The sequence below is a fragment of the Pinus tabuliformis genome, chromosome J, assembly GCF_031772625.1.
Source record: "Pinus tabuliformis cultivar Carrire ecotype Pingquan chromosome J, CPIR1, whole genome shotgun sequence".
Classification (NCBI taxonomy): domain Eukaryota; kingdom Viridiplantae; phylum Streptophyta; class Pinopsida; order Pinales; family Pinaceae; genus Pinus; species Pinus tabuliformis.
This window is the reverse complement of record NC_142295.1, coordinates 381,421,945-381,494,033: the sequence shown is the minus strand read 5'-3', so window position 1 is coordinate 381,494,033 and position 72,089 is coordinate 381,421,945. Positions and strand designations below refer to the sequence as shown.

Sequence of the window (72,089 nt, the reverse complement as noted above, 5' to 3'; positions counted from 1 at the left end):
TTTTTTAATGAATGAGCTTAAATTCTGGGGGAAACATTTGCTCACTGCTTATGTTTAATTTTTAACGAGCTTGAACTCCACATAAAAACTACTCGAGGCGGGTTTATTTTTTAACGAGCTTTAACCCTGCGGTAACACTGCTCATGGCAGGTTTATTTTTTAATGAGCTTGAACCCTGCGGTAACACTGCTCATGATAAGTTTTCATGCCCCTAGAATAATAACACAAATCGAGGTGCATGCCCCCCAAGCTTCATTGCATTCATCTTGGTGGTTGGAATGAAGGTTTACCTTTGAGATCTTCGAAAGACTCGACTTTGATTTTACGAGATCGTAATCAAAGACTCGATTTGGAAAGGGAGTCGTTTCATTTTTTAATGAGGTTGACACAGTAAAAGAATTATCCTCATGACTCCTTGTTTCATTTTTTAACGAGGTCGACACGAGATAAGGACCATCCTCGAAATCCATCATATATACAGTATTTGATAGAAAATCAAAAGCTGAAGGATGATTAAGGTTGCTGGAATAATCATCGTGGTAATCCGGAAGATGGGAGCGATGGTGGTAATCTTCCCATGGTGCCTCACCTATCATCATTGATTGAATGATTCCTTCGTCTGTAGAATCAATTACGCTACTTCTTTGTAAAAGAGAACTGAAAATGGCTCACAATACATAAAAAAAATTACAGTTCTTTGCACAATGGAGGCGGAATAATGGCAAGGAAGGGGGTTTCCACAGAGGTATACTGACTACAAACAACAAAACTCCTGAATAGAGCTGAAAAGAGTGAAGAAAAACCAAAGTCTGGAGGGAAAATTAGCCTTCTCTAACCAGAGCACCTGTTACACAGGGATTCCAGTATGCATCCCACCTACAGCACACACGAAGTGTGATGCATACTGATATCCTTGAAGAGAGGGTGCGATGCTACAGTGCGAGACTTTTGATCCAGTTATTGATCACAATTTGCAGCACAGTTTAGGGATTTAAGCCGAGCAAGTGATAATAAGTAAATAAATCACAGAGGTAGATCTAAGGAGGTTACTAGAGCGACCACAAGGGCAATTAGAGAGTTTTTAAATTGATTGTTCAGTTCATAAAAAAACCCGGAGATAGACTGAAGCAGCATTGATCTACTTTTCACTTGCATAGCAAATGCAGTTCGAAGGCTAGCTGGCTTGACTTCAGGCTCCGTCTATAAGTTTATAAAGCAAACAAATATAGACAAACAAACAATCTATTCACTCCCCAGTGGAGTCGACATTTTGTTATCGGGAAATCTAGTGTCTATGCAGAGCTGCTAGTCCCACTAAGACTGGTAGCTATCTTAGAAACAAACAAATTAAAACTACTTTCGTTTTCCTTTATGAGAAGTAGATAAGAGGGGAACAAAGAAGACCAACCTCTGTCTTGCGCTTGGTTCCTAGCTTGATTCCTCTCCCTTCTGATAGATCTTTGCCACTCGCTTCCTCATCTACCCAGATTCAAAGAGCACCTGTGGAATCAAAGCAGCATAACACTATCCAAGAATAGAGATCTACTATCATAAACAATATAGGACCAGATATACATTGACCACACAAATGCATATATAATCAATCATACAAGAATGTGGAGGAAAACTTGAATAACTTTATTAATATCAAGAATAGCAAAGAGGATTACAACCAATTGTTCTGACCCAGCGTCATCCTCTCAGCAAGAAAGCCCTTCTTCACCTCATGAAAAGCTTAGATCACCCAACACTATGATGTTACACCAAGAAACCAGCAGCACTTCCTTACAAGATACAAAATTCCAGCCTCTGGATCTTTGGGATGAGGGATCCATATATAGATGTTTGCAAGGGGGGTGAGTCAGCTTCTGAGATTTGATTAGTGTCCTCTCTCTGATAGTTCTTGATTCCACTTGGAGATTGATGATCTCTTACTCATCCTTGGGCGAATGCAGAGAGGCAAGTGTCACAGGAGAAGTTTCTGGAAGATTCCACGATCTTCCACCTCGCAATTGACTCTGCCATTTGTCCACTCCCGCCCATCACACCCCATAGAAGGGATTTTAAGTATGCATCACACCTCCCATGTGAATTTAGGTGGGATGCATTGCATTTTTACCATGGAGCAAGTGAGATGGTCCAGTTTTGACCAGTTCTGAGTAGTTTTTCATGGAGAACTTCTGGTAGATGATGTAATCAGTTGACCTTGTTCTTTTAGGGGTTGGAACAACACTATTAGGGACTTACGATCCCTCGGTTTATGGACATATATGATTGGGGTTGCAGTGCCCAAAAATGTCTATAACACCTAGACTCTACGTATTTACTTTTGGAGTTCACGTGAAAATATTATTAACATTCTCCAATCACTTAGAATCAAGAATCAATTAGGGTTTTGACAGTTTTTGGAAACTACCATTTCATTCTTTATTCAACATGGATCTATTCTCTGAATAATTGGTGATAGCACCATTCGTTTTACTTTAAAAGGATGTAAACATGAAAACAATGTGGTTTAGAAGAGGAAACATTTTCCTCAGAGTTAAAGCCTCTAGATTTGATCACTAAATTTTGAGCATAGCTTTAAGCATTGGAATTTTTCGAATTTCTTCTTTACAACTTCAAATGTTGACACTAGGTTCACTGGTGAAAACTTTGAAGAATACATGGATTTCACCGTGAAGAGCCTTGAGCAATAAATCCAAATGCGAGAATTGTGATTATATGTGGTCATTTTAGGGTTGAATACAAATAATAGTGGTATATTTTACAGTGATATTGGCAACAAAAACTGTGGCAGTGGGTTCTCTGTGTAGTCGACAACACTTACATCGACAACTCTGCAGAAGAATGCCATGATATAAACATGGAATATATTCTTGAAGCAATGCATGATTTATGAACTGGTATACCTCAAGTATGAATACCTAGCAACTTGTTAACAATGACATTACAAGTGCTCGTCTATCAATATATTTGGGAATAACCCTGAATCGAGACATGGCTTGAACATGATGTCCATTGACACCAATCACTTTTACCAAGGTGATGGTGAGTTGTTAATGTTTTTTTTGTCTGGTATGTTTATTTGATGAATATGATTATGTCATGTTATTGAAATACAATGTGGTAGGAAAGTTAGGTTCTCATTGTAGTGACATTCAGTTTGACTAGTTACTTGGAAGTGGTCATTACTGTTGGCTTGAAAATTTGAGGCTTATAAATGACACCTCCATTAGCTTCAAAAGTTAGGGGTGAATTATTAAGATTTGATGCTTACTCCATTTATTTCTACTGTCACTAGATATTTCATTGGGGTGTCAAGTACTTGTATTATTATAGTCATCGGCTAAGGCATAATCACTCCAGAATTATAATGAAAATACATTTTTTCCCATTCCATAACAAAGAACAAGAGAGGAGGACATGTACTTGGTTTCCAATCATTCGAGTTTGTTGTCGCAGCTTGATGAAAGTACCACCTAAGCATGACGGAAGAATGAAATCCCTCACAGCTATCTAATCATGCTTTTTGTGTCGAACTTCATGTCGTGATTCCTCTACCAAGCTTTGCCAATTTCAGCCCCCTCTCTAAAAGTTGTCTACACTTAACAAGTGAAATTCCATTAAAACCTAGTATTTTAAGTTTCAATACAAATTTCACCTTAAACAAGGTAAGGTTGGATTATGTTATTCTTGAAGGTTGTATTATGTGATTACTAATTATTTTTATAGGCATGATCATAAATTGAAATGAATATTGACCATTATTTGGTAGAATTAATATCTATGTACAAATATTATTCCTGGTCTATATGAAGTTGTTATAATTAGCTAAATTTAAGATATTATGTTCAATTGAATGCTTGTCGATATTTTGACTCCATTGAATAGATTGCAACATTAACGTAGTTTGTCTATCATAAAATAAGACTTCTATATTAATATGTACTCTACCGTGTTGATTAAAGAAAGAGTTCAACATATTTTTTGTTGTGTAAATAACCATCTACTCTTCTACATTTCTACCCTCACGTAAGTCAGGAAAGGTATTCAGTGTATAAATAAGCATCTATTGTTCTACTTTTCTACCCTCATGTATGTTTCTAAAGGTTTAGAGTTTATGGATGTAAAGAGTTTAATATAGCCATGGTTGAATAATATCACATACTTCTAAATAAATATGAGGTCACCATGGAGAATTGGAAGGTCATGATAAAACTTTGTAAAAGTTGTTGGCTTCGCATATTGACTCTTCAATTTATTTATTTTTAAATTTGAATCTTAAGATTTATTGAAAAATAGAGAGATTTTGATTATCTCACTTGATTTATTTGATGAAAAGGGTCATAATCTTTTGTATTTTGAAAAAATGATATTCTATATAATTATGATGTTAGATCACTGATGATAGTGGTTGTAGGAAAGAATCATGACTTTCATAAAGAATGGTGATAGTTTCTAAACTAATCTCTTTTGCATCAATCGGAAGATGGATTATAACTAATACTATTGTAGGTGACGAAGTCATTATGAATCACTATTGTTACATACAAAGTGAAAGTCTGTCAACTATAGTTTACAATGAGTGAATTATTGCAGTAAAAAATTGTGCTATGATGACATTGTACTTGAGGAACAATGGGATAAAGTGGTTGAAAAACATGGGGACTTCACTAAATGAATCTCTGATATATCACATGCATTCATGACATACTATAAAATACCCTTAATTTGAATACATATTGAAAAATAGCTCTAAAAATCACATTATTTAACCTCCTACCAATACTAGCCCAATACACCTTCCCAATTTAAAAAACCCTACTTTCATTAGATATTGTAGGTATCCATTTTTTCATTAAATTTGAGCTCCATTTTTTATACCTTGTAATATAAAAACCCTTTACCCCCTACATATACTCCAATATATTATGTCATGTTTTCTTCAATATATATCCCCTAATATGAATGCATGTGGTATGATATTGCTCCCCCATTGAAGCCCTCGTGTTGAAAAACATGACATCATGTTTAATGTAATGGACTCTAGTTAATTATGTTTGAATCAAAGGCTATGTTTATTTCTGTAAAATGTCAAAAATGGACAAGAGATGGAATCCCTTGCTTGCTATTGAGTGAGAGGTGAACTTTGTCACGAAATATTTAAAAATATAAGTATTTGTTGGTTTTTCCCTTCGGGGTTTCTAGAGTATATCAGTGTCCATTTATGTGTTTTTCTATTCAATTATTTTGATGATATTACTACCTTTCATGATGTTGAAACTTTTATCATTAAATATGTTGTTAGCAAACTTGATTAGATGAATAATGTGAATGATGCAAAATTGTTGTTGAAAATATTATATTAACAAGTTACATTAATGGTTATTACTTTATGAGAATTTCTATTCCTTTTATAAGCTTCTTTCACTTAATTATAATGATTATATCATGTGATTATTAGTTAAGGAGTATGGAATAAGTCATTTGGGAATATTACATGCAAGTAGAATTAATAAAAAATTATAATCTTGTGTATTGTGTAGAAGGTATATAGAGGGATGTTACACATTGACTCTATGGAGAGAAAATATTAGACGAGAGTGATGGACCTGATCTTGTATATGTCTACCTGGAAATAAAACATGTACTAAATCATCCCTGCCAGCATAGACAGAACCTCATGGACTCAGCCCACGTGGCCTCTCTCCACAAATGACTATGCGGGAATTACGTGGCAATTAATAATGAATAGCAGATTTCTTTTGGATACAAACTGATTCGCCGATAGTTGAATTTATGGATTCTGTAATTGTCCCTTGTACTTGTATAGCTGATTGGTACCTTTGCCTCCCGTTTGTTGCCAACTATCCCCCCTCGGACTTCTCGTCCCACCTAGGTATGGGCAATCAAACCCTCACTATGGTCATTTGGTTTGTGCATTCATTTGAGTTCCGTAAGTTCTGCGTGCTTGGTGGTTTCTGGAGGTTTCGACCTGGGATTCTATTGCTCGTCCTATGACTCGAAATGTTGCTTGAACGTTGCTCCTCCTGGTCCATTGACAATGTCGACCCGGTAAGGTCTGGTCTCCCCTGTTCCTGTTCCTGTCCCTGACTATTTACTGGTTGACTATGGTCCGCAGTTGCGTCTATGTGCTTCCTGTAAATAGCTATAAGAATTTATAAGATTTCTCTCAGTCTGTCTCTATATTCAATTACTAGTTAGGCTGCTCCAAATGTTTGTTCTTAGGTTTCTGTTTATCCTTTCTCGTTCGTGGGCAGGTTATGGGTTCAACTTTCTTCGGCGCCTTCGTCAACCCACAAGGTAGGTTCTCTGGTTCTATGCTATCAACATTTGCTTTTCCCTCACTCAGCTATCTAATGTTTCAGCTCCTTCATGAGCAGGGTATTTCTGGTGTAACTACTCGAGCCACGGCTCGCCAATGTTAGGTAAGCACTTATGGTTTTATTTCTCTATCACCCTGTTATATAATTTGTCTCTCCTTGCATACCTTTCCTTGTTCTTTTATGACACTGTTATGGTGATTGTAGGGCTGGTTCCTCGAGAGGACTTGGGGCCCGGTGACTTGGTTGGCTATTCGAAGGAAATCAAAGCATGGTGGCTTGGTTGACATGGCTTGTCACGGGTAGCAACATTTCTATGTTCTGGTCGCTGTTGTTTGTTTTTTTGTTCAAGTTGGTGTGTCAATGGCTGGTAGTGCCGCTGACAGTTACAGTCTTGGCTGCTAGGGTTACAATTGTTATTTCTCTGCCTCACTTCTGTAGTTGTGTCGAGGGTTTCTAAACCAGGGTGTTATCTTGTCCGAACTTTGTCAAGGAATTTTAACACGACATCTGCAAATGTTGAATGATTATGTTTTGATTGATATATATTTATAAAATGAATGTACAGAGATTTCTTTTTTCCCTTCTGCGTAAATTTAGACGCATAGGATTATAAATATTTGTCTATTGTGCATACCTGGCTAGGTCTGAGTTTAATCTCCACCTGTCGATTAATTTTTCAGTTGGGTCTTGATGTTTCTGCTTATGGGTCTCTCGTAAACTGAATGTAGTCTTTCCTCCCTCATCCTGGGGGTTCTTTTCGTGTGTTGTCCCGAATTAATGCTCTCTTGGACCAGCGTAGCTTGGTTCGCATGTAATTACTCACCTGTGAATTTTTAATCACTTACAGAAACTATATTGTACACAAAATAAAACTGAACGCTATATTGTATAACAATTCAAACTATTTAGGGACGCTAGAGAGGCTAGAATGAACATAATTTTCTTATAATGATCATTTGCTTCATTACCCAGAATATCAAAGAAGAAGAACTACTGTGTTCTGTCCCCCTTTTAATCACTGTTAGATGGCTATCCGTTTCTTCTCAACTGCTGTCGGTTATGTTTTGATTAGTTACATCAGTTTTTGTTCCAAACATTTTCTTTGTCGTTCGTCATTAACACAAAGACAAAATTTGTTGTTTTAAAGCTCTAATCCTAACTAATTATAAGTTCTAATGTTCCTAATTACTGTTCAGTTACTTGACTCTTACAGCTTAATCAAATAGAAGAAAAAAAAACAAACACATTATCCCTTCAGTGAATTTACTCCTTCGTCCCGTTCAGAGACTAAACAGCCTTCCTTGTGTCTCGCCCTGTCAGTCAAATGCTCCTGCATCAGGCTCCCGGGGTAAGAAAAAATCATGGCTCTATTCCATGAGCTCCTCCATAGAATAACTAGCCTTCTGTATCTGCGCCGCGTCGAGCCACGAACTGTCCTCGATTGGACAGTTCTTCCACTTGACGAGGTATCATAGATACTCCTTCCTGCGAGTCTTCTTGGCTACCTATGTATCGAGAATCTTCTCGATCTCATGGGGCTGAACTGAAGGCATGTGCCTCATCCAAGAACTGTCTCCAACTTGGGTGTCCCGTTCTGGCCATACCACACTGTCGTCCTCTGAGTTGGCAGTATATGGGAACAGGTCTGCCACATTGAAAATAGGTGATATGCCTATATCAGGTGGCAGCTGGATTTCATAAGCGTTGGCTGAGAACTTACACAAAATCTTGCAGGGACCAATCTTCTTAAATTTTAGCTTATTGTATGCGCCCTTAGGAAACCGTTCTTTGCGCAAGTGTGCAAGGACCTCGTCACCGACGTTAAATTGGATTTCCCGTCGCTTTAAATCTGCTTGTTGTTTGTACCTCTGCACGCTGTCCTGCAACTTTAGCTTCACCCGTTCATGCAGTTCACTCATCGCTTCAGCAAAATCCTCTCCATCAGCACTCCTCCACTCCAACTTTCCCAAATCTCGTAGTTCGTGTATCCCCCGAGGATGCATACCGTATAAGATTTGAAATGGACTATGTCCGGTGCTACGATTTGGCGAATCGTTATAAGCGAATTCTGCCTGAGTGAGAGCACAATCCCATAGCCGTGAATTTTCCCCAGTCAAACTCCGTAACAAATTTCCCAAACTCCTGTTCACCACTTCCGTTTGTCCATCAGTCTGCGGATGATATGCAGAACTGAAGTTCAACTGTGTGTCCAACTTTTTCCACAGGGTGCGCCAAAAGTGTCCTGTGAATTTTACGTCCCTGTCGGAAATAATAGATCTGGGTAGGCCGTGTAATCTAACAATCTATGTGAAAAATAGGTGAGCTACATGCGTGGCATCAATAGTTTTCCGACACGGAATGAAATGCGCGATTTTTGAAAATCTATCGACCACCACCATCACTGAGTCATACCCCCGCTATGTTCTAGGCAGTCCTAAGACAAAGTCAATGTTGACTGAGTCCCACGGCCTGCTCGGAATAGGTAGTGGTGTGTAAAGTCTAGTATTCTGACTATGTCCTTTCGCTAGTTGGCAGACTTTACACCTGTTCACATATCGCTATACATCCCTGCGCATTCTGGGCCAGTAATAAAAGTGTCCGAGCTGCTCCAAAGTTTTGTCTATGCCGAAATGACCGGCTAGACCCCCACTATGTTTCTCCCGTATAATATTTTCCCTCATCGAACAGTCCGGGATACATAACTGTCCACCTCTGAATAATAGTCCTTCCTGCAAATTGTAGTCCAACCATGGACTTGTATTTCTCAGCACGGAATTTTGGCAGGCTTCAAAGGCTTCCTTGAAGTCTGTGTCGGTCTGGTACAAATCCTTTAAGTGTTCGAATCCCATCACCTGTATTGTACTTTCCTGTAAGAGCAAAGCTCTTCTGCTCAAGGCATCTGCCACTTTATTGGCTTGCCCACTGATGTGTTTTAGCACGAAAGTGAAACTCTGTAGATACTCTACCCATTTGGTGTGCTTATGGTTCAATTTGTGCTGTTGCATTACATATTGCAGTGCTGAATTATCAGAAAATAATACAAACTCGTTGCCCAGCAGGTAGTGTCTCCAATGCTTTAAAGCTTGGACCACGGCATAAAATTCCTTGTCATACGAGGAATATTTCTTCTTGCTCTCATTCAATTTCTCACTAAATAATGCGACCGGTTTGTCCTCCTGACTGAGCAAAGCACCAATGGCTGTCCCACTTGCATCACATCGAACTTGGAAAATCTTGCTGAAATCTGGTAGCCTTAGAATCAGCCTCTCTGTGATCTTTCACTTCAAAAGCTGAAAACCGTTCTCTGCTGCTTTGGTCTAACAAAAAGGTTGACTGGCCTTTTTGATGGTGTCTAGCATTGGCACGCAGATTTCACTGAAATTCCTGATAAACTTACGATAAAAACTCACCAACCCATGAAAACTACGTACCTCAAACAAGCTGTTGGGTGACGGCCAATTGACGATGGTTGCGATCTTTTCTGGATCCATCTTCAATTCATTTTCCATGATTACAAACCCGAGATAAACTAGTTCTTTCTGCAGGAAAGTACATTTCCTCAGGTTTATCAGCAATTTGTTCTATTGTAACTTCTCTAGCACTCTTCGAACATGATGTAGGTGCTCTCCCTTCGTTCTGCTGAAAATTAAAATATTGTCAAGATATATGATCACAAACTTGCCAAGAAATTCTTTTAACATCTCATTCATCAACCTCATAAAAGTACTAGGAGCATTGCTCAAACCGAATGGCATGACTAGCCACTCGTACAACCCTTCATTGGTCTTGAAGGTTGTTTTCCACTTGTCCCCTTCTCTGATTCTGATATGGTGATAACCACTTTTCAGATCAATCTTCGTGAAATAAGCTGCCCCACTAAGACAATCCATCATATCGTCCATTCTGGGTAAGGAAAACCTGTACCGAATGGTGACTTTATTAATAGCTCATGAGTCCGTACACATTCGCCATTCTCCACCCTTGTTAGGTGCGAGTACCGTTGGCACCACACAAGGGCTCAAGCTTTTCTGATTAGCCCCTTGTCTAGCAACTCTTGCACCTGTTTCCAAATCTCTTCATTATCTTTCAGGCTCATTCAATACGCCGCTTTATTTGGCATGCTTGCTCCTGGTATGAAATCGATATGATGGCTAATACTCCTCTTGGGAGGTAACTTGTCTGGTAAATCATCAACGACAATTTCCTTGAACTCCTCTAACATCTCCTGAATATCTGTAGGCAATTCTGACATTTCTGTGTGCAGCAACACAGTCTTAGCTCTCCTCACAACAGCATAGTTCACTTCATTCTCCTCAATCTGTTTGATAAACTATTTTCCACCTACTAATAAAGCTTTTATTCCACTCGCTTTTGCTGTATCCTCCTCTTTGATGGGTACAAGCGTATGCTTGACTCCATCTTTCACAAATTTGTAACAATTCGTCTTCCCATCATGTACCACCTTCCGATCATACTACCACAGTCTCCCCAACAGTATGTGGCACACGTCCATTGGCATGATATCGCAGACAACCTTGTCCTGGTACTTGCCAATGTAAAATTCAACCTCGCATTATTCATCAACTAATAGCTGGTGGCCTTTCTACAGCCATGACACCTTGTAAGGTGTGGTATGCTTAAGTCACTTCAATCCCAGCTTCTCCACCATCTCGGTGGCAACCAAATTGTCTGTACTCCCGCTGTCTATGATCAATTTACAGCACTTTCCATGTGATTTGCAAACTGTTCGGAACAGTGCCTTCCGTTGGGTCTGCTCAGCCGTCTCCTTGGCTGGCTTCAACAATACTTTATTTAAAACCAAAGCCTCTCCTGTTTCTGCCACATTTTCCACCTCCTGGGGCGGTGCCTCAGCTTCCTCAGGCTGTGCAACAAATGTTCCCCTCTGGCCAGCATGCTCTGCTTTTGGTCATTCGAAGGATCTATGCCCCCACTTGTGGCACCTGTAGCACTGGACATTAGCTCCCCTTCCTCGGCCATTCCCTCTTCCTCGCTGATATGGCCGACCTCCTCTCGTGCTATCTCCCTTCTCTGCTATTCCTGAAGCCCTGGAGCTGCTGCCCTCTTCGCTGTTAGTGGCAGTTCTCCCTCTGTCGTAGGACTGTCCTCGTCCTCTACCATTTCCCTAGCCTCTCCTATTATTCTGTTTCCTGTTAATCTTTTCTTCAGCCTTTACAGCACTTTGAAAGGCTTCTTCTATGTTACGCAGTGAAAGAATACTGATCTCATCCAGTATTTCCAACCTCAAACCGTTCACGTATCGCACTATCTTCTCTAGAGTATTGTCAGTATAACCAGCCCTCAGGTTTACACGATAAAACTCTTCTGTGTATTCCTTTATGGTCATACCCTTTTGTCTTAAATTTTGTACCCGTCAGTAAAGCTCAACCTGATAATCTTTAGGCAGGAATCTGCCTTTCATCTTTTCCACCATCCTTGGCCACTTCTTTATCGGTAGCTTGTTCATTCTTCTTCTGTCCGCCTGGACATTGTCCCACCATAAGGCGGCATGTCCCTTTAACTTGGTTGTAGAAAATCTAACTCTTTTGTCCTCACCGATCTCTTCATTTTCAAAATACTTATCTAACTCGCTTATCCAGTCCAGCAGGACATCTGCGGACAGACTGCCATCATAGTTAGGAATCTCTGGTTTGGGTTTGCTGCTGGCTAGCAATACCGATCTCAACAGTTTTATCTCGAGGGCTTCTTCGTCTGATCTGTCTGCAGCAGCGACTGCCTCCTCCTCGCTGTCATCTCCAAGTTTTGGGTCCCTTCTCCTTCCTTCCTCCATTGCCTCTACGTCAGTAGTAAGGGTCCTTATTTCTTCCCTCAAGCCCTCATCGGCTACTCTGCACACACCTCTTCCACATCCTCGTCTTTGAACCTCCATATCCTGATTCCTTCAACTCCTTGCTCTGATACCACTTGATGGACTTAGCCCACGTGGCCTCTCTCCACAAATGACTATGCGGGAATTACGTGGCAATTAATAATGAATAGCAGATTGCTTTTGGATACAAACTGATTCACCGACAGTTGAATTTATGGATTATGTAATTGTCCCTTGTACTTGTACAGCTGATTGGTACCTTTGCCTCCCGTTCATTGCCAACTGTCCCCCCTCGGACTTCTCGTCCCGCCTAGGTATGGGCAATCAAACCCTCACTATGGTCATTTGGTTTGTGCATTCATTTGAGTTTTGTAAGCTCTGCGTGCTTGGTGGTTTCTGGAGGTTTCGACCTGGGGTTCTGCCGCTCGTCCTCTGACTCGAAATGCTGCCCGAACGTTGCTCCTCCTGGTCTGTTGACAATGTCGACCCGGTAAGGTCTGGTCTCCCCTGTTCTGTTCTTGTCCCTGACTGTTTACTGGTTGTCTATGGTCCACAGTTGCATCTCTGTGCTTCCTGTAAATAGCTATAAGAATTTATGTGATTTCTCTCTGTCTGTCTCTGTATTCGATTATTGGTTAGGCTGCTCGAGATGTTCGTTCTCAGGTTTCTGCTTATCCTTTCTCGTTCATGGGTAGGTTATGGGTTCAACTTTCTTTGGCACCTTCATCAACCCACAAGGTAGGTTCTCTGGTTCTATGCTATCAGAATTTGCTTTTCCCTCACTCAGCTATCTAATGCTTCGGCTTCTTCATGAGCAGGGTATTTCTGGTGTAACTACTCCGGTCACGACTCACCAATGTCAGGTAAGCACTTATGGTTTTATTTCGCTATCACCCTGTTATAGACTTCGTCTCTCCTTGCATACCTTTCCTTGTTCTTTTATGACATTGTTATGGTGATTGTAGGTCCGGTTCCTCGAGAGGACTTGGGGCCCGGCGACTTGGTTGGCTATTCGAAGGAAATCAAAGCTTGGCGACTTGGTTGACACGGCTTGTCACGAGTAGCAACATTTCTATGTTTTGGTCGCTGTTGTTTGTTTGTTTTGTTCAAGTTGGTGTGTTAATGGCTAGCGCCGCTGACAGTTACAGTCTCGGCTGCTAGGGTTACAACTGTTATTTCTCTGCCTGGCTTCTGTAGTTGTGTCGAGGGTTTCTAAACCCGGGTGTTATCTTGTCCGAACTTTGTCAAGGAATTTTAACACGACATCTGTAACTATTGAATGATTATGTTTTGATCGATGTATATTTATAAAATGAATGTACAGAGATTTCTTTTTTCCCCTTCTGCATAAATTTAGACGCATAGGATTATAAATATTTGTCTGTTGTGCATACCTGGCTAGGTCTGAGTTTAATCACCACCTGTCGATTAATTTTTCGGTCAGGTCTTGATGTTTCCGCTTATGGGTCTCTCGTAACCTGAATGTAGTCTTTCCTCCCTCGTCCTGGGGGTTCTTTTTGTGTGTTGTCCCGACTTAACGCTCTCTTGGACGAGCGTAGCTTGGTTCGCATGTAATTACTCACCTGTGAATTTTTAATCACACACAGAAACAATATTGTACATAAAAGAAAACTGAATGCTATATTGTATAACAATTCAAACTGTTTAGGGACGCTGGAGAGGCTAGAATGCACAGAATTTTCTTGTAAAGATCAATTGCTTCATTACCCAGAATATCGAAGAAGAAAAACTACTGTGTTCTATCCCCCTTTTAACCACTATTAGATGGCTGTCAGTTTCTTCTCAACTGCTATCGGTTATGTTTTGATTAGTTACATCAGTTTTTGTTCCAAACTTTTTCTTTGTCGTTCGTCATTAACACAAAGACAAAATTTGCTGTTTTAAAGCTCTAATCCTAACTAATTATAAGTTCTAATGTTCCTAATTACTGTTCAGTTACTTGACTCTTACAGCTTAATCAAATAAAAGAAAAAAAAAAACAAACACATTATCCCTTCAGTGAATTTACTCCTCCGTCCCCTTCAGAGACCAAACAACCTTCCTTGTGTCTCGCCCTGTCAGTCAGATGCTCGTGCATTAGAACCATTTTAGCTCATTTTAGATAGAGCATGTACATATTTATTGTGTTATCTATGAAAATGAGCGAAATTTATTATCTAGTGAAAAAATCGCCGAAACTCTCAAATACTATGTAATCAGTTATCCAATAGAGGAGGTGAGAAGGTCCATCCCTCCTTTATCTAGTCGAGTGTGAAATTTATGTCACCATAAATGTGTATAGAATTTATCTCAAACCAATTGACACAATATAACATACCCCAAAGCACATATACCTCTAGTGATCAATCTAAATCCTCGAACCTCTAGAGATATGGCTATATAAACTCCATTATATCTTACGATTTCAATAATCAAAGCCATTTCAAAATTCATAGTGCTATTCAAATTCATACGAAATTTTAAATAAATAGTAAAAACAAATGGGAAATTACAAATTTAATTTTAAAATGCTAAAGAATCTATAAGTGAAGATGAACCAAGAAGAACCACCTAAAATAACAAGAGTTTGATAGTGTTTCCGGAGGCATGCCTCATAGAAACCTTGATTTTCCTCGAACCTCTACAGATATGGCTATATAATTTCCATTCTATCTAACGATTTCAATAATCAAAACCATTTCAAAATTCATAGCACTATTCCAGTTCATACGAAATTTTAAATAAATAGTAAAAACAAATAGGAAATTACAAGTCTAATTTTAAAATGCTAAAGAATCTATAAGGGAAGGTGAACCACCTAAAATAAGAAGAGCGTAAGTGTTTCCCGAGGCCATGCTCAAATAAATATTGATTTTAATTGTACACCCGACAAATCCACTTAAGACTTTCAATCACAAACGCAGATTTCAAGTTATAATTTTTTCGGAACCCCAAACGAATTTCAAATTTCAAAATTACACCCTCGTGAAATTATGTATTGAAATAACGATCTATTTTTTCTATGGATAGGAAACGCAGAAGAGACAAAATATAATAATAATTAATTATCTCATGTCTTCTTCCTCTCCCGTCGCTGCACACCCCAAAGAGTCATCGCCGCCTGATCACACCGGCTCACCTCCTCAAATCTGAAAGACCAACACCGATTGAATTCGAAGGGGCAGCACCGCATAGAAAATTATATGTTTATTTGATGTAACTGACTTAATTCCTGTTATAAATAGAAGGGATCAGCAAGGCAGATATCATCCACTAGACTTTCTCATTTGTTAATTAATTTATGCAGTTGTAGCTACGTTTTGGAGTGTTATGCTGAGACAAATACTGAATATTGAATCCGTTCGGGCCAACATTTTTGCCATTTCAAGGGTGTCGCTTTAGAGTGTTGTTGCGTTGTTTTGCTTGGAGAATCTCGTCCTGTTATAGTTTACTATGATATGTTTGCTCACATTCAGTGAGGTGTTCGAGAAGGTCCGTTTTGTGGCAAACCACCAGAACCGAGACAGTCTACGAAAATTGGTGCACTAGTGCGCAACGTTGGAATCTGGCGACTTGTCCAATCAAACCGAATTTTGTCAATACTATTGTAATTTTCTGATTTAGAGTCATTTTGCATTTTGCTGGAATTTGCGAGTGACGTAAATATGCAAGTTTAGCTGTGTATGTTGGAGATCAGATGCACAACAAACATAAAAAAATCATATACACAGCTATTAAAAACACATGCACAGGAGACACAGTTTTTTAACGTGGTTCACCCAACCAATCTGGGCTACGTCCACCAAACATAGGCATCGGCAATCTTATTAATCAAACAGGAGATTACATAATTAATCAAATCCTCACAAACTCTCACACACCAAAAACAATCCGTATGGATACCTATTTTATATCAAGGAGAATCTAACTGCCTCATAAATCCTCTCAACTCAAATTTAGGATGTATTAACTCCCTTCCAACAACCTGGAGCTAATCTAGCAACAAATTCCTGTTGTTGTCATCTACTGAGATTTTTGCCTATTTTACATAAAACAGAAAATCTCAACAATCTCCACCTTGACAACAATTAGCCTGATGCCCTATTCTTTATTATTTTATCTTTTCTGCAAGCCAAGAGAAGCCAAACACCAGCATAGCTTCTCTAACAAAACTGGTTTCGTGAACATGTTTGCACAATTCTCCTTTGTATGCACCTTTTCAAGAGAGACTTCTCTTTCAGTGATAACCCGTCTTACAAAATGGTACTTGATCGGTATATGCTTTGATTTACTATGATAGGCCAGATTCTTAGCCAAATGTATTGCACTTTGACTGTCACAAAATAACTTGATGTTGTCCTGCAACCTACCAAATTCACCAAACAAACCTTTCAACCAACTCGCTTCTTTGCAAGCATGAGAAGCAGCAATGTATTCTGCTTCAGTAGTGGATAAAGAAACAATGTTTTGTAGCTTTGACATCCAGCTTATAGCTCCACCTGCAAAAGTAAAGACATACCCTAAAGTTGACCTTCTCTTATGCAAATCACCTGCAAAATCGAAATCAACATATCCGAAAACAAATTCACTACTCTTATTGTAAGTGATACAATAACTACTTGTGCCTCTCAAATACCGAAGCACCCATTTCACTGCTGACCAGTGCTCTTTACCTGGATTTTCCATATACCTGCTGACAACCCCAATTGCATGTGAAATATCTGGTCACGTACACACCGTCGCATACATTAAACACCCTACTACATTAGCGTATGGAATTCGGGACATAAATTCCTTTTCTTCATCTGAATTAGGACATAAACTCGAAGAAAGCTTGAAATGGGAAGCGAGAGGGACTGACACAGGCTTCACGTTATTCATACCAAACCTCAAAAGTATTTTCTCAATATACTTTTGTTGTGATAGCCATCGCTTACCATTGCTTCTGTCTCTGAAAATCTCCATGCCCAAAATCTGTCTTGCTGCTCCTAGATCTTTCATATCAAATGTCCTTGCCATCTGAGCCTTCAACCTGTTGATTTCTTCTATGCTTTTGCTTGCTAAAAGCATATCGTCAACATACAATACCAAGATAATGAATATGCCATTATTTAACTGTTTAAAATAAACACAATGATCATATTCACTTCTAACATATTTCTGACTCAACATGAAAGAATCAAACTTCTTATACCACTGCCGAGGCGACTGCTTCAGGCCATATAATGACTTCTTGAGCCTGCAGACAAATTTCTCATTGCGATGCTGAACAAACCCTTCCGGTTGTTCCATATATATTTCCTCATCTAAGTCTCCATGTAGAAATGCAGTCTTAACATCTAATTGCTGCAACTCTAAATCAAGCAAAGCCACTAATGCTAACACAATTCTAATTGAAACAATTTTAACCACTGGTGAAAAAATCTCATGAAAGTCAATGCCGGCTTTCTGAGAAAACCCATTTGCAACCAGCCTTGCTTTGTACCTGTCTTCCGTATCATTCACACCCTGTTTCAGCTTGAAAACCCATTTACACCCCACAGTTTTCCTGTCTTTCGAAAGCTCAACCAGATTCCATGTGCCATTCTTACCTAAGGCCATCATTTCGTCCTTCATGGCTGCTTTCCACTTGTCACTTTTCGAACCTTCTATTGCTTCCTGATAACACAGAGGTTCATCGTCATTAGCAGTAAATGCAACAGAAGTTACATAATCATCATACCTTCTCGGTGGTCGTTTGATTCTTGTTGACCTCCTTAAGGATGTTTCTGGCGCTTCCTCGATTGGCTGACTACCATCTGTAGGAATTTATTGACGATCAGTATCTGAGACCTGTTCATGATCTAGACCTGCACCCTGTTCATGATCTGATTTTGAAACCTGTTCATGGCTAGTATCTGAACTATGGTCATCATGACTATCATTAGAAATGCTATCAAACTGAATGTGTTGAAAGTCAGATACATCATCCTGTTTCAATCTACTATCTACATCTAACTGTACAAGAGAGGATTCATTAAACTTTACATCTCTGTTGATGATGATTTTGCGGGTAGTAGGATCCCACAATCTATATCCCTTTGTTCCAACACCATACCCAACAAAGATATACCTTTTCGAATTTGGATCTAATTTAGTTCGCTGATGTTTAGGCAGTAGAGCATATGCATCACAACCAAACACTCTGAGTTTAGAATAGTCACAAGGGTGTCCTTTCCATACCTCTTGCGGAATCTTGTAGCCTATTGCCGTCGATGGAGATCGGTTTATCACATAACAAGTTGTTGCCACCGCTTCCGTCCACAACTCCTTTTGCAACCTAGCGTTACTCAGCATACTCCTTGCTCTCTCTAGAAGAGTTTTGTTCATGCGTTCAGCAACTCCATTCTACTGAGGAGTATAAATCGTGGTCTTATGTCTCTCGATCCCTGCATCCTTGCAATAGCTGTCAAACTCCTTGGAAGTAAACTCACCACCATTGTCAGTTCTTAAACATTTTATTGTTCTACCAGTGTTGTTTTCTACCAATGCTCTAAACTGCTTGAAAACTAAAAACACATCAGACTTCATTTTCAACATGTAGACCCACACTTTCCTAGAAAAATCATCATTGAATGATACAAAATAAGACAAACCACCATATGAAGTTGTAGGGCCTGGACCCCAAACATCTGAATGGATATAATCAAGTATTCCTTTACTAGTATGTTTGCTTGTTTTAAATTTTTGTTTACTTTGTTTTCCAAACAGACAATGCTTACAAAAATCTAACTTTCCAGACTTTAGATTTGGAAGTAACTTGCAATCAGCCAAAATTTTTAACCTTCTTTCACTCATATGCCCCAATCTTTGATGCCATAAATGAATGGAACTACTGTCATGTTTAGACACCGTAGACACATAATCTGTCCCTGTACTTCCTTTTAACTGAAATAGATTTCCTACCTTCTTAGCTTTCATAACTAGTAAAATACCTTTGTAAATTTTCATTACTCCACCTTGAATTACAATTTTATAACCATCTGAATCAAGTGCTCCTAATGAAATCAAATTTTTCCTTAAATCTGGTACATGCCTGACATCAGTTAATATTTTTGTTGTCCCATCAAACATTTGCAGTTGTATGCTCCCAATTCCCACAATATTACATGTTACATCATTACCCATGTACACAACACCATCATCAATTGATTTATATGTCGTAAACCAGTCTTTATGAATACACATGTGGTTTGATGCACCAGAATCTAACAACCAATGTTTACCATGATTTGACACATTAACTGATAATACTTCATCACTCATACCTGAACCAGATGTCGAACCTGTATCTGTCGTATTTTCCTCCTTCTTCTCTGTCGAAGAATCTGCTTTAGAAGCTTGCTGCTGTCGCTTCCAACAGTCCTTCTTTAAATGCCTGATTTGCCACAAAACCAACACTTTAGCTTACTCTTCTTCCCTTTCGACTTTGAACGTGAGTCGCTCGGCCTCCTGGAGTGTCTTTCTTTCGAACGACCTCTAACCATCATAGCTTCTGATGTAGAGGTTTCAGAATGCGACCTTCTCCTGCTTTCTTCCGATAATAAGGATGTAACTACATCATCAAACTCAATAATTTCTGATGAACTAAGACTTATAGAAGTAACAAAATGATCCCATGATTCGGGAAACGAGCACAATAAAGTAATAGCTTTATCCTCGGATTGAATATTTACTTCTATACTTTGTAATTGCACAAGAAGAGTATTAAAAGCATTTAAATGATCAACAATCGATGTACCTTCCTTCATTCGCAAACTGTACAACTGTCGCTTTAGGAGAATCCTATTGGTTAAGGATTTAGTCATGTACAGTTTCTCCAGTTTTGTCCACAAACCAGAAGCTGTTGTCTCCGACACGATATTAAACAGGACATCATCAGCCAGACACAGTCGAATTGCGCTTATCGCTCTTTCATCCATCTCGCCCACTCATTATCTGTGATGTTGTAAGGCTTTTTGGATTTGCCCAACAACGTCTTTGCCACACCATGTTGGACAAGCAAATCATACATCTTCACCTTCCAGATCTCAAAATTATTTTTGCCATTAAAATTCTCAATTTCAACCCGGGCACTCTGAGTTTTTGCCATTTTGTATCAACCAAAAAACACAATAATCTCCAATATCCAACTTTTAAATACCAGCAAGAAAGAAAAAAAAACTGCCTATGCCTTATAGCCTTTGCTTTAAAAAAACAAACTTTTGGTGTGTGAATTACAAATATTTAAAAAACCACCGCCCAAATATTTAAAAAACAATTTTCCTGCTTCTGGCCCAAATAATCTACCAATTTACATAACACCTATGAATGCTCCAAAAGCTAAAGAAACAAAATCCACTGGTATTTTAAGAAGAATAAAATGAAGAGCACGACAACGCTCCGAATTTCGTTTGTCCTTCACGTTTTACAAAACTTCTGTTGGATGAATTCAATTACGCACCCAATTCCCAGCACCTTGCTCACACCAGCAATCCACGCACGCTGCCAGCACTCCACACAGCTGTTGAATCGTTTTCTAGTGGCAACGTTGCAGGTTACTTCCATGCAGCAGTGCAATCAGGTAGATTCACGCATCAGCAGTCCTCTACGCAGGCTTGTTCCCTGATCTGCGTGCAGGTATTAGTTTCATACGTTCCAACAATCAAATGGATACAACATCAGTTCAACTCGGCCAGCTTTGATCCACCTTCAGTCCGGTCCAGCAGCACCACGCCTCCAACTGCTCTAATACCAATTGTTGGATATCAGATGCACAACAAACATAAAAAAAGCATATACACAGCTATTAAAAAACATGCACAGGAAACACAGCTTTTTAACGTGGTTCACCCAACCAATCTGGGCTACGTCCACCAAACATAGGCATCAGATATCTTATTAATCAAACAGAAGATTACATAATTAATCAAATCCTCACAAACTCTCACACACCAAAAACAATCTGTATGGATACCTGTTTTATAGCAAGGAGAATCTAACTACCTCATAAATCATCTCAACTCAAATTTAGGATGCATTAACTCCCTCCCAACAACCTGGAGCTAATCTAGCAACAAATTCCTATTGTTGTCATCTACTGAGATTTTTGCCTATTTTACATAAAACAGAGAATCTCAACAGTGTACACATATTTCAACACTTTGGAAGTTTTTTAATCTTGAAGGTGAATGTTAGGTCACATTAAGAAATTGAACAGACACTTTTTTTTATCTGTTACATCACAAGGAATCAAGATGTGGCCACGAAAAGTTTCATTTCAAAAGGGACTAATGCAATTCGTTGAAGGTCAAACTTGCAAAGGTGACATGGATAATTTTTTGTTTTTCAAAGCCCTTTGTAAGTTTGAGAGACAATATTGTTTGAATTCATATTAAACACGTGAATTATCCTTGTGAAGTTTGTTTTTGAAAAATGATTCATACGTTGTATACATAAAAGGTTTATTATGGGAGTTAAAAGGGCGTTTTAAGGGTGTTTTTTTTTAAGAGTACACCCAAAGTATTTATAAGGGTATTTGAAAGTTATCTCGATCATTTTGTAGTTTTTTCCTTGAAAAGGAACTGAAAGATTACACTGCGAAAGTTCTTTTAAAATTTCATTTGAAGATTTTAATTATTTGTGATAGATGGCATCAAATACCAATACTATTCAGTGAATTCTTATTTTAACAAAGAAAAGTTATGATTCCTAGTTTATTTGAATGAGAATATTTGTGCGTTCTCATGATTTTTGATATGTTATTAATGGGTATCTTGAGCTTACTAATGAGACAACAGAGATGGCTCTTACAAATGTTGAACGAACATTGTTGAGAGAGAATAGAAAGAAAAACAATAAATCTCTTGGCCTTATTCAACAAGGTTTAGATGACGTAATGTTTTCAAAAGTCTCAAATGTAGAATATTCGAATAAGGCATGGGACACTCTTGAATCCTGTTATGAGGGTGTAGCGAAAGTAGAGAATGTCAAGTTGCAGAATTTGAGAAAAGATTTAGAGAATTTGAAAATGAAAGACAGTGAAACTATGGATGCTTTTATGACTCAAGTCATGAGTGTTGTTAATCTATTATGAAAATATGGAGAAGACCTCTCAAATAAGAGAGTGATCAAGAATGTCCTTCGAAGTTTTCCAAAGAAATTTGAAGCGATTGTTGTATTCATAGAAGAGCTCAAGGACACAAGTTAATTGCAAATTGAAGAGTTGACTGGTACATTGATTGCACATGAATCCAAGATTTCAAGATATGATGATAGCACATTGGAGAATGCCTTCAAAACTCAACTTCAATTTAATAGAGGAAGAGGCAAAGGAAGATCGAGTAATAGAGGAAGAGGTGGTAGAGTTGCTGATTAAAGATGTCTACGGGATAATTATGATCATGAAGAGAAATCTCAGCAACATCCTTCTAATTTAAGGGGAGTTACAATAGAACCTGGCATCGAGGAAATCAAAGGTATGATATGTCTAAAGTTCAATGTTATTATTGCAAAAGATATGCTCATTTTGCTACTAAGTGTTTGAAAAGGTAGGGCGATGTTGGTAAGAAATTTGCACACATATCACAAGAATTTGAAGATAGTCAAAAGCTAGTCTTTATGATGTGTAACATGACTCAAGAATTTTCGAATGATATTTTCTTTTTAGATAGAGGCTGCAACAATCACATCATTGGAAACAAAGAGTTTTTTTCCAATCTAGATACCAGCATTCAGTTTAAAGTCAAGTTGAGTAACAATATGAAGATATGCATTAAAGGTAAAGGAGTGATTGTTGTTTATACTAGCGATGGTGATAGAAGAACAATTTATGATGTGTATTATGTACCTAGATTGAAATGAAATTTGTTAAGCATTGGACAATTAATAGAGAAAGGGTATTGAGTGTTCTTCAAGAATAATGTGTGTACTATCATTGAAAAATATTCAAGAAAGCATTTGATAGCAAGAGTAGAAATGACAAAGAATAGGATGTTTTCGCTTATAATGAGAAATGAATTGTCTCCCTCCTTGAATGCTTATAAAACTAGGAATTTCGATGAATCATGGTTATGGAATTTAAGATATGGCCATTTATATTTTGGTGGTATAGATTTACTATAGAAGAAACGAATGGCGGAATGGTTACCAAATATTCAACAACCGAAGAGCTCGTGTGAAAGTTGTATACTTGCAAAGCATCATAGACATAAATTTGTATCTAGAGTTTCATATAGGGTGAAAGCTCCATTGGAGATTGTTCACACAAATTTATGTGGACCAATGCAAACACCTTCTTTGGCTGGTAATGTTTACTTTTTGACATTTATTGACAACTACAGTGGAAAAACATGGGTTTATCTTCTGAAATAGAAATCTGAAGCATTTTCTATATTTAAAATATTTAAAGCTATGGTTGAAAAGGAAAGTGGAAAGCATATTAAAATTTTGAGATCAGATAGAGGTGGTGAATATATGCTAACAAATTTCATTGAGTTTTGTCAATCGAATTGAATCAAAAGGCAATTTATTGCACTTTATACTCCACAACAAAATGGAATAGCTAAATGGAAGAATCGAACTGTTATGAATATGGCTGGAAGTATGTTGAAGGAAAATCATCTACCAAATGAATATTGGGGAGAAGCAATAGCTTGTGCCGTTTATATTCTTAACAAAAGTCCGACTAAGAGCATGAAGGATCAAGGTCCCGAAGAAGCCTGGAGTGGTAAGAGTTGTCATATATCTCATTTAAGAATTTTTGGTTGTGTTTCTTATGCACATGTTCCTAAAGAATTGAGAAATAAGTAACATGATAGAAGTGAGAAATGTATCTTTATTGGATATACTAAAGAGTATAAAGCATATAGACTTTATAATTCCATCACCAAGAACTATATTATTAGTAGAGATGTTGAATTCGAGGAAGAAGAAACTTGGGATGGAAGCATAGATAAATTTGTTGCAAAGTGAGCCGTATTATCTCATGGAGTTGATAATGAAGATGAACACGAAGTACAAGGTAGACAGTTGATTCCATATACACCTATTGCAATCACTTCAGTAAGCCAATCACCAAGAGTTAATCCATTACAATTCAAAACACCGAGAAATCATGACCATAGTGAACCATCAGGTTAGGGTAGATAACAAACAACAAGATTAGAGGTAAGCAATGAATCTAATCCTAAAATAGCTACATTGAAGAAAAGAATTAAAGGTCAGAATACTATAACTTTAAAGGAATTGTATGAGCAGAATGATGAAATAGATCAAGTTTCAAATTTTGCATTACTTGCGTATGATCTAGTAAATTCTGAAGAAGTTGTGAAAGAAAAAGTTTGGATAAAAGCTATGGATTAAAAAATTGATGCTATAGAAAGAAATAATACTTGGGAACTTGTAAATTTTGTGAAGTAAAAATACTATAGGTGTTAAATGGATTTACAAAACAAAAGTGAATGTTGAAGGTGAATTGAAAAGAATAAAGCAATACTTGTAGCTGAGGGGTTCAGTCAACAACCTGGTATTGATTATAATGAAACTTTTGCACCTGTAGCTAGACTTGACACAATAAGAATGGTATTAAATATCGCTGCACAAAGTAAATGGAAAATATATCAGATGGATGTTAAGTCTGCATTTTTAAATGGTTTGCTGGAAGAAGAGGCTTATGTGAAACAACCTCGTGGATATGAACTTAATGGTCAAGAAGATAAAGTTTACAAATTAAAAAAAGAACTCTATGGATTGAAATGAGCACCCCAAGTGTGGTTTAGTAGAATTGATTAATATATGAATAACAATGGATTCATCAGGAATCCAAGTGAGCCAACTTTGTATACAAAAGTAAATGAGGATGGTAAAATTTTGATTGTGTGCTTGTATGTTGATGATTTGATTTTCACTGGAGATCTATCAATAGATGGTTTTCATACAAGCATGAAAACATAATTTGATATGACTAATTTAGGCCTAATGAAATATTTTCTTGGTATTGAGGTAACTCAGTCAGAAGATGGTATTTTCATTTGTCAATCTAAGTGTGCAAAGGATATATTGAAAAGGTTCAGGATGGAAAATGGTAACGCAATTGTAACCCCAATTTCAATTGGTATAAAACTCAGTAAGGATGATCAAAGTTCACATATTGATCCTACCTTGTTCAAACAATTGGTTGGAAGTCTGATGTATCTGACTGCAACAAGGCCCAATATAATGTTTTCTATAATGATTTTGCAAGTAATATTGATGACAATAAGAGCACATCTGGGTATTTGTTTAGTTTTGGTTCAGGTGTAGTTTCATGGGCATCAATGAAGAAATCCATTGTGACTCGTCGCCGCTTGATCACACCACCTCACCTGCTAAAATCTAAAAGGCCAACACCGATTGAATTTGAAGGGGCAGTACCACGTAGAAAATTATATGTTTATTTGATGTAACCAACTTAATTCCTGCTATAAATAGGAGGGATCAACAAGGTAGATATCATCCACTTGACTTTCTCATTTGTTAATGAAATTATGCAGTTGTATTTGTGTTTTGGAGTGTGTCTATCTCGAGTGTGTTTGTCTCTGTTTTATCACAAAACACAAATTAACATACAAAATACATGAGCTGCAGCTCTTCTATTGATCACATAAAACTTGATTATTACATTGAACCCGACGACTCGCCTAAAATAACTTAACATATAGACACTTACTAAATTAAACCTTTCCAAATATGAAACAATGTAAAGTGAGCTAAAACTGCTAATATTGGACTAGACTTAGCTCACATTGAATCTACTCAACTCGAACTCTAAATCGAAACTACACTTCATATGGGAATAATTATTATTTCCAACATATTGAACACTTGGAAACAGATCCCAATCTCGAATATAATAATATGCTCTCCATGTCATAATACAGCCTCCAGGACCTGGAAATGAACCCTTGGAAACAGATCCCAATCTCTAATATAATAATACCTGCTCCATGTCATAATACAACCCCAGGAAATGGCCGCATTACCACATTAAAGATAAACATGGAAACATATCTTGATCTCTAATATAATAATATGGCTCCATGTCATAATACCAACTCCGAAGACCAAGAAATCACCACATGACCACATTAAATATAAACATGGTACAAACTCGAGCACATTCCAAAATATACGATATGAGAGTAAAATATTGAGAAGACATTAAATTTTTAAGGCAGGTAGCTTTCAGTATCTTGGTCCATTACTCCTACCAATTTCTAAATGTCTAAATGTTGTATGATTAAAAATATTAAATTATAATTAAAATTTAATATGTAATTTTATATGAATTGTTAATTGAATGTTTATTATTTTTATAATGATAACGAACTTTCTTAATCTAAGAAATATATAATTTTGTAATTGATAATTATTAAAATATTTTGTTAGTGATGTTGCTAAGTCTTGATGTTTATAGACTATTATTATATCTTTATTAATTAATAATTATTAAGATATTTTGTTAATGATGTTCCTAAGCCTTGATGTTTATAGACTATTATTATATGTTTATTACTAATTATTATGTATTGATTTATAAAAAAATTTATTTTTTAAGAGTTAACTAAGGTTTAATTAAAATTTAATATGAATTTAATTTTACTATGAATTTAATTTTAATATAAATTTAAAGATTGAAAGAGTAAATTGATACATTCTTGATTATTGTTATTTATTCAAATATTATTTTAATAATTTTTAGGGTTTGGTATACCATTAGGAGAACTAAGTGATAATGGGGCACGAAACATCTAGGAGAAGGTAGAATCCCTAGTTAGAGTGGAAATCCAATTATCACTTATTTTCCAACCATCATCACGATTGAGGTTGTTAGGGTGTTTTCCTATTTCAATAGATTCTCTAAATTTTCTATGGTGCTAATGATCAATTTTGGCTACAACACAAGAGTTTTCGATACAAATGTGATGTTTGGTTTTGCTAGATTGCTTAGCCAAAGCTGAGGTTTTGGAACTGTTATGCTTAATGTTAGCAACATGTTCTTGAATCCTAGTTAATATAGATCTTTCAGCCTCCCCAATGTAGGCTTTGCCACAAGAACAAAGAACCAAATAAACCCCTTTATGGTGTTTAGGATCAATAGGCTCTTTTACCGATTTCAGACATCTGCTAATGGTATTCATGGGTTTGAAGGTGGTTTTTATATTATTCTTTTTTAAAATGTAAGAAATCTTATCGGTGGGGCCTAGTATGTACGGAAGGTGAACCTTACTAGCACAATCATCCATAGGTTGTTTGTTTATAGGATTCTCCACTTTCTTGAAAGCTTTGATTCCTTGGTGGCTTCTATATCCATTCTTTTGAAAAACATCCAAGAGGTGGTTCTTCTCTTGATCAAAATGATCGTGATCTGAAATACGCACAACCTTGGTTGCTAGAGTGTTAAGAACCACGAGTTTCTGAGAAGGATGATGGTGAGAGTTGGCATGAAGGTAATGTTCTGTGTGGGTTTTCTTACAATAGACCTAGTGAGATATTGATCCATCTTGGTTTCTCTTGATTAGGATGTCAAGAAAGGGAAGACTGCCATTCTTTTCTACTTCCATCTTAAACTTGATAGAAATTGATTGACTGTTAAGGTGCTCTAGGAAAATGTCCAATTTTTCTTTTCCATGAGGCCAAATGACATAATTGTCATTGACAAATCTTTTCCAAATCTTAGGTTTTAAAGGGGAAGAATCAATGGCCTTAGCTTCAAAATGTTCCATGAACAAATTGGCAACGATGGGAGACAGAGGTGATCCCATGGCCACACTGCAAGTCTGATCATATATATCATCTTTAGAGCTGAAAAGGATAGATTTCAGACAAACTTCTACTAATTTAGTTGTGTGAAGATCAATGATTTTGTGGACTACTTCCATGGCTTCATCTATGGGAATATTGGTATAGAGAGTTTTTACATCAAAACTCACCAAGATGTCATCTTGGTATAATTTTATCTGTTTGATCTCATTGATGAAGTGATTGGAATCTTTGACAAAGGAGCTAGTGTTCCCCACCACAGGCTTAAGTTTGTTAGCAAGATATTTTGCGAGATAGTAAGTGGGACCTCCAATGGTATTGACAATGGGTCTAATGGGGATACCTTCTTTGTGAATTTTTTATTTTTATTTTTTTGATATTTTAGTGATACCTACAAAATAATATTATATTTTGATTACCCATAAAAACGTCATTGCAATTGTTTGAAAGATTGGGCCACGCATTCAACAAGAAGGAAAAATGGATTCATTGTATTTGAGGAATGATGTCTATGAGATAAAGAGTAAATGGTCCTATTAAATTCTTTCCATGAATCATGCATAGATTATATGTAAATGGTTCAATTGAATTCTCTCTCTATAATTCATATAGAGAGTGTAAGTAAATGGTCCTATTAAATTCCCTCCATAAATTTTTTATAGAAATTATAATACTGTTGAACCAATGTCATTTATGTATTATTTTATGGATACTTGAAATTATGGTTTGTAAATAAAGATTCTTTGTTTGAGATGGGTGCAACTTGACTTGACATCATTATTTTTCATTTTCATATAATTTTTTTTTATCCTAACTTTTAAATATCTAAAAATTTAAATAAAATTAATCAAACTTTTTCTTTCAAATTTTAATTTGATTCCATATGTCGAACAAAGTTAATCAATCTATTAAATGCGTTGAATTTGGACTATTAAGTTTGTTCCATAACCATTATACACAAAATTTGCAATATCCAAAAATGACTACGAATGACAACAGCACAGCAATATAGTTCAATAGCAATCTCTTTTGAGCCATGTTTATTTTTATTTTGACTAAGTTGTAGAGCTGGAATTGAGACCTAACAAAATTATCATTTTATATTATAAAAGGATTTTAAAATTCAATTCCTCTTTAATAATTCTATATTAAGATTTGAATAATCAAAACCATTTCAAAATTCATAGTATAGTAACGAATCCCCATGCTTTAAAATTCACACGAAATTTGTGAAAAAATGTGTCTACAGTCAAGGCATCCTGCACGTTATGGCATCTGTCATGCGACAGTGTGCACCGTAGCATAGCCTCTTCCGGTGCCTATGCCGTCGGTGGTTCGTTGACTCATCGCGTGCATGCCCTGAGACCAAGAGAGGTATTCCATAGTTTACAATACACAAAATGGCCTGAAAGGCTCGCCCCCCTTTGAAATCATGTTGAAAGTCCTCGGCTCTGACTCTCCTTGTGAACCATCATTGTTAATTATATAAATCTGGGTTTTATGCAGCCAGTTATGCGTTCTACCTCTTCTGATAAGCTGTGATCTGTGCAATTAGCATCCGAAATATCAGCGAAATTTGGTAAAGTATTGGCAGAGCTCGATGAACTCAAATGGAGCTACCACATCTGGCGGAAACGGAGGAGGGAATTCAGCAGCACCCAAAAGGCAATCAAGGCGACCCATATGTAATTTCTTCCCACCTCTGTAAACTGTTTTGTGAGTTAAGAAGATATCAAGATTTCAATCTGGGAATCATCTGTATAATTTCTTCCCACCTCTGTAAACTGTTTTGTGAATAAAAAAGATATCAAGATTTCAATCTGGGAATCATCTGTGTAATTTCCCGCCTCTGTAAACTTTTTTGGTAAATAAAAACGATATCAAGATTTCAATCTGGGAATCATCTGTATATCTCTGTCAATCAAAGTCCACCTAGTTTTACATTGGTTAACTGATTAGAAGAAGATATGCATGAAACTTAATTTTGCTTTACTTCTGCCCATATTCATGCCTAACTTCTTATGTATGAATTTTTTTTTGATAATCACATCAAGATTTATTTAGAATCCACTATATAGTGTGATTCATCATCAGTATGATTCATTTTGTCTCTATAATAAATCACAAATGAATTTTGTCTTGATCATAAATCACAAATAAATCTTGATATGATTATCATTTAAATATTTTCTTAAAAATTAAATATAGATGACGAAAGCCTAAATTAAATCATCTATAATAATACCATTCTTTTCTGTTTTTTCTTAACTGTATAATAAAACTCTTTGTTTTTTTTATAAAACTTTTTATTTAGTATTTTTACTTTTAATAAATAAATTCCAATTCATTTGTTTTTTCCAATTTTATGCTTTTTTCTCAGAATCAATTTTAAACAATTACTGGTCATGTTGTTATTTTCTATATTTACTTTTCCAAAATTGGTATCAAATGATTATTGGTATCAATTTGTGAAGACCATAATTTGGAAAATTTGGCAAGCTATCCCTTCATACACCAAGATCAAATATTTATTTCTGATTTGAACTGTTTATCATTATTTTGATTTCAATGTGGATTGTATATCATTTTGGACTCTTACACAAAGAATGTATTATGATTAGTACATGTCTTCTGAATATTTAGTCGAAACAATAAAGAAGTTGACAGCACTGAAGTATTCATGAAAGTTTGGTTTACACAAAATTGGCTTCGGTCGGATGTTGATGTTAATAGCTAGATGTGTGTTCTTGTTGGATGTTGATGTTAATGGTTAGATGCATATATGGCATAGATTTTTAAAATTGATAAACCGATATGGAGTGTTCCGGTGTAGCTAGATGTAGATGAGTTCAAAGTTAATACGAGGATCTTTCCACTTTTATGTTGTGAAGGGGACACTTCACTATAAAATATATTAATGTGAAGTTCACTGCATCCCAAATCTACTTCGTTTCAAATCATGCAACATATTCTCTTCTAATCATGCATGCCAAATTTTCTCTTAGTTTAGAACCAACCTATGGTATTGTGTAATTTGTGGTACATGGTTTTTCTAGGGATGATAGAACAGTGCCTTTTATAAGCATATAGTTTGTTTAGTTTGGCAACCTTTTATTGAAGAGGTCTACTATTTCTTGTGCTGCCAGTTTACAAGTTCACTCAACAGGAGCTCCCTGCATGTAAGCCAGTTTTGACACCAGGATGGGTAAGTTCGCATCTGTGACAGTATCATATTCCTTAGCTGTTAACCATAAAAGCATACAGTGATGCAATTAATGCCGGAGATTATTTTAGGTCAACTTTGCTTAATCTATATCCTCGCGATACAGGAAATGTTTCAAGTTCACTTATACTATTTATTGCCTTCTTAAGATATTAAGGGGTTTTTGAGAATACATTACAGCATAGCCATCCTGAATTGATTATCTGATTTTAGGTCATGGCAATCTTCATATTAGTGGCAGCTATCTTCATCCCCCTTGGAGTTGTTTCTCTAATTGCATCGAACAGTGTATGCACTCTTTATCTTAGCATTAATTTAGCATTAATGTCTATTTAAAGTTTTATTGTAACTGCTACAAGACCCATAAAGAACATTTTTCACTTTCATATTTTATGTTTAAAGTAATAGTTTCTTTCATTTTCAGGTTGTGGAAATTGTGTACCAATATGAAACAGACTGCCTACCTCTGGAGTATAGAGTTAATAAGGATGCCAAACTGACCTATATACAAGATAGTACGATTCCCAAAAACTGCAGTCAAATAATAAAAGTGAGGGATTCATCCTGGTTCCTGATTGCTAGTATTCAATTTTATAGATTCATAATTTTCTCATCTCAAATTTATGAAATAATAGATAGCACTGGATGAAGTTAGCTCTGTGACAAATACTTACTAACGTGAAGGTATTATCATAACTACAACTATTTACAGAAAATGTAACAGAATATTTCTCACACTCTACAGGTGCCAAAGAATATGACACCTCCAATTTATATATATTACCAGCTTGATAACTTCTTTCAGAACCATCGTCGGTGAGTTGGCATACATGAAATAATATGCATATTGCATTTGTTGTATATACTTCTTCTCATGTGTGTTTTTGTATAAGGCAGAGATTCCTTTGGTACATCAATATCGTTGAACCTGAGTATAAATTGTAATAAATCTTAAAAGTGACATGAACATAAAGTGCAAACTGCCTTTTCCAGGAAGAGAACAAATGATAATAAATAAATGGTGACAGATTAATTGAACTGAGTCTTACACAGTCAAGCAAAGTAAAATGATTAATTGAATGAGCCTTACACTCTCAAGAGAACTGATAATAATAGTCTAATTTTCACCCAACCTATTAACATACCTGGCAACCTTGTTTATCCAGGATTTTATCTGCTTATGTGAAATATTACGCGGTAAAGAAGCTAGCAGAAACTCAATGTTGTCATACAGAATATGGTTTTAAGAGAAGTCATTTCATTAATTGATTAAAAAAGATTTATAACAATCTAATTTATAAAAATAATTTATATAAACTTTAGCACTTGATTTAAAAAGATTTACAACCATCTAATTTATAAGAATAATAATAGAAGCTTCTAATAAGTGATCCCACACAACCGGAGTTCCAAAACTCCTCAACAGAATATCCATACATGATTAAAAGTTTTCCCATGAAATAACCCTTTTGTGATTTTATATGGCCGTACTGATTGCTGACTATGACATTTCTTTTGTATTATAAACTTTTGCAGGTACGTTACCAGCATAAATAACGATCAGCTAATTTATGCGGATAGTGGGAATACCACAACAGGTTGTGACCCTGAAGCAACAGCTGGAAATAATCTCTCAATTATTCCATGTGGCCTCATAGCTTGGAGTTTGTTCAATGATACTTACAACTTTTCCAGAGGGGGCATATCATTGACAGTGAACAGGAAAAATATTTCGTGGAAAAGTGATCGTGAACATAAATATGGAAAGAACGTTTTTCCCACGAATTTTCAGAATGTAACTCTGATTGGGGGTGCTACTCTCAATTCATCTATCCCTGTAAGTGGTATCCTTGTTTAGGTCTTTTACAAAAGTAGGTTGGCTGGTTGACTGATTGCGTTTAAGGGGTGGTAAATATGAGGCTATGTTTGTCTGATTCTTTATAGCATTGCAAACAATAGCATCCAAACACTAATTATGATTTCGTTTCTATTTTATTATTGTTAATTATGAATTAATTATACCGAAAATAAATAATAATCAAATTACTTGTAACACTAATATAAATAAAAATTTGTCTTCATAGCTAGTTCCTTGTCATAAATTTTCCAACTGTTTATTAAAAACATTGAATTTTGGCTATTGTTAATGATAAAAGAAACACATAGTCAGTGATTACTGTTGTTTACTGGTTAGTTTGGATGAGCATGGCAGTTAAGTGGGCAAGAGGATCTTATGGTGTGGATGCGACCAGCAGCACTTCCAACCTTCAGGAAGCTGTATGGACGGATTGAGGAGGACCTCAAAGAAAATGATAGCATTACAGTGAATTTGTTTAATAATTATAATACCTATACTTTTGGTGGCACGAAGAAGGTGGTACTTTCTACCACCAGTTTCCTCGGAGGGAAGAACAACTTTCTCGGGATATCTTACCTAACTGTTGGAGGTCTCTGCATCTTTCTGGCGATGGTCTTCTTCTTTATGCATATGAAGAAGGGAAGGTACGTGATTTTAGTGTGTGGCACAGTTTATGCTAGTCACTTAATGTTGGTACATGTAGGTCAAAATGGGTTTGATGCAGCATTGAACATGTTCTCCATATAAATTTTAGTCCAATTTCCACTTAATAAAGGATTTTATTTAGGTAGCATTGATGTTGATGAATTTAATTAGCATGTTTTTGTTTAGAGGTATTAGTCCAATTACTATAGGATTTTATGTATTTTATTTAGTTAGTACTGATGCTGGATGAATTTAATTTTGGTTGTAGATTTCTAACATATTTTGTAACAAGGAAATTTTCATTGTTCTAGAATATTCTTAAAATCAACCATTGAAATAAGAGTAGTTATTAATCTAAATAAAATAGAAAAAATAATTATGAATCTAAATAAAAATAACCTTTTAATAACTTAGATCCAGATTACCATTTTAAGTGTAATTTTTCTGGAGAAGATGCTCTGATTCTTTTAATCTCTGTTCACAATATTTGGCGTGGTAAGGAAGCTAATGTTGATTATTTTTGTTGGCAGGCCTTTGGGTGATACTGCATATTTATCATGGAACAGCAACAGCCCAGAGGAAAATTCTAGTTGAGGAAGTCATTGTAGTTGTAGTACCAGGTTCTCTCACCTGTATCCTTCATATTTGAAACATACATGATGGCATGCATATAGGTTTTGGGCACCTCTATGAAATTTGAGATAATGGATTCACCAAACCTTGAACATATATAGCCTCCATATATGCTTTGGGTACCTCTATGAATATAGAAACAACAGAATCTGTTGCTTATTTTTGACAGTTTTGGCTTGGTAAATCTGCTGTTTGTAGGTTCATAAAGATGCCCAGAGAATATTTACATGCCATTCTAGTCTCAAATATGAATACTGTGGATTTGAAATTTTGTATTCAATTCATATATATTCAAAAGATTCGTTACAGCAAATCCGATAAGCAAAAATATTGCCAATTTTATTTGAAAAATTATATGCAATGCAGGAGTTTGTGATTGGAAAAAGCACCTATAGGATCATTTCAACTCATGAACACGGTCATCAAAATGAAGAAAACGTCTTACCTTTGCGTTTAGAAAAATAAGGCCACTAATCATTCTTGAGTGACTAAGCAGTCAAACGTTTTTCTTTGTAGATTTATTTCAACCAACCATGGATGTTAGATGTCTTTGTTGATAATTTTTTATTTTTAATATAAATATAGTTTTAAAATTTAAATATTTTAACTTTTATATATATATATTTATTTTATTTATTGTTAATGTAAAATGTCTGTGTGTTTTTTAAGAGATATTAGGTTTAAATATAAAAAGGTAGAGGATCTATATATCTATAGAATTTAGTAGTTAAACTACTTGCTTTTTGTTTCAAAAACTAAAGGATATCATGTATCAATTTGGTGTATGGTTATTATTACTATTATTATTATTATTAAATATGAAACTTTAACATTTTTTTATATTATAGAAATTTATAAATTAAACAATTAATGCACATTTTTTGTTTCTATACTTTCAACTTTACAAATTAATATAAAATATTATACTACAATAAAAATAAATCACTTCTCTTAGCAATTTAGGGGAATAAAAGTTGTATAAATGTTACACTGCTATAACCCTTAAGATAGTATGAGCACATATGGTAGTTTTATCATAATGTCATTACATGTCAAGCTTTCCAAATCCATGCTAAGAAAATCAAAAGAAAACTTAACCACCAACTCTTATTAGGTTGGAATCACTTGGGTATTTTTCCCAACAAACTCTTTTTTGTGGGTTTTCCCACTGAGAAATACCTTCCAAGCTACCCAAATTTCAACAATTTCAATCCATGTTAGGGATCTATAATGGAAAGTTCATGCGTGTTTCAATATGAGAGACAAAGTGATGCAGGTCTACCCTGCAAAACCCAGAATCTCTCCATTCTCAGTGATATGCAAAACCCTTCTCGACTAATTGCCCGAGTAATTCTTCAAAGTCCGAGCAATCTTGCAAAACATCATATGCGGAAGCTCCTTTATATTATCACTCAACTAAATCACATATGGCTGGATCTTAAAATCAAAATTCAATAAAAAAAAAACTGTGGCCATGCTTAAAAAATTCAACCTGGCAAAGTCATACCACACACATCGATTTCATGTATACTAAGATCAACGAATACCGCTACCTTTACAATCCAAATGTCAATTAACCTACCAACGGTTCAAACTTTCCAAAGCATTACATATCCTTCCAGAATTCTTTAAACATACCGTTCTGCTCGATCATATCCACACAGTGACCTTTGGCTTCTCATTATCTCTATCAGACGCTCTCTGGCTCTGCACTGAAACAGAGTTCTACAAATTCACCACAGAATCGCACAGTAGTTGAGACCTTCACTGCTCAATGCCTTCGGTTTGATAAATCAGTTGGGTTTTAAAACCACACTGCCCTCTTTGTTTATAGACCTGTGCTCTACGCATTGGTTTATTCCAACGTTTGGGCAACTGCATCTACCATTATTTGAAGTGAGGAACTGATGGTCATAACCATAAATCTGTATTAAATACTATTGGTTAAAATAGCAAAGAGCCAAACCCTATATCAATTGACGCAGCAAACAATTGATGGCTATCACATGCGCATCGATTTCTTTTTGCCAAAACGATTCGGTTCAGTGTTTAACAAAATTGGTTACAGATTTCTTTAACCAGTGCTATTCTCAGATACACCACCAATTTAGAATGTATAACCACGGCATATACTCACACCAATCAACGATTCCATGCAAGGAAAAAAAACACTTACAGTTTACAGATGAGACATATACTGTTAAGAACCGATTTACTCAAAGGTTACTCCTGCGTACATTCTTGAACTAATTCCATGTGCAGAATCTCATCACAAAGGTTATATAAAACCGAACATATTCATACAAAATCGAATTCAATAATGTGCATATGGATCAAAAGTCAAATTCTTCAGAGTTAAAAACAACAATTACAAAGAGCCTCTTGTTCATGGCCATATATTCAAAATCCATGGCCCTTTCAGCTGTTCATAGATTTACAGGAAAAAAAAACCCTGTCTACTACCTCTGTCCCCCTGTTCTATTCTACCCCAAAAATAAATTATACCTCAGTCACACCTAACTACTTCTTTCCACACAAGAAAGAATTAGTTATTTTTATTCAGTTATAACTCAACATTTAACTAAACTAGACCACTTTTAACTACCTACGCTTATTGAAATTAACACAAATTTACAACCAAGTCTTTCTCAAGTCTTGCATTTAGCCACAACATGTGACCACCCCGTCACATTGCTGGCCCAAGTCTAGATGCTCTTGCATCAAACTCTCACACTTGAAAACATTCATGATCTCCTGATCATGTGCTTTCAAGAAGGAATGAAGACAAATTCCTCCTGGATCCCAGACATTGTCCTGGAGTTGTCCATATGCTCTGCTCCTCCATTTAGGCGGCATGTCAGCTGCTTCCTGCTTCATCTTCCTTCTCTAGTCAACATCAAAGTTGCAAACCTCTTGAAGCTTGTCAGCTTTAGAATCTGCAGCTTCTGCCTCTGCAAGCAAATTTCTTGCTTCCTCGATATCTTCAACCTCAAGTGTTGCAGACCATTCCTCCCTGGCAGAGGCAGCAACTAATATAAGTCTCTCACATCTTGCCATTTTTGCATTTCTTTCCTTTGAAATAATGAGATTTTCAGCCTCCTACAACGCAGTAACTTTGCCTTTTATTTCTTCCTCCAGATTCTGCAAATCTGACAAAGCCCCCTCCATTTTATGGCTGACATCATCCTTCTCCAAGCTCAATGCCTTTGCCTCAGCACCAACCCGGCCATCTTCCATGAAATTTCTTGCTACAACTGCCACTTTCTTTTCGGATTCTAGTTCTGGACCCCTTTTATCAATGAACAACAGTTTTTATTTCATGGAAGTGATCCCTTGATTGAGGTTAACTTTGGCAGATGAAAGCTCCTGAAGAGATGACCTTGCAGCTGCAACCTGCTGTCTCAACCCTTGGACTTCTTGTGAAATTTGTTCCTCCTTCTCGGCCAGTTTCACCTTATTTTCTCTGGATTGAAAAAAGGATGAAACTATCAATTTCCTCAAATCCACCAACTCTTGAAGTACCCTTGCCTCATCCCTAGCATTGTCAGCCAACCAAACGAGGTTTACCCTCTTTTGGTCCACTGAGGTAAGCAACTGATCGACTTCCATTTTCTTCATGGAAAGAATTTCAGAGTTAGTCTGCAGTTGGTCTAGTACACACTGTAGTTCTTCAGACTTTTCTTTTGTTCCTATAAGATTTTCTTCAAACTTGGACACTCTATCAGAAATCCTTTTTTCAACACTTTGAATTTGCATATCACTTTCTGATATCTCTTCTTCCTTAGCTTTAACCAAGGCGAGCAGATGTTGCAGCTCTTGCATCAATGTTTCTCGAGTATTAAAAAGGATTTTTTCCTCTTCCATGTCCTCCCTAACAGAATCATTAATTGATTCTCTGAGTTTTGCATCTGCATCTTCAATTATCTTCAATTCAATATCAGTTTCCAATTTCTTCAGCTCCAAAGCTTCTTTCTCTAGTTGCCACTTTTCCATTTCGTTGGCAGCAGTGTTTTCTGCCTCTTTAATAAGAGTATCTACAGTTTCTATAACCTACTCAAAGATGTTTAAAAGGTCATAATACTGACCACGGATGTCATCACAAACAGTGAATTTCTTTCCATTCGAAGAAATCTCCTCCAGTAAATCCTTTGCTTGCAATACCATTTGAAATGCACACGTTCTGCGTATGTTTCCCAGATTCTTGAAGTCTTCCATCACCTTCTTTATAAATTCCAATCTTTTATTTCCTCCTTCTATTCCATGTTGTAGCTCCACCTTTATTGAATGAAAATCAATGGGTTCAACAACCGAATGATTCACCAGATCATTCACTGAGATGGCCTCAATAAATCTAATTTTTTTGACTGCTGTTTCGGTCTCTTCAAGCCTTTGGGTGGCATCAGGACCATTTAGACAAATTCTTTTAACTCGCTGAAAATCTTTTAATACTTGACTGCTCACCTTTCCTGATGCTGCGAGCCTTTGCCTCCTGATCTGCTGCAACCTCATTTTCTTTATGTTCTCAGTCTCTATTTCCAGTTGATCTTCTTGCTGGTCGTCTTCATTAATTCTCCCTTCCTGCCCTAGCTGGTTGCTGCTGTCCAGCTGCTTCTTCCTTTGTCTCACACATTTACCACTCGCAGCAATTGGAATGCTTAATGGCATACTTGTTTCAAACATAGAACTACCTGACATGTGGAGCCCATCATTCTCAGTAACCAATTCCACATAATTTCCACTGCTTGGTGCTACAGGCTGCCCAATCTTCTCTAATGTTGATGGCTGAAAGCTAAAAGATTTTTCATCTGCATCATATTGTTGCTTTGTCTTTGGACGAATGCGAGTTTTCTTTGGAAATCCGGACTGATGGTGTTGATCCACATTCCTAGAGAAATCTGACTCTGGCACAGGTACAACTTTTGGCAAAGTTTTGGTTCTCCGAGTCAAAGTACTGGGTGAAACTTTCATATCTTGCATTATAATCATAGGAGCTTCATACAGAGCAGTAGTGTCAGAAATTCCTCTCCCTTTCACATGGCCCTTCTGTTCATTCGCCTTCATATGATGATTTAGGTCTTCCTTGCTCACATTGTTCGGCCTTAGAAAACTTTCCTGTATTCCTTGTTCATATTTCGCAACATTGATAGAGATATCACAAACATCATTCTTTCCAAAGTTCCTTTCAGCTGCAGTCACATCCGAAACTTGAATGGCATCACTATCGGAATGGGTGTCCTGCTCTTTAAGAAGACCATTTTTCTCACTGAGATTTGGTCGACTTCTTTCATATTCATTGGTAATACAGTTACCATTGGCAAAGCTACCGCCAAGAATATTTTCTATCTTGCCAGGAGCAACATGTAATAATTCTGAATTTTTATTTTGACTGACAATGACCTGCTCTTGCTGCATAGCTTTAGATGCTACTGGCCCACTAGATATGGTTTCACCTCTAGGATTTCCTCCCTCCTGAAATGTTGCAGCCCTTTTGCTCAACTCTTCCAGTTTTGCAAGAGCTTTTGCCTTCTGCTATTTTGTTCTCTTCGCCTCTTCTTTTTGAGCTCCTCTCTCTACTGCAAATCCCGAGTATTTATCTTGTGAAGCTGTCACATTGCATCCTCCTTAGTAAATCTTGTAGTCACATCACAATTGTCAGCTACAAAAATACAAGGTTTTACATTATCCAGTCGTTCCGGATTTACCTAATAGTTCAACAAATCATCAATGATCTCCCCTTTTGTTTCTTCAATGGAAAACTCCACCTTCAATTCAGTTGCTCTAAGTTTTTCATGTCTCAATTGTATACTCATCATCTACTTGAGCTTCCTCAGCTCTTCTCTTAACTGCATGTTTATCTGTTGATATTTTTTTTGTTGTAGCCTCTGCCACTTCACTCTTTTCCTCATGGTCCAACCATGTCTCTGGTCTTTCATATTCTCCTGTAACAACTCCATCAATAACCCAAGTTGCACTGCTATCTCAGTTTTCTCTTTCTCATACTCTTCATCAGTCAACTGCTTCAATATGCCATTTGCCTTGGCATCTTCCTTCTCCCTCTTTCTGTTGTGGCCTCTTTCTGAACCTCTGCTCTCTCCTTTATGACTTTTAGTAGTCATCTTCCTCGCCATGAGTTTCTCACCCATGAGTTGCACCAAGCTTCTACAATAGCAAACTCTCCTGCTGCCACTTACCTCACCAATCATTCCCTCCGGATCTCGTCTTTTGGTAATCACCGGTCCTCTACTGGAACCTTTCGAGCATTTCTCCACTGCTCCTTCAGGCTTCACTCATCTGCAACTTTATTCAACCTCTGTTAAATCTAAAGGTTCTGCCACATTCACTTAGAATCCTTTATTGGACTCCTCTATCACTGCTCTACTGCTGTGATCTGCTTCTTCCCGCTGAGACTTTCTTCAATCTGCTTGTAACCTGAACTCTGCAAACAACTTTCAAACGAGAGCAAATATCATCTAATAACTCACCATCAAGATCCTGTTGATCTTGCTTCACTTCCTCAACTGCACTTGCATATCTGCACTGCAATCTTCATCAGTTCCAAAATCTGTTCTTAACACATGCAATTAATTTAACTAAAAACTTAAATCTCCACACAGAGCTATTCTAGCTCTGATACCACTTGATGCAGGTCTACCCTGCAAAACCCAGAATCTCTCCATTCTCAGTGATATACAAAACCCTTCTCGACTAATTGCCCAAGTAATTCTTCAAAGTCCGAGCAATCTCGCAAAACATCATATGCGGAAGATCCTTTATATTATCACTCAACTAAATCACATATGGCTGGATCTTAAAATCAAATTCAATAAAAAAAAAAATTGTGCCCGTGCTTCAAAAACTCAACCTCGAAAAGTCATACCACACACATCAATTTCATGTATACTAATATCAACGAATACCGCTACCTTGACAATCCAAATGTCAATTAACCTACCAATGGTTCAAACTTTCCAAAGCATTACATCTCCTTCCGGAATTATTTAAACTTACCCTTCTGCTCGATCATATCCACACAGCGACCTTTGGCTTCTCGTTATCTCTATCAGACGCTCTTTGGCTCTGCACCGAAACAGAGTTATGCAAACTCACCACAGAATCGCACAGTAGATGAGACCTTCACTGCTCAATGCCTTCAGTTTGATAAACCAATTGGGTTTTAAAACCAAACTTCCCTCTTTGTTTATAGACCTGTCCTCTATGCATTGGATTATTCCAACGTTTGGCCAACTGCATCTACCATTATTTGAAGTGAGGAACTGATGGTCATAACCATAAATCTGTATTAAATACTATCGGTTAAAACAGCAAAGAGCCAAACCCCATATCAATCGACGCAGCAAACAATCGATGGCTATCACATGGGCATCGATTTCTTTTTACCAAAACGATTATGTTCAGCGATTAACAAAATTGGTTACAGATTTTTTTAACCAGTGCTATTCTCAGATACACCACCAATTTCGAATGTATAACCACGGCATAAACTCACACCAATCAACGCTTCCACGTAGGGAAAAAAAACACTTACAGTTTACAGATAAAACATATACTGTTAAGAACTGATTTACTTAGAGGTTACCACTGCATACATTCCTGAACTAATTCCATGTGCAGAATCTCATCACAAAAGTTATATAAAACCGAACATATTCATACAAAATCGAATTCAACAATGTGCATATGGCTCAAAAGTCAAATTCTTCAGAGTCAAAAACAACAATTACAAAGAGCCTCTTGTTCATGGCCAGATATTCAAAATCCATGGCCCTTTCAGCTGTTCATAGATTTACAGGAAAAAAAAACCCTGTCTACTACCTCTGTCCCCCTGTTCTATTCTACCCCAAAAATAAATTATACCTCAGTCACACCTAACTACTTCTTTCCACACAAGAAAGAATTAGTTATTTTTATTTAGTTATAACTCAACATTTAACTAAACTAGACAACTTTTAACTACCTACCCTTATTGAAATTAACACAAATTTACAACCAAGTCTTTCTCAAGTCTTGCATTTAGCCACAACATGTGACCACCCCGTCACATTGTTGGCCCAAGTCTAGATGCTCCTGCATCAGAAAGCATGCAAATTTGAGATTTGGAAGGGATAAGTGCTTAACAAGAACTAGTAAGATATATTAGATCTATACATTCTCTCTCACATAATGAGAAGGGTTTTGCAAAGTTTTGTTCTCATAATGAGAAAAGAACATTCCATAAGTAGAAACCTCTACCGAACCAAAGAAAGCTTCCATAAAAGAGAAAAAGTCACATTATAAGATGTTTATTGAAATAAAAGAGACAACTATCTATTCATATCAAATAGCTCAATATTTAAGAATGATAGTTGGCCAGTATACCAACCATATATAAAATAGAAAAATAATTGTTTCCCTATATGTTAGGGTCTTAACACAACTCAAGTTAGCGAACTTGAGAATCCCCTTTCAAAATTTTAAAAATTAAATCCTTTTCATCCCGATATTTCTTCAAGATAATCTTGAATCTTTTGAATTTGATTGATGATTTTAAAACATGAAATATTTTAATTAAGATCCATGGTTTAAATGCATCCATTAAAATCCCATTTCAATGATGTTGTCAAATTTTTATTCATCTCATAATTTGGTTTTCTCACTTGTATCATATTCCATGCATTTTAGTTTTGAGGTTTCACTTTCTAAATTTAATTGAGAAAGAGTATGCATACTATTACCTAAGCTTATTGAACTTGTCTTACATCTTTGGCTGAACTAGAATTGCGTTTCAGGAAGAATAAAAAAGTTTTTCAATTCAAGAAAAATAATGCTTTAAAATGAGGCTCAGGTTCTCGTTTAAAAAATGTTTTTGCGTGTTTTCCTCTCTTGACTAAATATGGAAAATTTAACCCTTGCAGTAGGATATAGATAAGCTTTTGTGGATTAAAACTTAACAAAACTCTCACAACCCAATTCCAAGACCCACAATTGTGAAAACATGTGGTTTGAATCCCTTGCAAATGAAACATGTTGTAATTTATTGATTATGAACACCTCGGGATTTCAAATACCCATGTGTGTTGGGTTAATATTAAGTTGATCATAGAGTAGTTAGGTTAGCCTTAATGATAGGTTTATCATTTATGGTTTATGGACCAATGGTGTGAGATAAACCATGGTATCACATATAACGAATCCTATTTAATGGCTTGGAATATTCCATTGTAAAATGCCTCAAGTAGTTTTATATTTTTTTTCTTAGCCAAGTAAAGTGGCGGTTTTCTCTCTCTTTTTCTCAATTTTAACACGCAGTGTCAGAGTTGGCATACCTAAAATCTTCAACTAGAGTGGTCTAATGGTGAGATCCATGGAGACACAGATATGTTGGAGTGGCATACGCAAGAATTAGGGAATGCATTACAAGGATTAATGTGAAGTATTTGAAAAAGCACATTAACAAACAAGTAATCAATGAAAGAGTGCTTGATTTAGCTATTTGTATTTTATCATATGAGGGGTATGATGTATTGATGCACAAGGAATTCACCTTGTTGACCAATATCTTACCATGTTCATTCATAAAAGAGGTTTGAAAATTGTGAAAAATAGGTAAAAATAGGGTTTATTTTTATTAGAAATATGTACTAAGAGTGGTTTTCAACTAAATTATTTTTGGAAGTTTTTATCAATTTCTAGTGAGACTAGAGATATTCTTTAGTTTGATTCATTCTTTATATATCTCCTTAGAAAAAAAAAAATTGGATATTTGCACAATGAAGATATTAGTGTTTGAAATTAAATAGCCTCTAAGATATATAAATAAGCTTGAGATTATTTCAAGGTATATTTTTTTAATATTACATAAAATAAGTTTTTTTTTTTGTAAGCTGAGGCGATACTCTGTTTTTCCATTACTGAAAATAAAAGACATTACAGATATAGGCAGATCTCAACCCGCCCTTAAGGGAAACCGGGTTTCTTGACCATCTGAAGTTTTTAAAAGCCATCCAAAAAAAGTATATTACCAGTCTATCTATCCAAGCTAAATACCCCTCTATTCTTGCTATAGTCAAACTGTTTTTTCTCTGAGTCATTAACATCTAATATTCCAAAAAACAAAATAGAAATATATAAAAACCTCCTTGCAACAGCTCCATCTTCTACTGGTTCATTGTATCTAGCTTTGGCTCTCTCTCTACCTTGACTCCCATTCCGCCCGCTTGAAGCATCTGCTGAATCTCGTCCATCTTTCTGTCTTGCATAAGTAGAGTGACCTGGATATTCTTCAATTCCTCTTTCAGGGTGGGGATTCCTTGGGCCAATTCGGCCATTTCCATGGCCACCTGCTCCATTGCTTTGGCTAGTAACTGCTTCATTCCCCAGTAAACATGTAACGATTGTTTATACAGGGACATTCTTCCTCTCATATGCCCCGGGTTAGGGAGGAACCGCTCCCAATCTTCCATTTCGGGATCTGAAATCTCCTGCATGGCTTCTTCCTCTAAGTGATCAATTATCCTTCTGATATTCGGATTTGTATCGTGGTAATACGCTTCTTCTGCTTCCTGTAGCTTTTTCCTCATGTCTTTCTTACCTCTTTTTCTGCCTCTTACCTCACTAGCTTTTCCCTCCTCGTGTTCCGGTCTTATGCCCCTACTCCCTCGACCACCTCGTCCTCTAGTCCCCCCTCTGCCTCTCTGGTTACCGCGCCCTCGCGTTCCTCTGCTCCTTACTCGTCTGCCATCCTCCTCTTCTTCGTCTTCTTCCTGGTCCTCTTCCTCGACTTCTCGGTCTCCCGTTCCAGTCTTGTTCCCCTTCAACTTACCTTCTTTTCCAGCCTTTGCTCGTCCTGGCTCCTCATCTATAATGTAATTCCGGATGTCAAACTCTTCCTCTGACTCGTCCGGGATTGTTAGATAGATCTTCTGCAGGGCTTCCTCTACTGTGCTCTTTCCTTTCTCTTCTGGATTTGCCGCCTTGCTTCTCGTCCACCTTCCTGCTCCCCTTTCTTGGTTCTCTGCCATTTTCCTTGCTCTCTTTTGCTTTCACTGACTTGCCTTCGTCTGTTGCGATTTCCTAATTCTCCCCCTCACTTGGCTTTGGTTCACTCCTGGTTTCTCCCTTTGCGTCGTTCTACTGCATGCAGAACCTATATTACCCCTGCTTTGCCACCTTTTCTTCTTGAAACATCTTTGCTGCCTGTCCTCCTCATTAATATCCTTTCCATTTTCTCTATCATGATGGCTAGCGTTCGCTGTCTCTCTGACAATTCCACCTCTCCTCCTCGGTACCTTACCCACTTTTCTCCTTGGGATGATCATCCTTCCCGTGGGCTGATTGATCCCACCCTTCATGACTTGATCTTCATATACTTGATCCTGCGGACGCTCTGATCGATCATTGATTACCCTGTCCTTTCCCCTCCTTCCCATAATCGGGAGGCGTCTAATTATTCCTTTCCTGTGCGGTCGCTTCATTATGATCCTGACTTAGTAGATTATTTAACTCGATCCAGCTTGGATCATCCTTTAATGATGTCCAGCTGCCATCCACTATCCTGTTCGAACCTTCACTTCCCCAATTGGCCAATAGATCAGCTGCGCGGTTTCCGGTTCTCAATACATGGTTTATTATTGTATATTCTATCCTACTCAGCAGTCCCTCGATATCCTGGATTATCCCTGCTGTCCTCCAACTATTCGTTACATGATCCCATCTCTTACCATCCCTTAATTTCCTTAACATTTCTATCGTAATTTGGGAATCTCCTTCGATTTCAAGATTCATGTACCCGTTTCTAACTGCTATCCGGAGTCCATGATGTACTGCCCACAATTCCGCTTCGTTGTTCGTCATTTCCCCTCCCCATTCAGCATACACCCACCTTGTATTGCCTCTGCTATCTCTGAAAATGCCTCCCAGACCTGCTTGTCCCGGGTTACCCTTTGAGGCCCCATCGAAGTTTAATTTAATCCGTCGATCCCCGGGAAGTCTGAAATGGTTGGGGCTCTGCATGCCAGTTCTGATCCTCCTCTCTGTATTGGGGTAGACCATCTTAAATTCCATATTCAGTTTTGAGACTATTCTCTGCTCCTCCGGGTTCAACTTCCAATCTTCTTCCTCCCAAACTTCGGACAAAACCGTTTCTTTAATTGACCTGCATATTTCATCCCAAATTCTCGATTCTTGACAGCTTTTATCCCTAAAGACTCTTCGATTTCGCTCTTTCCAAATCGCCCATATTACGAAACCTACCGCCAGGTTCCATATTCTTCTTACGACTTTGCTTTGGAAATTCCCCTTTCCCCATTGAAGCAGAGTATTCCTGATGTTGTCTGGATCCCTTTTTGTCATACCAAAGAGCACCCTAATTTCTTCCCACAAGCTCTGAGCATATAAACATTTGTTCAATAAGTGCTCCTGAGTTTCTATTTCCTTGCTGCAGAGATTACATCTTGATGGACCATTCATTCCTCTTTTCTGAATATTGTCCCATGTCAGGATCCTTCCTCTGCTCACCAGCCATACGAAAAATGTTACTTTTGGCCACCATTTTCCTTCCCAAATCTTTTTCCATTCCATTGGTTCCTCCTCTCTTTCCTCTTTCGTTGCCCAGTAGTATGCTTCTTTTACTGTGAAAATGCCCTTCATCGCTTTACCCCATCTAAGGATATCCTTACCTTCTCTGATCTTGATTTTCCTCGATTCTATTTCTTTGGTATACACTTGCCCAGCCTCCTGGCTTATATTGTCATCCCATTCCTCCGGTCTTTTCCAGACTCTCCATATGTCGTTTAATTCTTCTCTTTTCCAATAGTCCCTCACATATTCCATTCCTGCTCTTTGCGCTTTTTCTTGGACTTCATGAAGAGTTTGGATCCTATCCAGATTGTCACGCTGTTGCCATCCTTCCTCCCAAAATCTTGCTGAGCTTCCTTCACGGATTTCCCAGAAGGCAAGGTTCCTAACTATATCCCTATTTCTACTTGCTAAATCCCAAATTTGTGATCCTCTTGGAGTTTCCTCTATTCTTAAACGCCCTTCAGTTGTATCAGGCATGTCATATTTTTGATTCCATATTTTTTTCCACACATCGGTTCCCCCCTGGACCCATCTCCACCATAGTTTCGCCCCTAGAACCTTATTTACAATTTCTGGATCTCTTACTCCCAGGCCTCCTTCCTCTTTCCTCTTGATTACATTCTTCCATGAAACCAGAGTCCATTTCTTCTGTTGCTTGGGACCCCCCCATAGAAATTTTCCCAGTATCTCTCTCATTTTGGAAAAAACTCCTTTGGGAGCGGCCATAATAGACAAGGGGTATATGGGGATAGATAATAAGACCGATTTTAATAGGACAATTCTGCTTGCAATGTTCAGCGATCTGAACGACCAACTAGCTAATCTTTTCCTGATTTTTTCCAACAAGCTCTGCCAATTCTTCATCCGGTTAGGGTTTATATCCAGTTGGATACCCAAATACTTAGTGGGTAACTCTCCCTGTCTAAAACCTAGAATTCTGGTTAAATGGGCTTTGATAGACTCAGGCGAATTAAATATGAAAGTACAAGATTTATCTTTGTTAATCTCCATACCTGATGCGCTCATGAAGACTTCTAAGACCTTCTTGAAATTTCTCACCTCCTTAAGTGACGCTTCTCCAAATAGCATCAAATCATCAACAAACTGTTGATGTGTGATGATCAGATTATTCCCCCACAACCTCATTCCTTTGATTCTCCTTTCGCTTACTTCCTTTTTGAGTTTTCTACTTAATCCTTCCATAGCCAAGATGAATAAGAATGGGGAAATTGGGTCCCCCTGCCTAATTCCCCTGGTGGCATTAAACGTATATGTAGGAATACCATTGACCAAAATTGAGAAATTCGGAGTAGAGATCATGCTGACTATCCATTCAATCCACCTGCTCTCAAAACCAAAAGCTCCCAAAACCGCTCTGAGATAGTCCCAGTTCAATCGATCATAGGCCTTGGATAAATCCAACTTCATTAGCATCCCTTTCTGTTTTTTCACCTTTAGGGAGTGTATCACCTCCTGAGATACCACTATACCATCCAAGATTTGCCGACCCTCCACAAAGCCAGTCTGCTCAGGCACAATTAAGTTGGGTAGGAGAGGTTTCAACCTTTTCGCAATCAGAGTGGATATAATCTTGTAGATGACATTACACAGGGCTATGGGTCTAAAGCCCTGTGGCTCCTCCGAGATATTACTTTTAGGAATCAGGGTCAGAAAGGTCGAGTTTATTCCAGGCCATATTCGCTGTCTCATTCGTGATTCTTCCACGGCCTCCAGTATCTCCTTTCCCATAAAATGCCAACTAGCCTGGAAGAATTCCACTGTATACCCATCCGGACCTGGAGCCTTGTTCCTGCTCATATTCATCACTACTTCTTTTAACTCTTCCATGGTTACTGCCCGCATTAATGCTTTGTTTTGTTCCTCTGTTACTAGTCTTGGTATCTCCCTGCAAATATTATTTATTGCTTCTCCTCTATCCCTTTGATTTTCTGTCAGGATCCCTTTATAGTAATCAACTAGAGTCTTTTCTATATCCTCCTGTTCTATTACTCTTTCTCCTTCAGCATTTTTAATAGAAAAGATTCTATTTCTCTGTCTGTTTTGGATCATAGCTTGATGGAAGAATTTTGTATTCCTTTCTCCTTCCCTTAACCATTTTATCCTTGATTTTTGTCTCCACAGAATCTCCTCCTGTTTCCTTCTCTCTTCCAACTGGCTTATTATTCTTCCTTCCTCCATACTCTTCTCTTCGTCCCTTCCTTCCAGGATTATTTTTTGCTGGATTTCCTCCATTTCTCCTTCTAATTTCTGCTTTGCTTCCATAATGTTCCCAAATTCTTTCCTATTCCATTCTTTTATTCTCTTTTTAATTTCCTTGAGCTTCAATTGTATAGTATGCATTTTCCCCTTACCCCTGATAGTGCTCTGATTCCACCAATCCTCCAATTTCTTTATGAATTGGGGGTCTCTAAGCCAGAAAGATTCGAACCTGAAGGGCTTCTTCCCCTTAACCTTCTTGATATCGATATCTAATCTTATGGGCCAGTGATCAGAACCAAGGCTAGGAAGGATTTTAGCTTCAATAAACACATCGCGATTCAAAATTTGCTCTGAAAGCAGGAATCTATCCAGTCTAGAAGCGATTTGATTCTGTCCTCCTCTTCGATTGTTCCAGGTATGGACCCCATTAGTTGTATGGATATCTACTAACCTCAGGTCCCTAATCATGTCGTTGAACTCCTCCATGTTCTGGTCCTCCCTCCTTATTCCCCCTCTCTTTTCTCCTAGATCCCGTATCATATTGAAGTCCCCTCCTATTATCCAAGGAGTATTCGGGATTAAGCTTCTCATGGTGTGGATATTCTTCAAGAAATCTTTCCGTTCTCTATAATTATGGGGCCCATATACTCCTGTGATAAGGATTCTTTCCCCCATCCCCACTAATCTAAAAAGGCCTGAAAGGATTCTAGGCAGACTAAACCAATTTTCAAAAATTACCTCCTCCGGGTTCCACAAGATAGCCAAACCCCCTGTTGTTGCTACTGCATCCAGGGCCATAACCTCGTATCCTAATTTCAATTTCTTTACAATTTCTGCCAGCTGCTGGCATTCCATTTTCGTTTCCTGAATTACCATAATGCTTGGCTTATCTTTCTTCACTCTTTCTTTCAAATATCTCTGTTTCCCTTTACTATTTAGTCCCCTAATATTCCAGCTTGTAACAATCATTTAAAACTTTTTAGAAGTTTGTTGAAATACCTCTGACAGAGGTATCACCCTTCCTGAATTTACTAGAATCTCTCCCACTGCTTGGATTGATTCATTTATCGTTCTTCTCCCTTTTTTCCTTCCACCCTTACCATGGCCGTCCCCTTCTAGGCTTTGGGATTCCTGGTTTCCTGCTTGATCTGGCCTGTTTTCTGTAAATCCTCCCTTCTTCTCCTTATATCTTTGAAAGGTTTCTTTATACAACTGTTTCTCTTTTTCCGGGATGAATCTTTCGTCCAATTTTTTCCATTCATTGAGTAATTTCTTCATTATCTTCTCTTCCTCTGTACCCACTTCTTTTATATTCTCCGTACCTGTCATTGATTGTTCTGCTATATTCTCTTGTCTTCCTCCCGCTTCCCCTTCAGTTTCTCTGCTTGGGCTCATGCTTTTTCTTTTTCCATCCTTTATGATTTCCATTGGAGTTGTCTCATTAACCTCTTTTTCCTGTTTTTCTCCCTCAAACTCCTCTTCTTCCTCTTGAAGGATTTTGAACTTGTTTTGACTTTCGATTGATGAGTTTGTTTCCTTGGATTGAGGTTTTGATGTTCCCGGATTTGGCTTCCTTCTCCTCTGTACCTCCCTGAATTCATTTTCTTCCCCTCCAGATCCTTCTCCTTTCCTTATTTCCTCCCTGTTGTCCTTCTCTGCCTCCACTGTTCGATTTTGTGGACATTCCCTTGCGAGATGTCCATATACGTGGCATCTCCTGCACCTGAACGGTATATGTTCGTAATCTATGGGCTGCTGCCATATTTCATCCTGATATTCAAGCTCAATGGATTCCGGTAAAGGGTCTGCTATGTTCATGTATACACAGATCCTTGCATAAGAAGTATATTTTCCTCTTTTCGTCGATTCTGCCACCTTTACAAAAGTACCAATCGAATTTCCAATTCCTTCCAATATTTCAGGATCCCAAAATTCATCCGGTAGCCCAAATAATCTGACCCATATCGGGGCTGCCATTATTTTCTCCTCATCAGGGTTGTATCTATCTTCCCAATATCGTATGAACAAACCCGCATTGTTCATGAAGTGTGGTCCCTCCTCAAAAACCCTTTCCTTATCCTCTAGGTTTGCGAAGATGACTGTAAAGAATCCCTTGGCCCCCAGTTTGAGATCTATATGCCCTCTTGGTCTCCATCTCTGCTGAATCCATCTCGTGAGGTCCTTTTCAGATGGCCAGTATCCTATAAACTTGCAAATTAAAGCGTGATCTCTCATGTAGCAGCGGTAATTCTCCAATTTATTATTTGGAATCACATACCGTGGCTTTTTCTGTGCCCTAGGAAGGCACCTGTTTATCATCCTTGCTTGCCATTTGTTTCCCAAGACTGGTGTTTCCCTGCTTATTTCCCGCACCCCCCCTTGCCCATCTTCATTCCCTGTATTTCCTAACATTGCATTTCTGTAGGAGGGGATCTCTCCCCTCCCCTGCCTTTCTCCCATTACTTCTCTCAGTCCTTCCCCACCCTCTATTCTTCTTCAATCTTTTCTTAAAGCTTCGAATTTACCCAGCCGTAACCTCTACGGTCGCCTGCTTTCCTTAATCCGCCTCGGTCTGCTCTTTCTCCACTGTGTTCCTGCGTCTCTGAAACCCTACCGTCTACCCACAGTCGAATCCGCTCCCGCTCCCGAAACCCTCATCCTACCTCTCGTTCTTCTGGTAGGTATTATTAGAGCCGATAGAATCTGATTCTTGAATCACTATGCTCATAAAATAAGTTTAAATATTGAAAACATCTTTCAAAATTTTATCAATTTATGATTTTCATGATTCTTTACTTTTAACATCAATAACAATTTAAACTTTTTATTGATCTAAGAAGCTCATTCTACAGATCAGTATGAGGGAGATGTGTAATTTTGTCCCTCCTCAACTTGGAGTTAACACATGTCCCTTATATAGATATATATATATATATATATATATATATATATATATATATATATATATATATATATATATACTTTTTATTGATCTAAGAAGCTCATTCTACAGATCAGTATGAGGGAGATGTGTAATTTTGTCCCTCCTCAACTTGGAGTTAACACATGTCCCTTATATATATATATATATATATATATATATATATATATATATATATATATATATATATATATATATATATATATATATAGATATAGATATAGATATAGATATAGATATAGATATAGATATAGATATAGATATAGATATAGATATATATAGATCTATATATATATATATATATATATATATATATATATATATAGAACACATGTAAACATCAATAATCTCACTATGGCCATACTAGGAGAAGTAGTAAAAATATTTTACTCTCACTCTCAAACCATAAATAAAATATTTAGATGTTCATATGAAAAAACATAATATTATATAAACTTTATAGATAGATAAAGTAGTTGAAAAAAAAAAAAAACACACTATATACATTATATAAAACAATTTAAAAAAATGAATAAAACATTTTAAGCAATCTAACTATTTTATACAATGCAACTTAAACAATGAAAAAATTAAAAGTGGTTTATATATATATATATATATATATATATATATATATATATATATAGATAGCAGATTTGGAGTTCCTTTTTGTACTAGGTCGTGGAGCAGATAGAAGTCGTAGAGTGCTAGACATGGAATTTTCCATCTTAACCAATGATCTAGCAAGCGCTGAGAAGGATCAAATCTCTTGAGGTGTTTAACCTCTTTTAGAGTGCAAAACTTGAATACAATGCTCACACCTCAGATTTAACCCCTATGGAAACTTGACATATCCCTAATTTATATATATATATATGTATATATATATATATATATATATATATATATATATATATAGGGATATGTCAAGTTTCCATAGGGGTTAAATCTGAGGTGTGAGCACTGTATTCAAGTTTTGCACTCTAAAAGAGGTTAACACCTCAAGAGATTTGATCCTTCTCAATGCTTGCTAGATCCTTGGTTAAGATGAAAAATTCCATGTCTAGCACTCTACGACTTCTATCTGCTCCACGACCTAGTATAAAAAGGAACTCCAAATCTGCTATAGAGGATCCAACGCCTGTAGTGATGTGGACCTTTCCAGGCTAACCTTATGTATGTGTCATGTGACACCCACGATGACATAGTGCAACAAAAGCGATGCCGTGTGTTGCATGACTGATGTGCCACATCAACATCCATGTCATGTCTCCTTTCCACATCCTCATAAGCTCTTACATGGAATTCCACGTTGCCTCAATTGGCCTACGTGGCCTTGGTCGATTGCGCTTAACCCAAGGGACCCACATGGCTCAACCATCTTATGTTTTCTGACAAAATAATGTTATGAAAATTTTTGGATCAAGATGTATCTCACCATTACATATCAAATCATTCACATTCCCCGGGACATAGATTTTCTTCTCCTGACACCATGCCACAATGCCACAATGCATCAGGACTGTTTGTCTACTAGGTGCGACACGACGTGAGCTTTCATGTCAAATAAGGGTATAGATTATTATCATGCGCCTTTCAATAATATTGAACAGGTGCTAAAAAAATAGCTCAAAATTCAAAGTTGTCGGATTGATATGGAACCTAGACGACTGCATAGTGCTCATTATCCTAAATCTGGCACAACTCATTTTGTGCAAAATTGACACCGTATGCTCCCATAATCATGTTCTGTTCACTTTCCCAAACAGGTGAATTTTTTAAAAACATTGATAGCCGAGTTAGAAGTCCATACTGCTGACGTGGTGGTGACTGGGCAGGTGTATGTGGCAGGTTCAATAGTCAATATTCTTCGATGAATCGTATAGTGCTAAATGACACATTCTCATTGGTTTTGTTTTGGCGGTTTTGATTGGTTGGAGTGGTGGCCAACCACAGTTGACTGGTGGCCTAGCCAGAGGCCACCATGTGGTAGCCCAGGGGCCACCAAAATTATGGGTCAAGTCTGGGAAGAGGCAACGGGAGTCAAACCCACAACCAACAACAACTGAGCAAAGTCTTCTGCCAATACACCATACACATGATTCTTAATATATATGGTGTGCAGGTTTCATTTGAATTCAAACGCATGTCTATCGGAGGAGGGGCTAGCCCACGGGGGTTGGCCCTTGGTCGCACCTTTACCATGTAACCACTAGCGAATGGTGTAGGGGCCTCACCAGGCAGGGCAGGTCGTTGGCCTTAACCATAGGCATGTGGCCCCCCGAGTGCCCAATTTTTTTGGAATTTGGGCGTTAGCAGACATTTAAAGTGTCCAACAATTTTGCCCGAATTTCAGCAAAATGGTCACTTCGTTAGCATGTTTTGGGGTAAATTTGTAGGATGGTGCCAGATTTTGAGGAACTTGTGGCGTGATTAGCAAAAGATTGGGAAAGGCCATAACTTCTGGAGTTTTTGACCAAATTAGGAGCAAAAAGAGGCGACACAAGTATTTTTGGGCATTCTGGAGTCATTAGAACAGGTTTTAGAGATTTCTGAGCACTATAAACTAATGTATTCACACTTTTGAGCATAATAGAGAGGGCCAAGCCATTGTAAGGTAGACCAAGGAGATGTAGCCCAGGAGGGGTGAACTCCTTCATCGTGTGTTGCTATAATACCGTTTATGGTGATGTTTATGTTTGTTATATGTTGTTGTTCAATCATTTTTTTATGTTAATTTTCACATAAAAATTACATAAAAGCACTCAAAAACCCATGTTTAAACTTGCAAATAATTCTATAAATCCTCAAGCACATTTAACATATTCTGAAAATTTTTAGAACATCAAAACATATTTTCCCAATGAGATCAAGTTTTGGTATCAGAGCTCTTGGTTTTACTTGTGCAAGAAGGATTTAACTATTTGCAAGTGAATGTCATGCTTACAAGGTTGAAACTCAAGAGAGGAGAAGGGAAGTTGGTTGAAAGTTCTGAAGTTGCATCAAGGGTAAGGAGGGCAAGGTTTTCACAATCTCCACCACTAGTTCTTCCTCAAGTTGCAGTCGAGACTCTAGTGACCATGTCTCATGAAGGAGAACCTACAAAAATGACAGAGAATGAGAAGGTCTTCAGGAAGGCTTTCTTTGATATGACAGAGATGGTGAAGGTCCTCTGTGAAGAGAGGAATACCAGACTATAGGGTGAAAGCTCCAAGCCTCACAAAGGAGAAGGTTCTTCAAGAGGAGGTAATGGAAATGGAGGTAAACCTCCACCCTCTCCACCATATTCTTCATCTTCTTCTTCACAATCATCTTCACTCTCTTTCACTAACACAACCCTTACACATACTCATCAACATAACTCGAAAGGAACTGGTAAATCACCCTTGTTAAAACTTGATGTTAAATTTGAACTACCCATGTATAATGGTGAAGTGAATGCATAGAAGCTTGACATTTGGGTTCGTCAGTTGGAGATCTATTTTAGAATTCAAAACCTTGAAGAGGATGACATAAAGATTCAATTAGCTTACTTAAGGCTGGAGGGTGCAGAACTAGTATGGTGGGAATCAAAGACACAAGAAGAGATAAAAAACATGGTAAGATCTCAATCTCTTGGTCTAATTTCATTGCTGCAATTAAAAGACAATTCTACCCTCTAGCTTATATGCAGAAATCCATCATAAATTGGCAGAAATTTAGGCAACTTAAAGGTAAAATGTGAAAGATTACACCCAATAATTCAAAAAAAGGTCTCTAACATTAGGTATAGATTTGTAATCACAAGACACGTTTCTGAAGTACATAGGGGATTACATAGTTACCTTAGGCATACTATACTTATGTTTAATCCCAACAATCTAGATGAGGTGTGTGTGCAAGCCACTCATCTTAAGGAAAGAGGGAAAAACACTCTAGAAGACGGTAGTAAAAATCCATTTAAGGATAAAGGGAAAGAAAAGGGTTTTAAAGGGAAGGGAAAGGAAAATGAACCCATTAAGAAGGAAGGAGAGAAATTAAAATGCAAGCATTGTTCCAAAGAGGGTCATAATGAAGCTCATTGTTGGAATATTCATCTCGATATGAAACCAAATGAATTCCACAACAAGGGGAAACAAAAGACAACTACAACCACTCAACAAGATTTGGGATCCGATTCGAGTGATGAAACTAAAATTACAGCCATTGGTATGAAAGGAAGAGAATCAGTTGCTAGCACTAGTACTTCAAATTTACACAATGAAACTCCAAATGAAAATAAGAGGATAAAACGTTTTTACATAAGGGTGATCTCAAAACATAGCAAAATTGATACTCTTTTTGATAGTGGCTCTCAAGCCAATCTCGTCTTTGAAAAAGTTGTCAAAAGTTTTAACTTGGAAACCATTCCACATAATAAACCATATCCACTAGGATGGCTGTGTGACAATGCACAATTGCATGTAACTAGAAAGTCTAAACTGAAATTCGCCATTACTACAAATTTCATAGATAAAGTAGAGCTTGATGTTGTTCCATTAGACATATGTGGTATAGTTTTGGGCAGCCCGTATCTCTATGACAGAAAAGCTATCTTCCATATACATGAAAACAAATACCATTTGTTCAAAGATGGATTATGATATATTGTGAGAGATCATAGCAAGAAACTGAATCCTTCACTTGTTAATGTGGGGCAGATGAAAGGACTAGTGAAATCAAGCAAGAATTTTGTGCTTCTAATGATCAACCCCAAAAATGATGTTGATAATTAAGCTTTTAAAGGTTTTGATTCAAGATTGAAATCTAAATTGGTTGATGTTGTTAAGCAATATGATGAGATGTTTCAGGAACCAAAAGGATTGCTTCCAAGAGAGGAATCCAACATGAGATACAGTTGCAGAAAGATAGTCCTCTTCCTAAAATTGGCATGTACAGTATTTCTGTGATGGAAAGTACAAAAATTAAAAAACAAATTCAAGAGGTGTTTGATAAAGGAATCATCATGCCAAGTTCTTTGCCATGTGGTTCACCTATTGTTTTGGTACCAAAGAAGGATGGAACATGGCGCATGTGTGTGGACTTTCGTGCATTGAACAAGATTACAATAAAGAATCATTAACCACTGCCTATAATAGATGATTTACTTGATTAATTGAAAGATGCAAAGTATTTTAATAAGTTGGACTTAAGGAGTGGATACCATCAAATTAGAGTTGCTGAAGGAGACATTTGGAATACAACATTCAAAACTAAACAAGGTTTGTTTGTATGGCTAGTTATTCTGTTTGGTTTATGTAATGTTCCTGCTACCTTCATGTGTGTGATGAATGATGTGTTGAGACCATTTATTGATGATATTTTTATAGTCTACTTAGATGACATATTAATTTTTAGTAAATCTCGTGATGAACATGCCATGCATGTGTGAAAAGTACTTGATATCTTAAAGAAAGAATAGTTGTATCTAAAGATGTCAAAGTGTGAGTTTGGAAACACTTCTTTAGTTTACTTGGGTCATATTGTTGGAGAAGGTGAGTTGAAAATAGATCCCTCCAAGGTTGATGTCATTTTTAATTGGCCAAGGCCAAAGATAATTATTGAGGTAAGAAAGTTTTTGGGAGAAACCCAATATTGGAGGAAATTCATTGCTAACTTTTCTTCTATAGCAACTCCTTTGCATGCATTGACAAGTGTGAAAAAGGTTTTTCAGTGGGGAGGAAAATAGAAAAAGGCCTTTGATGCATTGAAGGAAAAGATCATTTCAACTCTAGTACTTACACTTCTAGACTTGAGATAGACATTTGAGATCCAGACTGATGCTAGTGACTATGCCATAGGTGCGGTTCTCATGCATCATGGTAAGCCTATATGTCTTCATTCGGAAACTTTCAATGTTGCAGTGATTAATTATCCTACATATGACAAGGAATTGTATGCATTGGCGCAAAGTGTGAAAAAGTGGAAACATTACTTGATAGGTAAGGAAATAATCATTCACACTGATAATCAACCATTGCAATACTTGCAGTCTCAATCTAAGTTGCAACAAACAAGGCACTTCCGATGGATGGGTTTTCTTCAACAATTCCACTTGGTAATAAGGTATAAGAAAGGTATCTACAATAAATTTGTTGATATGCTTTATAGGTCTATTATTAGTGTAGCTACTTTACTCAAGCATAATTTTGTTTTGTATGAAAGTTATATTAGGCAATATGTATTAGACAATGAATTTCAGGATGTTTATGTAAGCTTGAGTCAAGGTAACCAAGTAGAGGAATTGGATTATCATTTTAATGATAACTTGTTGTACCATATTGGCAAGCTTTGTATTCCAAAGGGAGAAAGAGTCAACATCATAAGAGAGGCACACACTTCTCTTATTGCTGGTCCATTCAGTGTAAGTAAGACAGTGGCACATCTACAGAGGTATTGTTATTGGCCTCGTATGCTTGAAAGTGTGTCACATTTTATTAAAGGATGTTCATTATGTGCAGTCAGTAAGCCTAGCAATAGGAAGTTAGGATTGTACACACCACTTCCCATTCCTTCACAGTTGTGGGAGAGCGTTTCTATGGATTTTGTAGGAGGTCTTCCATTGTCAAAAAGAGGTCATTATTGTTAAGGGATAAATTCCCCTAGGGTCTTGGGTTGATACCCTAGCAAATCAGAGGTTATTTAAAAGAGAAACACACATTTCATACAACCATGATGCTAATATAAAAAAGCTATACGAAAAAGGGGTGCACCTGAGGGTCCTTCATTTGAGAAGATCCAATTAGGGTCTAAACCCTCTTGGAGTTCCTTTTAGTCCTTCAACCTGCAAAACAAACAATTCCAGAAAGTACAGTAGTATATTGACCAAGCATCATAAAGAAATCATCTTCATAACATAAGGAAAGGTAGTTAGTTATACAATTAAAAACAACCATTCACATATGAATTATAACATTGACATCATGAACATGAAGAAGATTTATATCAGGAACAAGACAAGTGTTTCTTTTATTATAAATAACCAAAGCACAGAAAGGAATGATTTCACTTGATTTGTCCTTTTGCAGGCTCCAAGCAGAACCGTCCTCCAAATTCGTCCAGTGTCAAGCCTTCAACGAACTCCTTCCATGACTTACTCCATGATCTCTCAAGTAGAAAGACATCATCACACAAGGAAACAAGGGTTTCCTATAAATGGGGAAAGTGCTGGAAGCACAAGGATCTTTAGACCTAGTCAGGGAAAATCTCAGCGTAGTGATCTTTCTCTCTATTCTCTCCTCTATTAGGCCTTACCATTGAAGCCTTTTTATACTTCTCTCAAAGTAGTTTTTCAGTTGGGAATTTGTTGGGAACAGTTGGGCCATGTGCACTAATAGGTAATCAGCTGGTAAAACCCGCAATCTCTGCCCGAAATTAAGGAGTTTTAATTTTGTTTAATTGTTTTAAGACATATACGTGGGTTGGGTATACACAGACCCACGTACACACGCATTTAGCTCAGGGAAATGTCGCGTATAGGGAGTAAAACACTATTTTTTTTAATATTTGGACTAGGTTTGGAAGGAGGGGTTGCCTTAGGCGATGAGTGCAGCGTCACAAACATCAAGAGTGAGGTTTGGAGCTATAAAAATTATTATTTGTACGTAGTTGTGGATAGGTTCAACAAAAATTGTATTTTGATTCCATGTAAAAATAAAATTACAGCTAAACAAATTTCTTAGTTATTCTTTCATAATGTATGGGTACATTTTGGATTGCCCACATCCATTGTTAGTGATTGAGATTCTCGCTTTGTTAGGAATTTTTTATCAAGCTTGTGGGGATTCATGGACACCAAATTGAAAAAGAGTACATCATTTCATCGACAAACATATGGTCAAATATAGGTGGTGAACAGGACAATGATACATCTTCTTCATGGGTACTGTAGCAAGGATCCTAATGTTGTGGGATGAAAATTTTCACTATATTCAACATGCTTACAACTGGGCCAAGCACTCTTCAACTCAAACATTGCCATTTGTGGCATGCTTGAGATACTTTCCTAAGTCTCCTTTGGATTTCATTTTTGGAAAATATGTTGCTATTGATGGTCATAGTGACATAGACAAAGCAAGAAGGTTCATTGAACAAATCCAATTGGTACACCAAAGAGTTCAAGAACATCTTGAAAAGAGTCAAGGCAAGTACAAAGTAAGGCACGACAAGAATCGTGTAGATCACAAGTTCTGGGTCGGTGATGAAGTTTGGCTTCACATTAGCAAAGAGAGGCTCTAAGGAGAAGGTAAAAAGCTAAAACCAATTAGATATGGTCCATTCAAAATTTTGGAAAAGATTAGTAACAATGCCTTCAGGGTGGATTTGCCTTCATATATGTAAATTCCTAATGTTGTTAATGTTGAGAATTTAAGGCTGTATGAGCCTCCTTTGATTGAAGATCAAGGAGAAAATGTCCAAATTCCTTCCATTGAGGACTTTTCTCCAGAATATTTTGGTAAACTACACAAAGACACCATTCTTGACAAAAGAACAAGGTCTTCAAAATGAGGGAGTGTGGACTACCTCCGAGTGGGGCTCAAGGAAACAAATCCTTCAAAGGCTAAATGGATCAAGATTGGAAAGGTGAGGGAACTGCACCCTCACTTGCTGGACAACTGAAAGTGATCTTTTGGCGTCCAAAAGGCTTCCAGTGGGGAGGAATGATCAAGTTCTCAAAAAAATAGCTCAAAATTCAATGTTTTAGGATTAGTGTGGAACCTAGACAATCATGTAGTGCTCGTCATCCTAAATTTGGCACAACTTGTTTCGCACAAAATGGACACCATATGCTACCAAAATCATGTTTTGTTCACTTTCCCAAATAAGAGAATTTTTTTAAAAAATTGACAACCCAGTCAGCAGTCTATACTATTGACATGGCACTAATTGGGAATGTGTATGTGGCATCTTGAATAACTAAAATTCTTCATCAAATCGTATTGTGCCAAGTGGCACATTCTCATTGGTTGGAATTCGGCTATTGTGATTGGTTAGAGTGGTGGCCAACCACAGACTCAGACGCGGCCCAGCTAGAGACTACCACATGGTAGCCCAGGGGCCACCAAAATTATGGGTCAAGTCTAGGCAGAGGCAGCGGGGATCGAACCCGCGACCAACAACAACTGAGAAAATTCTTCCACCAATACACCATACACATAATTCTTCATATATGTGGTGTGTGGATTTCATTTGAATTCAAACGCAAGCCATATCGGAGGAGGGGCTAGCCCACAAGGGGCCGACCCTTGGTTGCACCTTTACCATGTACCACCACCAAGGGGTACAGGGGCACAGCTAGCGGGGGTGGGCCGCTAGCCTTAGCCCTGGGCATGTGGTCTCCCACATGCCCAAATTTTTTGGAATTTAGGAGTTAGCTGACATTTAAAGCCAGAGGCCACCACATGGCAGCCCAGGGGCCACAAAAATTATGGGTCAAGTCCAGGCAGAGGCAGCGGGGGTCGAACCCGTGACCAACAACAACCGAGAAAATTATTCCGCCAATACGCCATACACATAATTCTTCATATATGTGGTGTGTGGGTTTCATTTGAATTTAAACGCATGCCATATCGGAGGAGGGGCTAGCCCACAAGGGGCCGACCCTTGGTTGCACCTTTACCATGTAACCACCACCAAGGGGTACGGGGGCACAGCCAGCGAGGGTGGTCCGCTAGCCTTAGCCCTGGGCATGTGGCCGCCCACATGCCCAATTTTTTTGGAATTTAGGAGTTAGCTGACATTTAAAGTGTTTGACAATTTCGCCTGAATTTTGGTGAAATTGTTGCTCCATTAGCACATTTTGGGGAAAATTTGTAGGATGGTGCCAGATTTTGTGGAATTTGTGTTGCAATTAGCAGAAGATTGGGAAAGGCCGTAACTTCTGGATTTTTTGACCAAATCAAGAGTAGAAAGAGGCTACATAGGCATTTTTGGTCACTTTGGAGCCATTGGAACAAGGTTCATAGCTTTCTGAGCATTTTAAACTAATGTATTCACACTTTTGAGCATAATAGATAGGGCCAAGACATTAGAAGCTGGACCAAGGAGACGTAGCCCAAGAGGGGTGGACTCCTTCATCATGTGTCGTTGTGATATTCTTTATGGTGATGTTTATGTCTATTGCATGATGTTGTTCAGTCATTTGTTTACGTTAATTTGCACATAAAAATTAAATAAAAGCACTCAAAAACCCATGTTTAAACTTGCAAATAATTTCATAAATCCTCAAGCAAATTTAACATATTCTGAAAGAGAATTTTAGCACAACGAAACTAATTTTCCCAGTCAAATCAAGTGCCCATGCTCCAACAATAGTGATAGACCATACACCAGAAGAGACGAGGCATGCCTTGAAAATTCTCACTGAATGATAGGAAAACACTTTCCCTACCCTTTTTCAACAACACCACTACAATATAGCCAATGCATACCATTCGAAGATTTGGGAAATTTTCGTGAGTGCTTTCAAAAAAAATCCCCATCATACAGAACCTTTTATTGAAAGTTACATTTTCTTGTGAAAACATGAGCAATGCATATTCTAACAACTTTGCAAACGATCAACATGAAACAGGGAACAAATAATCATGAAGCACACAAACAAACGAAATGATAACGAAGTTCAATTAGTGTGGACTACGTCTTTGGGCCTTGGGTCAAGAGTGGGGAGGCCGCTTCATTAGTTGTTGCAGGAAGACTTTTGGGTGTGGAGCCTGATTATCTTCTGTATTCAAAGCTATTACTGCATTGGATCACCAATTCGTAATGGGGCAGCAGTGCCGCCCGTAAATTATATGTTGCAAGGGGGCTGGGGGGGGGGGGGGGGGGGGGCGGCTGCAGGAGTTGGGCAGGTTATATAGTGATAGTCAGAGTGCCATACATCTTGCAAAGAAATTTGCATTTCATTCCAAGACTAAACATATATAGCTCAAGTACCATATCATATGGCCATCATTGGAAGATGGACAGTTGAAGATGGAAAAGATACACACTAGCCAAAATCCTGTAGATATGTTAACAAAAGTTGTAACCAGGGAGAAACTGAGATTCTGCTCAGTTTCAATTAGTCTCCAAATATGATGAAGAAGATGAGAAACATACAGGTCCAAAGTTGAGTCGTTTTCCAGCAAATGAAGCACTCGTGGAGTTGCTATAATGAATTTCCAAGTGTGATATTGTTGGGTGTGGAGCCTGATTATATTATGTATTCAAAGGTATCGCTACATTGGACCCCAGTTCATAATGGGGCAGCAACGCCGCCTATAAAATATAAGCTACAGGGGGGTCCAGTGAGGGGTGGCTACAACATTTGGGAGCCTTCCCTAGTGGGGGGTTTGGGGGCAGCACCCCCGAAGCTAAAAATAGATGTAAAATTTCCTTGTAAAATGTTGCAATTTCATAGTCAATCTGGGTCGTTCATTAGGTGGAGATCTGACGGTAGAAGTTATCTTTAATTTAGGGTTTTTTCCCTAAAAGGAAACCCCTCGCTATATATGAGGGAATTGTATTGCATCTATGTATATCTGTATTCTGAGTGAGGAAGAGAGAGGAGATTGAGAGAGAAGAGAGCATTATAGCGAATCTATTGTAGGTTGTATCTCTTTAGTTTGTTGGATAATATAAAAGGAAGGATTGGTTATTTCTCCATGTACGTAGCCCAAACTAGGTGAACCACATATATATGTGTCTCTCTTGTTTTATGGTTTTCTGTGTTTATATTTCTGCAATATTTTATGTGTTCCACTGCTCTGTAATATATAATTTTCTAACAAAGAATATGAGTACACATATATTGTTTTGTCAATACAAGGATGTACACCCTTATATACAGCGGCATGTCTCTCCACATGACGTTATCGTATAAGAACTCTCACTCATAAAGCTCTCCTCCAACATGAAAAAGGAACAATCTCTCACATAAAATTGCATACAATGATCCTCTCACAAAGTGGAATACATGGATCTAAAAGTCAAATCATTATCTCAGCAAAAATCAAATGAAGACATGACAACAAGGCATCAAGTTATACCTCTAAGTCTGAGGATGACCTGGAAATCAGCTACTCAAATGAAGAAACAGTATGCACCATCATGTTCTTGGCAAAAAAATGTGAAATCTGAGTATAAACATGACCCCTTTCTACCTCGATCAAATCTGGGCCTCTCGGGAGTCTTAAAGATTCCTCAAAGATTCTCTTCTGTGAGCTGAATGAAATTTGGATGCTCATATGAAGAAACGGATCATGTCATCGTGTTATTTGCAAAAAATTGAGTCATATGAGTATAAATTTGGCCTGGTTCTAGAACTGTCAATTTTGGGTCTCCAAGGAATCTTTTAGATTCCATACAGATTCCTGCGTCAAGGTTCCACCTTCATGGTTTTTCCCTCAACATTCTTCCTTTGTAAAATACACTCCTCATATCAGAGAACCATCTATAATATTAAACTCGTGTTGAAATTATGATTAATGTATAAACTTGGCATAATTATGATACCTTCAAAAATTGGCTCCCAGGGAATCTCCAAGATTCCTCAATGATTTTGCATAACGAATATTTTGCAGAACATTCTAGGGAATAATCCCCTAGAATATTCTTTGTCTCAAAAATTGTTACTGGCCCAGGATAAGTTCCTTTTCGTGGCCCTACTCATGGTTCCTTGGTTTTGTTGAGTGAACAATTTTACTCAATGCCTAAATAACTGTTTTGTAGGTATATTTTTCAATGAGGTCATTGGGCCGTTTTGGTTGGGTAGTAAAATAAATGGGGGTAAGCCCAGGTTCTAACCCCGTGACCTCCCCAAGATAGTCCTCATTCATAACATTTTTGGTGTGGTGGCAGGTTATTTGGAGCTTGTTATTAAATGGGGAATCCTATTGGTGGGATGACCCACTGGCCAGGACATGTTTGATCCTTGCCATCCCCTCCAAGTCTAATAATATGGCCATATGGTCATTGGACCTTTATAATTATACAAACGATAGAGGGTTGGTCAGGTCTGTCGGGCCCACCCACCCTTTTTTAATATTTTTTATTTTTTCTTCTAAACTCAATGAAAAGTTCAACCACTAAATTTTTAAAGGTCACTGGAAATTTTAAATAGGGGACAATTTCGCCATTTACAACCACTAGAAATTGTCATCGTTAAGTGCCATTCTTTTGCTTAGTTAACAACCAACAAATTTAATCTAACCTCCAATTTTAGCAGACCTCCAAATTTAGTTGGAACTCTGCTAAATTTACCCTATGGGGCATAGTTGACCAAAACTTTGACTGTGAATACCTTGAGCATACAAACTCAGATTTGAGAATCATTTATGCCATTGGAATCAGAATGATGAGCTCTACGTTATGGTGCTAGTTTCAATTAAATTTGAATACTTTTATTTCTGAGCATTTTTGAAGCCATTTTTTTTTTCTAAGCATTTCTAGAGCCACTGGATCATTCCTCCCTACTGAGGGGATTTTGACCCTCCAAAAGCATGAACGCAATATGCAATCTATGGTACTCCCTCGTCTGCACAACAAGTTCCCTAACAAGACACACTTCCTTCTCCTTCACCTTTGTCCTTCAAAGTCATAAGTGATGAACTGACACTTGCATCTTACACAAGCCTGAAATACATCTTACAAAATATATGTTATTTTTTAAAACATGACCCAAGAAAAACCCCACACTTTCCAAGAGTTTATAATATTCTCCATGGTCAAGTTTACATTTGACTCATAACAAAACCCAATACCCGAGTTATCAACAAAAGGCCAAAAGCATCATCATGTTTCTTTCGTAACTGATGGAAAACACTTCATCACTTTTAGAATCATTTCACAACTTGTGATTTACAAAATGAGGCCATGACAAGCTACTATCTCTAATAAAACCATATCTCACTTACAAAAGTGAATGGGTCATAATTTTAGCATTGATTCTCTTAGAGAAAAGCTTCATCGACTAGTCCTTCTTCCTTCATAGGTTCTTTCCACCTTTGGCCGCTTCTATGGATGGAACTCCAAACATGTGGCTCTCTAATGTCCACCTCTATTGCAATGACTATAAAAATTCTTCTTCATCCAAACTTGCTTGACCTTCTTCCTTCCCTTATGTGGAGAAGGCATTTGATGTCTTATCCTCTTTCTTGTTTTCATTCAATTCCAACACTCGACAACCAGATGGTTATACAAGCCACAAAAACAACATGGTTTTCTATGCCAAAAATTTTGTTCACTATTACCAGTTTTCTTGTAATCAAAATGAAATTAGAATACTGATACTTTTTATACCTTACTTTAGCCCTCTATTTTGGATGCTCACTTCCATTTGGAAATGACCTAAAATCACAATCACTGGAGGATTGTGATGTAATCTCTGCATCCTTCATTGTATCACACTTGTCACCTAAAGAACCTCTTGTCTCTTCCTTTTTGACATAGCCCAGTCGTGCATGTCTTCGTAATTCCACCACTTGGATGAGATTCATAACGCCTTGCCCATTAGCTCCTAGGCCCCTGCCTTCATATCCCATCTTCTTCATTAATCTTGAACCAATGCATGTAGTGTGCTTTTCAAAAGCACCCAAATCATCATCATCATGTGAAAATGAAACTAAAGAATTACGAACATTGTTTACCTCTTAATTAGGTGATGATGGCTTTCCTAAGTCCTCGTCGTACTTCAACATTTCCAAGGCCTATTTTGTGGCTCATAGCTAAATTTTTAATCTCTGCTTCTCCTCTTCTACTTCTTGTAGAAGTCTCCTCAATTAAACATTTTATGCTTGAAGCCTCTGATTGTTCTCTTCATCTGAATGATGAGAAGAAGATGATGAAGAAGAATATTCACCCAAATATGGAGATGGAGCATTGTCCTCTGCTCTCTCTTCTCTTTTTCCATTTTTCCTTGTAATTTGCATACATTATATCTACCATGTTTTTCATATTATAGAAGGTATCATAGAGACCTTTGTGATCCTCCATTTTCCTTCTTGCATGCTCAATTAACAATCCTTTGAAAAATGGTCAGATCATTCTGATACCACTCAATCTTAGATATTTTCATGAGTTCTTTCAAACAAAAATACCCATGATATAAGATATTTTACCAACACTTCATTTTCTTGTGAAATTCTGGGCAATCCATATCCTAACAACATCAAAAAATAATCAACATGAAATAAGTAACAAATAATCATTAAGAACACATCAATGCACTATATGATAATGGAGCTCATTGAGTGTGGACTATATCTCTAGGCCTTGGGTCAAGAGTGGGGAAGCCACTTCATTAGGTGTTGCAGGAAGATGATGAATACACATATATTCTTTTGTCAATACAAGGATGAACCCCCTTACCTAGAGTGGCATGTCTCTCCATGAGATGTTCTCCTATACGAAATATCACTCATAAAATCTCTCCTCCAACATGACAAAAGAACAATCTCTCACATAAGGTGGCATACAATTATCCTCTCACAAAGTGGCATACATGGATCTCAAATTAAAATCGTTATCTCGGCAAAAATCAAAATAAGACATGGCAACAATGCATCTTATAACTCCAAGTCTGGGGACATCCAGAAAATTAGCTACTCGGATGAAGAAACAACATGCAATTGATCATGTTCCTAGCAAAAAATCATGAAATGTAAGTATAAACACTACCCTTTTCTGCCTCGATCAACTCTGGGATCCTTGGGAATCTCAAAGATTCCTCAAAGATTCAATTTTGTGGCCTAACTTAAATTTGGCTGCTCAGATGAAGAAACTGATCACGCCATCATGTTCCTTGTGAAAAATTGAGTCAAATGAGTATAAAGTTGTCCTAGTTCTGAAACTGTCAATTTTGGGCCTCCAGGGAATCTTTCAAATTCCATGCAGATTCTCACATCAAGGTTACACCTTCATGGTTCTTCCCTCAACATTCTGCTTATGGAAAATCCACTGCTCAAATTAAAGAATCGTCTGCACCATCAGAATCTTGGTGAAATTCTGATCAGTCTGAGTATAAAATTGGCATAATTCTAATACCTTCAAAAATTGGCTCCTAGGGAATCTCCAAGACTCCTCAATGATTTTGCATCAGGAATATTCTATGGAATATTTTCTTAGAATATTCTCTGTCTCTAAAACTATGTCCCTCTTGGGTTGAGTTCCATTGCTCAGTCTTGCTTATGGTTCCTTTGTTCTGTCGGGTGAATGAAATTCTCAATGATTAAATGATTATTTTTTAGGCGAACTTTTCAATGAGGTCGTTGGGTTGTTTTGGTTGGATGGTAAAATAAGTGGGGGAAGGCCTAGGTTCTAACCCAACAACCTCCTTGAGATAGTGCTTGGTGTGATGGCAATTTATTTAGAGTTTGTTATGTAACGAGGACGCCTGTTGGCGGGCCAACACATTGATTTGGGTAGGTTTGATCCTCGTCAACCCCTCAATTAGTCCAATAATATGGCCATTTGGCCATTGGGCCATTGGCCCTTTATAATAATACAGTTGGTCAAGGGTTGGGTGGGTTTATTGGGCACAACCACCCTTTTTTAATATATATTTTTTAATTTTAATTCAATGTAAAGGTCGACCGCCAAATTTTTAGAGGTTAGTATAAAATTTAAATAAGAGAAAAAAATTCCTTTTTTGGCCACCAAAAACCATGATTCATCATTAAGTTCCATTTTGTCGCTTAGTTAACAATTGGCAAATTTTGCCAGACCTCTAATTTTAATGGACCTCCAAATTTGGTTGGTGCTATTGAATTTAGTCGGTGAGGCCTAGTTCACCAAAACTTTGACTGTGAATACCATGAACATACGAACTCGAATATGAGTTTTTCTTGCACCATTGGAATCAGGAAGATGAGATCTACGTTCTGGTCTTTGTTTCAATGAAATTTGAAGGCTTTGATTTTTGAGCATTTTTGGAACCATCTTTGATTTCTGAGCATTTCTTGAGCCACCTGGATCACTCGGCTAGGGAGGCACAATGTGACATCAATTGTTTTCCATCCATTAACAAGTAGGCCTCTGACTCTCACTCTAACCTTGGCCAAAATCCAAAATTCTCTTATATACATATATTTGTATATATGAATTCAACATCTTAATAAACTAGAATATGAGTTATGTTCTCTATGCTCCAAGTATTATATGTTGTTTACGTATACATATATCAATTTACCTCATGTTACAGCTAAAACCAATCATTGGCCTCCAACAACCTTCAGACAACCGAGAATCCTTGGCATTTCTAGTGCATTAAGCAATGGAAATCACCTTTAGTGATAATCAACTAAAGTTTTCAGGCAATCACATAGGGATTTGTAAATAACACTATTAGTCATGCAATGCCAACAATTATAGGGCTCCAAGACCTTCTTAACTATGAAATCATACACATAAGACATCTCATCGGAGACCATAGAAACATCACATTCTTTTCATGTTTAGCACATTTGATTCTAGAATACATGCAATAATTCAACACCATTCCTACTGTAAGGTTAACTAAGTACATCTAGCATTCAAGAGTTCTCAATTAAGGAGTTTTTAAATAGAAGACATTTTCATAAACATAAGGAAGTATTAACAAATTTATCAAACTAAGGAAATCATTCACATAATCATCTCATTATCAATAACCAAGGATGCATATTACTCCATAAGTGTGTATAGACCATTATTATATAACAACATTAATCAATATTCACACTGTAGAAATATGCACAACATTATAAGTCACTTATCTTAATAGCTAAATGATTGGTAACTAAGAGAGGGAATTCAAGTCTCCAACCACCTATAGGCCAACTACACTACAATATTTCTTGAAGATGACCACCCCCAAGATGGATTCAGAGTTTGAGGAGGTAATTTCTCAAGGGAATTCACATTGATTCCAATCACTCTAATCACACAAGAATCCAAAGACCACCATGTCTCCACCTACTTAGCACATGATCGTATCCCATAATGTCTACACATGTTCAACCAAGAATCAAGAGCACACTAAATCTCCTTATCCTAACCCCAAAGATATCAAAAACACACTCAGTTTACCTGATGCTAAGCAAGAATATAGAGTAAATTATGGTCCACTTGCTCCACCTCACAGAACTCTATAATGCACAGTGTCTCTACCAGCTTCTTCTCTTCTCTTCCCTTATTTGTTATCCAAACTCACAAAGTTAACAATCTGATATTTATGAATCCGAGGCACCCAATAATTCTACCCACTTAACCCAATGGGAATGTAGACTATGTTGTGTCTCCACCTACTTTTGTTTATGTAACCGTGCTCTTCAGTATGTTCTCACTCTAACGCCAATGCTCGTGTTCAATTTTCTTCTTCTACCCCACGATTTCACTCACAATTCCCATATGCCTCACCTAGAATATGAGAATTCATAGCACCGAAGTTATTTTTGTGATCCTTTCCAATATCAACCACACCTTTCCTGCATAAATTTCACTCCTTGAGCATTTCCTGAATATTGATCTCAATGCCAATTCAAATGAATCCCCCCGTCTTTCTCGTTGACTCCTCTTTTCTTCTGCCAACCTTTGGTCTCCCCTTTTGTGTGTTGACGACCCAACACATCCCTTGAGGGAAGAGGTTGTATGGGCTTGTCCTTCAATCAAGAAGCCCATATTCAACCTCCATGTCTGTTGTGTAGGCCAATAAAAACTCAGTTAGAAAAAATATTTTTCATTAAATGAACAACCTAAATTAACCATTTCCCAAGAAACTCCTTAGACCTATGAAGTTGTATCCACTCCTCTCAAGTATTCATTGTGTTTAGCATCACATATTCAATGTAATTATTATCTTTTCATTTTAACCTTGAATGTCACTTCACTTTTTATCAAAATACTTTTACCAATATGTATATGTATTCACCGTTATTATTTCCCTCGTGGCTTAATATGACTTATGAGATTAATATGACAATGATTTTGGCATATCTTTTGTGGTCATTGTTATATATTGTGCTCATTATATATTTATTGACTTCTATTTTATTATACTCATTATAAGGTTCTGGACTCACATGGTATATGCATCTTTCACCTATGTGGTATTAAATTGTTGAAACGATGAAACTTTATCATTACACCTTATTGTGGTATTGTTGTCTATCATATTAATGTTCATCACTCTATAAATTTCTAAGCGTTACGTGAATTATTCCACTTCTTGTGATTTTGCTTCATCAAAATAGACCCTAAAGAGCAATAACTTATGCCAACATTTTAGTGCCTATGCCAAAATTCCAGCTAATTTGAATATTAAGATCTTTAAAAAGAACAATATGAGCTCCACAACCACAATCTTGTAATTTCACAGCTCCATCAAATAATCCTATAGGGATATTTTCCATGTAATTCATGAATTTAGACTTCATGTGATGCAATTTGCATGGGATAGGTCCATATTCATTAAAATAAGCACATATTTAAAAACTAGTTCTATCAATATTATAAGGAAAATTGTTAAAAGTAAGGGAATTACTACAACTCCAAATTCCAGAGAAAAGTAAAAAAGGAATGGTCTGATAATAATTGGAATTTATGTGCCATAACCGAATCCAAGATGCGATAGAAGTGTATTCCAATGAAGCATTTAATGATAGGCATTGTAGGACCCTACCCCATATGGAACTGGCAACAAAGCAGTTTATGAGTAAATGAAAAGTCGTTTCATTTGACTCATTGCACAAACAACATCTACCTAACTTGGGAAAAAATATTTTGATTAAATTTTCCTAGGTGAGGATCTTGTCTTCCCACGTAAGCCAATCGATGATCTTTTTTTTTAATGGCATATTCCAAGACCAAATAAGCTTAAACCAAAACATGGATGGTGTAACATACCAAAAAAATAAAAAAGATTAAGAATTACATCCACTGAACTATATATATATATATATATATATATATATATATGTTTACTTTTCATTTTAACCTTGAAT

At 37.2% G+C, this 72,089-nt stretch overlaps 2 protein-coding genes across 2 annotated transcripts; one reads left to right on the top strand and one right to left on the bottom strand.

Annotated features, from left to right (window-relative positions):
- The first annotated feature begins 29,438 nt into the window (after positions 1-29,438).
- LOC149227354 (ALA-interacting subunit 3-like) lies at positions 29,439-34,607 on the top strand. Its single transcript, XM_089375486.1, has 8 exons — positions 29,439-29,702; positions 31,164-31,222; positions 31,454-31,528; positions 31,665-31,790; positions 31,986-32,056; positions 32,777-33,077; positions 33,453-33,742; positions 34,274-34,607. The coding sequence occupies exons 1-8, from the start codon at positions 29,618-29,620 to the stop codon at positions 34,335-34,337; spliced, it is 1,071 nt and encodes a 356-aa protein (XP_089231612.1). The 5' UTR covers positions 29,439-29,617; the 3' UTR covers positions 34,338-34,607.
- A 2,868-nt stretch (positions 34,608-37,475) lies between these two features.
- Positions 37,476-38,369, bottom strand: LOC149227353 (uncharacterized). The gene is made up of 2 exons (XM_089380471.1): positions 37,756-38,369; positions 37,476-37,665 (listed from the first exon to the last, which is right to left on the bottom strand). Exons 1-2 carry the CDS (start codon positions 38,367-38,369, stop codon positions 37,476-37,478), a joined length of 804 nt encoding a protein of 267 aa, XP_089236597.1.
- Between the last annotated feature and the right edge of the window lie 33,720 nt (positions 38,370-72,089).

Coding starts and splice junctions, on each gene's coding strand:
- LOC149227354 (XM_089375486.1), top strand. CDS start 29,618: ATGAACTCAAATGGAGCTACCACATCTGGCGGAAACGGAGGAGGGAAT. Junction 31,223..31,453: donor CAGTTTTGACACCAGGATGG/GTAAGTTCGCAT, acceptor ATCTGATTTTAG/GTCATGGCAATCTTCATATT. Junction 33,743..34,273: donor ATGCATATGAAGAAGGGAAG/GTACGTGATTTT, acceptor TTTTGTTGGCAG/GCCTTTGGGTGATACTGCAT.
- LOC149227353 (XM_089380471.1), bottom strand. CDS start 38,369: ATGGAAAAGTGGCAACTAGAGAAAGAAGCTTTGGAGCTGAAGAAATTG. Junction 37,666..37,755: donor CAGCAGGTTGCAGCTGCAAG/GTCATCTCTTCA, acceptor CATTGATAAAAG/GGGTCCAGAACTAGAATCCG.